Source organism: Rana temporaria, chromosome 3, assembly GCF_905171775.1.
Source record: "Rana temporaria chromosome 3, aRanTem1.1, whole genome shotgun sequence".
In the NCBI taxonomy this organism is placed as follows: Eukaryota; Metazoa; Chordata; class Amphibia; order Anura; family Ranidae; genus Rana; species Rana temporaria.
Genome location: NC_053491.1, coordinates 484,779,070 through 484,851,158, shown reverse-complemented (window position 1 = coordinate 484,851,158; position 72,089 = coordinate 484,779,070). Strand labels below are relative to the sequence as shown.

The 72,089-nt window shown below is 49.9% G+C and overlaps 1 protein-coding gene across 2 annotated transcripts; it reads right to left on the bottom strand.

Annotated features, from left to right (window-relative positions):
• Nucleotides 1-25,274: 25,274 nt before the first annotated feature.
• SENP3 (SUMO specific peptidase 3) lies at nt 25,275-61,605 on the bottom strand. Of its 2 annotated transcripts, none has more exons than XM_040347070.1 (11): nt 61,403-61,605; nt 56,905-57,325; nt 54,421-54,615; nt 45,865-45,976; nt 42,093-42,240; nt 41,965-42,012; nt 40,458-40,535; nt 36,447-36,584; nt 31,999-32,082; nt 31,842-31,892; nt 25,275-25,560 (listed from the first exon to the last, which is right to left on the bottom strand). In XM_040347070.1, exons 2-11 carry the CDS (start codon nt 57,314-57,316, stop codon nt 25,450-25,452), a joined length of 1,377 nt encoding a protein of 458 aa, XP_040203004.1. In that variant the 5' UTR covers nt 57,317-57,325; nt 61,403-61,605; the 3' UTR covers nt 25,275-25,449. The 2 variants fall into 2 exon arrangements, with proteins under 2 accessions (XP_040203004.1, XP_040203003.1); XM_040347069.1 differs by having other exon boundaries at nt 61,439-61,605.
• Between the last annotated feature and the right edge of the window lie 10,484 nt (nt 61,606-72,089).

Genomic DNA, 72,089 nt, shown 5'->3' with positions numbered 1-72,089 from the left:
ATAATTCACGTCATGAAAAACGGTCATGTGTACGCGACATGAGATCCATCACTATACGACCTGAAGTATGTGGACTCCTGACTCCTGACCATCAGATCTACCATTATTTGACCAAAACTATATAGACTCTTGAGCATCAGATCTACCACTGTATGACCCAAACTACACATACTACTGACCTTCAGTACTATTATGACCCAAACTATGTGGACTCCTATCATCAGCTCTACCATTGTATGACCAAAACTACACATACTACTGACCTTCAGTACTATTATGACCCAAACTATGTGGACTCCTACCATCAGATCTACCATTGTATGACCCAAACTACACATACTACTGACCTTCAGTACTATCATGACCCAAACTATGTGGACTCCTGACCATCAGATCTACCACTGTATAACCTAAACTATGTGAGCTTCTGCCCGTCAGATCTACGATTATATGACCCAAACTATGTGGACTCCTGCCCATCAGATCTGCCATTATATGACTCAAACTACTTGGACTTATGACCATCAGATCTACTCCTGTATGACCAAAGGTGTTTGAGCTCCTGACTCTCAGGCCCCGTACACACGACCGAGTTTCTCGGCAGAATTCAGCCAGAAACTCGATGGGAGCCGTATTCTGCCGAGGAAACCGGTCATGTGTACACTTTTGGCAGAGGAAACCGACGAGGATCTCGTTGGGCCAAATAGAGAACATGTTCTCTATTTCCTCGTTAGTCAATGGGGAAACTAGGCTCGCCGAGATCCTCGGCGGCTTCACAAGGAACTCAACGAGCAAAACGATGTGTTTTGCTCGTCGAGTTTCTCGGATGTGTGTACGGGGCCTCAGATCTATCATTATGTGACTCAAACTACGTAGACTCATGACCATCAGACACACTACTATATGACCAAAAGTGTGTTGACGTCTGACCATCAGGCCTACCATTATATGACCAAAAGTATGTGACCATCAGCAGGGCTTAAGTCCTGCGGGAACGGAGTTCCTGCACTTTATTCACAGCAGGAACTCCGTTCCCTTTGCAGGACTAGAGCAGCCGAGCCGCCCGAGCCAATCCTTCACTAAGCGGCGATGCCCAGCTCGAGTCACTGTCAGGGGCAGGCGAACCTTAGTAATCCTTTATGTTACTGGCCGCTTCCTGTATATGGATTCATCGGGTAGTGTGCGGGTATTCAGTCGCATTCTCGATGCCGCAATGTCTCCTGGGAGCTTTTGTCATTGTTCCCAGGAGACTGCGGAGGTCTGCCGCGAGTTATCGCGGGATTTAGAAAGAACTTGCGGTTTAGTAATTATGCATATCAGCAAGATCCACTCCCCCACTTTTGGTGGGGGAGTGGATCTTGGGTGGGAGTTCCCACACTTTTTTCCCCAGGACTGGACCCCTGATCCATCAGATCTATCACTATATGACCTCAAGTACGTGAACTGACAATCTGATCTACTACTGTATGGCCTCGTACACACGACCGAACATGTCCCCTGAAACTGGTCCGCGGACATGTCCGACCGTGTGTAGGGCCTAGCGGACATTTTTCCGGCCTAGCGGACAGGTTTCCAGCGGACAAAAGTTTCTTAAGGTGTGTGAACTCCTGACCATCAGATCTATAATTAAATGACCCAAACTACGTGGACTCATGGCCATCAGACCCACTACTATATGTACAAAAGAATGTCGACATCCAAACTTTATGGACTCCAGACCTGGATTTCCCTCTAAATGATTTAGTTCAGGGGTTTCCAGGGAAGGATACCGTGAATACACCATACAAAGACATTGTAGACAATAGTGCTCTTCCAACCTTGTGGTAACAATTTGGTGAAGACCCTTTTGTGTTCCAGCATGACTGCCCCTGTTTACAAAGCAAGCTTCATAAAGACGTGGTTTGACGTAGAGAAAGGCACGTGTTCATCAGACTTAATATGACCAAAAGCATAAAGACCTCCTCCAAATGATTGCGTTTAGGTGTGTCAAGTGAAGGGTACAATTGAGCTCTTTCGACTTTGTGGTAACAGTTTGTGGAAGTCCCCGTTTCAGCATGACTGTGCCCCTGTGCACAAAGCCAGCTCCATAAAGACATGGTTTGACCAGTTTGGTGTGGTTGAGCTTGGGGACCCCGTACAAAGCCCTCAAACCTTTGGGAACCAAAATGCCCACTAAGAGCCAGGTCTTCACTTAACCACTTCCATACCGGGGGGCACTTATACACCTTCCCGCCCAGACCAATTTTCAGCTTTCAGCGCTGTCGCACTTTGAATGACAATTGCGCGGTTGTGCTACACTGTACCCAAACTACATTTTTATAATTTTGTACCCACAAATAGAGCTTTCTTTTGGTGATATTTGATCACCTCTGGGATTTTTATTTTCTGCAAAAAAAATAAAAAAATTACCAAAAATTTAGAAAAAAAAAAAGTTTTTTTCTGGTTTCCGTTATAAAACATTGTAAATAAGTACGTTTTCTCCTTCACAGATGGTACTGCACTGATGGGCACTGATAAGGCGGCACCGATGAGGTGGCACTGATGTGGTGGCATTGATGGGCACTAATATGCGGCACTGATGGGCGGCACGGATGGGCACTGATAGGCGTCACGGATAGGTGGCATGGATGGGCACTGATAGGTGGCATGGATGGGCACTGATAGGCGGCATGGATGGACACTGATAGGTGGCACGGATGGGCATAGATTGGCACTGATAGGTGGCACTATCATATGTGTTGTACTAATGGATGACAATTAGTGCCAAACAATGCCTGCCAATCAGTGATGCCCATTGTGGGCACTAATTGGCATCCATTGCGGGCACTGATTGGCATCCATTATTTGTGTCATTGTCATCCCTGGTGGTCTAGGGTGGCATACCTGTGTTTTTTGTTTTGCATCCCTGGTCCAGTGTTCATCCCTGGTGGTCCAGTGGGCATCCTCGGGGGGGCTGTGCTGATAATCGATCAGCACAAACCCCCCCTGTCAGAGGAGCAGCCGATCGGCTCTCCTCTACTCGCGTCTGACAGATTACCGGCTTTTCCTGTTTACATCGTGATCAGCCGTGATTGGACACGGCTGATCATGTGGTAAAGAGTCTCCGTGAAAGACACTTTACCTAGATCGGTGTTGCGGGGGGGGGGCAGACTGACACCCTGCAACAACGATCGCCACGATGCACGCCTCAATATCCTGAGGACGTCATATGACGTCCACTTAGGATATTGAAACCACTTTGCCGACGTCAATCTGTCATTGGCGGGCGGCAAGTGGTTAAACAAAGCTTCTCTTTTGGCTAACTGAACACTTTTGACCAGTTTGGTGTGGAGGAACTCAAGTGGTCTACACACAACGCTCTGACCTCAACCCTACTAAAAAAAAAAAAAAAAAGAAGGAATCGGAACACTGATCGTGAGCTAGGCCTCATCAGTATCCGATGGGCACAAATTCCCACAAACACTCCAAAATCTTGTGGAAAGCCTCTTTAGAAGAGTGTGGTCTGTTGTAGCTGTAAAAGGGGTCCAGCTCCATATTAACGGCCATGGTATTGGAATGGGATGTCCAACAAGCACCAATAATAGGTTTGATAGTCAGGTGTCCACCAACGTTAAGCCATGTAGTGGATTTCGGTCTGGCAGGATCCTCCCCCCTGGATGGGAAACCCAGTTTTGGCCACATATACACATTTGAAGATGGCACAACACAGGTTTGGTACTGATGGGGCCTTAAGCAGTTACCTGGGTTGTACTGTTGGTTGTTCATGGTTACATATCCCAAAAGCCAATGCAGGCCAACAAACGTTTGGCCGTGTCATGTAGATCAGTGGTTGAAAAGTGAAAAAGGGAAGCACTCACATCGCCACATCCGTAAATTAGAGAGGAAACAAAGAAGGGTATTTAGAGAGTAACCATAGGCTGGACTTTAGAGGCATAGAAAGCAATGGAGAAGTAGAAAAAAATATAACAATATTTATTGAGAAAAGTACATAGTATAGTCAAAGTGTTTGAAAATTTGATAAAAATCATGTAAAATGATACCATTTGTACAGTGAGCGTCAACGCGTTTCACCGTTAGGCTTCTTCAGGACACGGTCAAGGTTCAAAGAGACAGCAAAAAGAGAGAGCGAGTCTCACTTTCTTATAGTGGACTGGACCTCATGTACAAATGTCCAATGGCCAACAGTATTCAATATATGCGATAATTCAAAAAGACAGCTAATTCTACTCGCATCAAAATTAGAGTGTTACTGAGCAGGGGCATATGAACGTCTCGTATGAATAGCATCAGACAGATGACCATAATAAGTAGGGGTGCAACGGATGAAAAAACTCATGCTTCGGATCGTTCCTCGGATCAGAGTCACAGATCGGATCATTTTTCGGATCACCACCATATATAGTCCCCACTGTAATGTCCACATCTCCCCCACTGTAATATCTACGTCATCTCCCCACTGTATTGTCCACATCTCCCCCACTGTAATATCCACGTCATCTCCCCCACTGTAATGTCCACGCAGGCCCGTTGCTACAGGACAGGCAAAGCAAACAATTGCTTGGGGCCCCAAGCTGGCCTGGGGCCCCCAACTTCCCCTTCCCAGGCTGTAGCGTGGCCGAGCTCCTCCTGTCAGTCCGGCCGAGTACCGCGCGGTACAGGAGATTCAGTGTCCTGTTACCGGCCGGACTGACAGGAAGTGCTCACTTCCTGTCACTCCGGTCGGGAACAGGACACTGAATCTCCTGTACCGCTCGTGACTGGCCGGCAGTGTCGTACTAAGGGGGGGCGGGCCACACACTGGGGGGTGTCAGGTCGGCGCCCCCCCCACCCTCCGTGACTGAAGCAGCTGCAGGGAGACTCGAGGCAGCTATTGTTGTGATACCGCTATACAAAGGAGGGGATGCGTAGTGACATCCCCTCCTCTCACGGCCGCCGGCTGTCTGAGCGTCCCGGCAGTTGATGTGAGTGTGACACAGTCACAGGCACATCCGAGTGAAGCCTCCTCCCCTCCTATCTGTTTATGTGTACAGAGGGGGGACCTTCTGTGCATGTGCCATGACCATGCTGATCTGCAGCATCTGAGCCTGAGGTACTGAATTGGGGAGGGGGGTCTCTGCACTGGGGGGGTCTCTGCACTGGGGGGGTGTCTCTGCACTGGGGGGGTTTGCACTGAAGGGGGTCTCTGCACTGGGGGGGTTTGCACTGAAGGGGGTCTTTGCACTGAGGGAGGGTCTCTGCACTGGGGGGGTTTGCACTGAGGGGGGTTAGCACTGAGGAGGGTCTCTGCACTGAGGGGGTTTGCACTGAAGGGGGTCTCTGCACTGAGGGGGTGTGAACTGAAGGGGGGTCTGCACTGAAAAGAGTCTGTGTAACATGCAGGGGGTCCAGAGCTATGGGGGGCTGTGTAATGTAAAGGAGTCCAGAGGTGCAGGGGGCTCTGTAATGTAAAGGGGTGCAGAGTGCTATTTAATGTAAAGGGGTGCAGAGGGCTGTGTAGTTTGGGTGCACCCGACTGTTGGTTTTCTGCTTACTGTGGTTCTGCGCTTTGCGTGGGGGGGGGCTCCATGTTCATTTTGCTTGGGGCCCCCTAATTCCTTCAAATGGCCCTGTGTCCACGTCTCCCCCACTGTAATATCCATGTCATCTCCCCCACTGTAATGTCCACAGACATCTCCCCCACTGTAATGTCCACAGACATCTCCCCCACTGTAATGTCCACGTCATCTAAAAAGGCCCCTGGGAGACAGCCTGTCACTGCTCAGGAACACTCTAATTTTGATGCAAGTAGAATTAGCTGCTTATCTTTTTGAATTATCCCATATATTGGATACTGTTGGCGAAAACTCTCCGGCCATTGGACATTTGTACATGAGGTCCAGTCAACTATAAGACAGTGAGACTCGCTCTCTCTCTCTCTTTGCTATCTCTTTGAACCTTGACCGTGTCCTGAAGAAGCCCAACGGTGAAATGCGTTGACGCACAAGGGCTCACTGTACAAATTGTATCATTTTACATTTACATTTTATGTACTTTTCTCAATAAATATTGGTATATTTTTTTTCTACTTCACCATTGTTTGTTAATGCCTCTAAAGTCCGGCCTATGGTTCCTCTATGAGTAGCCTTCTTTGTAGATCAGTGGTTCTCAACCTCAGTCCTCAAGTACCCCCCACCAGGCCATGTTTTAGGAATTTCTCTTAAATAAAATAGCTGTCCAAAATACCAAGCCATTGACTCTGATTTAAAGCACCCGTGCAAGATAAAGGAAAACCTGCAAACATGGCCTGTTGGGGGTACTCGAGGACAGAGGTTGAGAAGCACTGCTGTAGATGAACAGAAGACCAGTGTAGAAGGTGGGACGCCTGCCATAACTTTTTTTGGGGATCAGTGTAGATTTTTATTCCCCTCCGTGTCCCTTTAGGGGAGGGATCCCCTTTCCACTCACCAGGACAGATCTTTTACAACGTGAACATAGACCGTGAGCAAATACCTGAATCTATCCCTTAACAGCTCAGGCCAAATGTTCAACTTTAAAGCCGAACTTTGTATACTTTTGCAGTTATCCAGGGTGAGACTTTGCCCCTGTGCAGGAGACCGCTCACTGCTGCTCTCTCTCCTTGTGCAGGGTGACTGGTCTTGTCTCCGCCCCCTCCTGTAGTTTGCTGCAGGCAGCCTGTAGTGGGTGGAGCCTGCAGGGCCCTCCTACAGCTCTGCTGTCTCTCTTTGTGCAGGGTACTGGTCTTGTCTCCGCCCCCTCCTGTGGTTTTCTGCAGGCAGCCTGTAGTGGGTGGAGCCTGCTGGCCCCTCCTACAGCTTTGCTCTCTCTTTGTGCAGGGTGACTGTCTTGTCTCCGCCCCTTTCCTGTCATTTTCTGCAAGCAACCTCTAGTGCGTGGAGCCTGCTGGGCCCCTCCCACAGCTCTGCTGTCTCTCCTTGTGCAGGGTGACTGGTCTTGTCTCCGCCCCTGCTGAAGTTTTCTGCAGGCAGCCTGTAGTGGGTGGAGCCTGCTGGGCCGCTCCCACAGCTCTATTCTCTCTGCTTGTGCAGGAAGACTGGTCTTGTCCCCGCCCCCTCCTGTAGTTTTCTGCAGGCAGCCTTTAGTGGGTGGATCCTGCTGGGCCGCTCCCACAACTCTACACTCTCTGCTTGTGCAAGAAGACTGGTCTTGTCTCCGCCCCCTCCTGTATTCTGCAGGCAGCCTGTAGTGGGGGGAGACTGCTGGGCCGCTCCCACAGCTCTACTCTCTCTGCTTGTGCAGGAAGACTGGTCTTGTCCCCGCCCTCTCCTGTAGTTTTCTGTAGGCAGCCTTTAGTGGGTGGATCCTGCTGGGCCGCTCCCACAGCTCTACACTCTCTGCTTGTGCAGGAAGACTGGTCTTGTCCCCGCCCCCTCCTGTAGTTTTCTGCAGGCAGCCTTTAGTGGGTGGATCCTGCTGGGCCGCTCCCACAGCTCTACACTCTCTGCTTGTGCAGGAAGACTGGTCTTGTCCCCGCCCCCTCCTGTAGTTTTCTGCAGGCAGCCTTTAGTGGGTGGATCCTGCTGGGCCGCTCCCACAGCTCTACACTCTCTGCTTGTGCAGGAAGACTGGTCTTGTCCCCGCCCCCTCCTGTAGTTTTCTGCAGGCAGCCTTTAGTGGGTGGATCCTGCTGGGCCCCTCCCACAGCTCTACTCTCTCTGCTTGTGCAGGATGACTGGTCTCGTCTCTGCCACTCCTGTAGTTTTCTGCAGGCAGCCTGTAGTGGGTGGAGCCTGCTGGGCCCCTCCCACAAGACTGAGAAGTGATACAGGCCTCGTGATCTCGACCTATGAAATTCCTCGACCGGTGCGGCTACTTTACCGCGAACGCGGATGCAATTTTCGGGGTCCAGAAAAATGATAGACCCGAGCGGGTGGGCGGAGCGGCGATTTGTCTAAACTCATCATCGGCAGCAGCACCACGTCCAGCCCCACCCCCAGGCTGTTCTTTCTACTAACCCCCTACCTGAAGGAGAGTGGTGCTTGGAGAGGAGGGCGGGCCCCGTGCACTAGAATTTATTGCTCTCACTCTGACATTTGCGGCGATACCGCACGTGTGTGGTGCAAACGCCGTTTACATATGCGTGTGGCACCTACATATGCATTTGCATGCAAGCATGAGGGAGGGGCTTAGGGGAGCACATTCATTATTTTTTTTTATTACTCAATTTTTTTACACTGCAACTTAATTATTATTTTTTTTGGATCAACTTTATTGCTATTACAAGGAATGAACAACATCCCTTGCAATAGCATGGGAGAGATCTGGGGGTCTACTAGATCCCAGATATATATATATATATTTTTACCAAAAATATGTAGCAGAATACATATTGGCCTAAATTTATAAAGAATCTTTTTTTTTTTTTTTTTTTTACATTTTAATTGGTTGTGTTTTATAGCAGAAAGTAAATAAAATATTTTTTTTCCCCCCAAAATTTTCAGTCTTTGGTTATAGCGCAAATACCACCAAAAGAAAGCTCTATTTGGGGGGGTGCCAAATTGTATTTGTGTACAACGTCGCACGACCACACAATTGTCAGTTAACCACTTAAGCCCCGAACCATTTTGCAGCTAAATGCCCAGGCCAGGTTTTGCGATTCGGCACTGCGTTGCTTTAACAGACAATTGCGCGGTCGTGCGACGTGGCTCCCAAACAAAATTGGCGTCCTTTTTTCCCCACAAATAGAGCTTTCTTTTGGTGGTATTTGATCACCTCTGCGGTTTTTATTTTTTGCGCTATAAACAAAAATAGAGCGACAATTTTGAAAAAAAATGCAATATTTTTTACTTTTTGCAATAATAAATATCCCCCAAAAACATATATAACATTTTTTTTCCTCAGTTTAGGGCGATACGTATTCTTCTACCTATTTTTGGTAAAAATAATAGCAATAAGCGTTTATCGATTGGTTTGCGCAAAATTTATAGCGTTTACAAAATAAGGGATAGTTTTATTGCATTTTTATAATTTTTTTTTTTTTTACTACTATTGGCGGCGATCAGCGATTTTTTTTCGTGACTGCGACATTATGGAGGACACTTCGGACAATTTTGACACATTTTTGGGACCATTGTCATTTTCACAGCAAAAAATACATTTAAATTGCATTGTTTATTGTGAAAATGACAGTTGCAGTTTGGGAGTTAACCACAGGGGGTGCTGTAGGAGTTAGGGTTCACCTAGTGTGTGTTTACAACTGTAGGGGGTGTGGCTGTAGGTGTGACGTCATCGATCGAGTCTTCCCTATAAAGGGGATCTCTCGATCGATGACGCTGCCACAGTGAAGCACGGGGAAGCCGTGTTTACATACGGCTCTCCCCGTTCTTCAGCTCCGGGGAGCGATCGCGACGGCCGGTCCCGGATCGCTCCACGCGGGAATCCGTCCGCCGCATGTACCGGGGGGGGCCCCGATCGGACCCCCCACCCGCTAGAAGGCAGGGACGTATATATACGCCCTTCTGCCTGTCCGTGCCATTTTGCGGACGTATATAGTCATGCGGCGGGCATTAAGGGGTTAAAGTAACGTAGCGCCGTATCGCAAAAAAAAAAAAAATGGCCTGCTCATTAAAGTGGAACTTCAGTAATTTTTTTCTTCTGCTCTTGTTGTTGTTTTAACTTTGGATAGAAAACATTTTTTTTCTGCCAGTAAATACCTTATACAGCCCACTTTCTGTTTCTTGTCTGGTCATTAGCCTAGACTTATGACATCATGCACAGCTCTCTCACTCTCGTGAGAGTTTGCCAGGAAGGGAGGGGGGTGAGTCCTAAGAGGGCCAATGAGAGCTGCAGAGCTGGGAGGCGTGCCTCTGTGTAAATCCAGGAAATGAACAGGCAGCAGCTTCAGCTGCCCACAGTTAAAATGGTTGCAGCCAGACTCAGTTGGAGGGAAATTTCTGAAGCATATTTGGTAAGTAAAGAATCACAGTATATATAAAATAATATGCAAAGTGGTTGGAGGGAAGCTTCCGAATGGCAAAGATGTTTTTATTACAAATTATGTGAGCAGTTCCTCTTTAACGTGCTGCTATATATACCCTTTTACAGAGAGCTGATCGGCGCTCACGTGACCCGCCGGCTCTCTTCCCTCTCTCGGCCAGACATCTGCAGCGGACGGGGCCCAGGATCCCCCACTGATGACAGTCAGGAGGAGAGGAGAAGAGAGGCACCCCCCCCCCAGCCCGCTGCAGATGTCATGCGAGAGGAGCGAGCCGGCAGATCACGTGAGCGCCGATCTGTTAACAGATTTTATATATAGTAACCCCCCACTAGCGGCCAGTAAAGGGTTAATACCGACCGCAATGAGTTAACACTAGGCGGCAATCAAGGGGTAAAATGTGTTCCCTGGGTGTGTTCTAACTGTGGGGGGATGGGACTGGCTGGAGGAGGAGACCAATCGCTGTTCCTAATCTTTAGGAGCAGCAAATCTCTATCTCTCTCTCTTCCCCTGACAGAACGGAGATCTGTCTGTTTAAATTGAGAGATCTCCGTTCTGTCTGTGACCGGAGTGATCACGGGTGGCCAGCGGGCATTGCCACGCGCACGTGCCCCCCTACAGCTCTTTAAGCGGCCGACGAACCATGACGCCGATTCGCCCAGGGGAGCGAGTACAACTGCGGCGGCTGGTCCTCAAGTGGTTAAAAGAACAGGATCTTTATTTTTTTTAGGTTAACAAACACTTTAAGGGGGGGTAAATCTTCCGGGAGGTCAAGTGGTTAAAAGGACAACAATTTTTTTTATATATTGCGCTCACCTGTCCTTAACCTCTTGACGACCGAGGACGTCCTGGGCTTTGTCCTTTGATATCTGAATGACGGGGGCAGCTACAGGCATTATTCAGATATCACCGTCTTCAGCCAGCGATTCTGCGCACGATAAGAATGATCAAAGAGGCGGTTCCGTCACTAGATCGTTCTTAGAGGTAGCGGGAGGGGAAGCCCCCCCCCCTCCCGCCGCCATCCGGTGCTTCTCCGGGCTCTCCCGTGCCATCGGGGGCCCGGAGAACGAATCGGCCGGCGCTGCTGGAAAGCATAGACATGACTGGTGACCAGATGATCACCAGTCATCTCTATGACCGTCGGAGGCCCGGGCGCGACGGTATGACGTCACGCCCGGTACCCAGAAGTAAACAAAGCCGCAATCGCGGCTGTCGGCAAGAGATCGGTGATATTTTTGTTCACCGATCTCATGCTTGTAAGCCTGTAGGAGAGATGTGGGGTCTTATTGACCATCTCTCCATAAAGAGGACCTGTCACAGTGATTCCTATTACAAGGGATGTGTACATTCCTTGTAATAGGAATAAAAGTGATCAAAAATTTAAAAAAAGTGTAAAAATAAAAAAAATTAAGTAAAATAAATTTAAAAACATTTTCTTTTCAAAACGCCCCTGTCCCCGTTATCTCGCGCAAAGAAACGAACGCGCATGCAAGTCCCGCCCACATACGTAAACGCCGTTCAAACCCCACATGTGAGGTATCGTCGCGTGCGTTAGAGCGTGTGCAACCATTCTAGCACTAGATCTCCTCTGTAACTCGAAAATAGTAACCTGTAAAAAAAATGTTAAAGCGTCACCTATGGAGATTTTTAGGTACCGAAGTTTGGCGCCATTCCACGAGTGTACGCAATTTTAAAGCGTGACATGTTAGGTATCTATTTACTCGGCGTAACTTCATTTTTCACATTATACAAAAAAATTGGGCTAACCTTACGGTTTTGTTAATTTTTAATTCATGAAACCGTTTTTTTCCCCCCAAAAAAGGCGTTTGAAAAATGATTGCGCAAATACTGTGCGAGAAAAAAAAGTTGCAATGACTGCCATTTTATTCCCTAGGTTGTCTGCTAAAAAAAAATATATAGTGTTTGGGGGTTTTGATTTATTTTCTAGCAAAAAAATTGTGATTTTTACATGAAGGAGAGAAGTGCCAAAATAGGCCCGGTTGAAAAAGTGGAGTTCCACCCAAAAATGGAACTTCCGCTTTTCAGAATCCTCCCCCCTCCGGTGCTACATTTGGCACCTTCCAGGGGGAGGGGTCTTCCGGGCATAGATAGCCAAGCCACCCGCGGCGATCTACTCCACTTTTGGCGCCTCCTCCGTCCCCCCCTGCTGTCTTCTGGGAGACACACAGGTCCCAGAAGACAGCAGGGATCTGTGGAGTCGCGCATGCGCAGTAGTGAACCAGGAAGTGGCTTCACTTCCTGATTCCCTTACCGAAGATGGTGCCGCCTCCACCCGAGAGCCCAAAGAACAGATCGGGTTCGGGGTGCTGACATCGCGGGCCCCCCTGGACAGGTAAGTGTCCTTATTTATTAAGTCAGCAGGTGCAGTACTTGTAGCTGCTGACTTAATTAAAAAAAAAAAAAATTGGTGGAACTCCGCTTTAAATGTTGTGGCTGCATTTGTTTTCGTTTTTCAGGCTAAGCACTTCATTACTGGGCACTTAAACCCCCTTCGTGCTCAGACCAATTTTCAGCGCTGACGCATTTTGAATGACAATTGCGCGGTCATACAACACTGTACACAAAATATATTTTTATTATTTTTTTCCCCACAAATAGAGCTTTATTTTGGTGGTATTTGATCACCTCTGCGGTTTTTATTTTTTGCGCTATAAACAAAAAAACAGCGACATTTTTAAAAATACATATATTTTTTACTTGTTGCTATAATAAATATCCCAATTTCTTTTAAAAAAACAATTTTTTTTCTCAGTTAAGGCCGATACGTATTTTTCGACGTATTTTTGTTAAAAAAAAAAAAAAAAAAAAAAAAAAAATCGCAATAAGTGACTGGTTTGCGCAAAAGTTATAGTGCCTACAAAATGGGGAACAGAATTATGATTTTTTTTTTTTTACTAGTAATGGCGGTGATCTGCGATTTTTATTGGGACTGCGATATTGCGGCGGACGTATCGGACACTTTTGACACAAATTTGGGACCATTCACCTTTATACAGCGATCAGTGCTATAAAAATGCACTAATTACTGTATAAATTTGACTGGCAGGGAAGGGGTTAACACTAGGGGGTGAGGAAGGGGTTAAATGTATTCCCTGGGAGTGATTCTAACTGTGGGGGGAGGGGACTGACTGGGGGAGGTGACCGATGCTGTGTCGCTATGTACAAGGGACACAGCATTGGTCTCCTCTCTCCCTGACAGGACGCGGAGCTCTGTGTTTACACACAGAGCTCCACGTCCTGCTGTGTCACCGACGATCGCGGCCACTAGGCACGCGCATCGGCATCTCAGCGATGCGCCAGGCACAGGGTTTCACCACTGCGCGCCCCCGGGGATTGCACATAAAAGGACGTCCAGGGTCGTCCACCCGGCAGTTGAGAGCCGCGCTGTGGACGTCTTTCGTCTATAGCGCGGCTCTCAAGTGGTTAGAAAGTACGTTTTTTTTTTATAGACTACGAAGACGATCGACCTGCCATGTAATGGAGATGTAGAGGAACACGAGGAGCCTGTGTGACGACTATGGCTCCTTCCATGGAGTACAGTGAAAGCGTTGTCACCCATGAACGGGAAATGTATAATGATGTACAGATCAGCAGGGAAAGAAAAACAAACAAAAAAAAAAAGCCTGAAAAAAAAATGTAAATAAATAAAAAGCAGCCACCACTTTTAAGCTGCGCTATATTACATTTTAGGTGTGGATAGGATTCGAGGACTCTTCCAAAACGCCGGCCTCAGCCAACGCACAGAAGGTAAACATTTCAGGGCCGTAAAATGACGACCTCGTCTGAAAATAGGTAATGCTGAGACGGGATTGTTAGGGGAACACAATGCTATAGATTGCCATTCAGTTCTAGCACTGTCTATGGCAGCACTTCCCCCATACAACCCGTCTCATCACACCTGACCGGCAAACAAAAGATTTATTTTTGCTATTTTAACTGGCAACTGCGCAGTCACGCAACACTGTACGCAAAATCCATTATACAGTATATACTCGAGTATAGGCCGAGATTTTCAGCACATTTTTTGTTGTGCTGAAAATGCCCCCCTCGGCTTATACGCGAGTCACCTTTCTGCGCCTGAGCTCCGGGATTTTGGTGACCCGGTACTGGCCGACCGTAGTTCCCCTGGGCCCCAAACTTGGCACACATGTAGCCCCACTCTTCCTCTACAAGTGAGCAAAGATTGTTGTCCGGGGGACCTACGGCCGGGGAGCACCGATTTTTCAAAGTCGGACACCCCTTCCATAGACTCCCATGTTAAACGGTCATTTCTCCAGTAACTTCCATAGACTCCCATGTTAAACGTAAGTCTAGTCATGGACACAGTGAGCAGGGCCGCCATCAGGGGGGGTACAGGCAGTACACCTGCAAGGGGCCCGGAGGTCCCCAGGGGCCCAGATGGCAACCCCCTTAAAAAAAAAAAAAAAAGATTATATATATATATATATATATATATATAATCTTTTTTTTTTATTTAATTTTTTATTAAAGGGCCATTTTTTTTTTTTTAGAGGTCCGGAGGCCCCCAGATGGCAAACCCCCCCCCCTTTTTTTTTTATAAAGAAAAAAATATATTTTAATAAATTATTATTTTTTATTAAAAGGGCCAATTTTTTTTATTTTTAGGGGTCAGGAGATCCCCAGATGATAACAACCCCCCCCCCCAAAATTTTGAGCACCGGCCGCCACTGACTCTGACCACATATACACAACGAAGAGCAATCACCTTTGGGTGCTTGGGAGCCACAAGGAAAGAACAACTAGGTCTTTGTTGAGTTGGAACGCCAATACCACCCCTTAGGAAGAAAAAGGGGGGTGGATGTCCTGGATGCAAGACTACTTTAAAACAAAAAAAACGAGGAGCAACTCCGTAGACGAGAGAGAGCCACGTCTAACAGATGTGATAGCCACCAAGATGTCTACCTTTCAGGAGAGATCATCCAAGGAAAGTTCCCTGATAGGTACCAAAGGGTGCTTTCTGTAGGGCAGGGAGCACCAGATTGAGGTTGGAAAGGAAGCACAGGGTGCTGTAATGATGGCTTGATCCAGAAAACACCTTGAACCAAAAGGGTTTTGACAAGGCGAAACATGCCCTTTAACCACTTCCATACCAGGCACTTACGCACCTTCCTGCCCAAGCCAATTTTCAGCTTTCAGCACTGTCTCAATTTGAATGACAATTGCGCGGTCGTGCTACACTGTACCCAAACAATTTTTTTATAATTTTGTTCCAACAAATAGTGCTTTCTTTTGGTGGTATTTGATCACCTCTGCGGTTATTTTTTGCGCTATAAACAAAAATAGGGCGACAATTTTGAAGAAAAAAAAAAAAAAAAAAAAGCAATATTTTTTTCTTGTTGAGATAATATATATATATATAAAAAAAACATGTTTTGCACAGTTTAGGCCGATACGTATTCTACATATTTTTGGTAAGAAAAATAAATCGCAATGGTGGCAATCAGCAATTTTTATCGTGACTGCGACATCATGGCGGACACACTTGACACTATTTTGGGACCATTTTCATTTATACAGCGATCAGTGCTATAAAAATGCACTGCTTACTGTGTAAATGACACTGGCAGGGAAGGGGTTAACCGCTAGGGGGCAAGGAAGGGGTTAAAGGCAAACCTTTTTAAATAACAAACATGTCATACTTACCTCCACTGTGCGGCTCGTTTTGCACAGAGTGGCCCCGATCCACCTCTTCTGGGGTTCCTCGGCGGCTGTCTCGGCTCCTCCTCGCAAAAGCTTTCCACCTTCATGCGAGCTCGCATGGTGGAAAGCTTTTGCAAGCGCGCTCCCGTGATACAGCGGCGGGCATAGCCGCCGACTGTATCACTCGGCCCCACCCCCCGGCACGCCGCGTCATCCGCTGTGATTGACAGCAGCGCCAGCCGATGGCTGCGCTGCTATCAATCCGTCCAGCCAATCAACGGCCAGGCTGGGAACCGAAGAGGATCACGTGGACGTGCGGGGGACTTTCGAGGGGTGAGGTAAGTAAAACGGGGGTTCGGGGGGGTGGGGGGGGTGACGTAAATGTACAGGAGGCGGTCGGCAAGCGGTTAATAAGAAATAGAAATGTGTGATATGAAAACACTTCAGGCCAAGTTCTGATTGTAGGAAGGCAAGAGCAATCTCTGGGATAGAAGTGCCCGTGTTCAAAGGATTTCCGGGTACGGTGATAGATCTTTCTGGGAGTGGCTTTCATTGCTTTTAGCAACGTAGAAAAGGTCAGACTCCCGAGACATCTCTGTCCTTCAAAATCTGAGCTTCAAAAAGCCATGCCATTAACCACCTGACCCCCCCCCCCCCCCCCCGGGTCAAATTCTGACATTTCTCGAATATTGTAAAAACCTGATTTTTTTTTTTAATTATAGAAAATTACTTCGAACCCTCAAACATTTCATATGTTTTTTTTAAGCACAGGCCCTGGACAATAAAAAAGTGGATGTTTGCAATTTTTCGTCATTTACGTCAAACAATATTTGCGCAGAAGGTTAAACGCAAATTTTCATAAAAAAAAAAAATAAAAAAAAAAAGAATTTTAGTAAACACAATACCCACTTGTTTAACTTCAAAATATGTTATACGCCAAGTAAATAGATACCAAACACGTCAAGCTTCAAAATTGTGCACGCCCATGGAATGGTGACAAACTACAGTACACTACGCGTTTCACACTGCGGTCAGTGCTTAATCATGGCAGCACTGACCGCAGTGTGAAACACGTAGGCTGCCATCTCCACTGTTTTGCTGTACTTTGTAGTGCATTTGCCATTTTTTTTTTTTTTAATAAAGACAACCTAAGGGTTTTTTGGAAGTGCGGCTGTCCATTCCTCTAGCCCAGGGGTCTCCAAACTGAGGCCCGAGGGCCAGATGTGGCCCTTTGCTAGCTTTAATCCGGCCCTTGGGACAAAATTCCTTCCACTGATACGAGGCACTATTCCTACCACTGACACCAACAATGGGACACTATCTTCCATGGATACCAATGAAGGGATACCATTGCTCCTACTAATAGGTGGAATCCTCCTCCTCCTATTGACCACCAACCCTGAGGGCATATTTATTCTCACTGGTGCTGGGCCTGTGACATTTTCTGCCCCTGCTGGCCACAATCCGGCCCTCCTAAAGTCTGAAGGACAATAAAGTGGCCCTTTGTTTGAAGACCCCTGCTCTAGCCTTTACAATTTGCCTTGCCGGCACTCCGTGTCTCCTGAGAAGCTATTGATTGTCCAGCATACCCACCTGGAGCAGTAACTCCCTTTTCCAAAAATTATCAATAGGTGAGGCTTTAAAAGCTTTTTCAAGTTACCAGTTTAGGCCGCTTTCACACTACAACCGCCCGAGCGTTAGCGGTAAAGCACTGCTTGTTTTAGTAGCACTGTTATAGAGGCACTTTGGCGCAGTTATTTAGGCAGTAGCGGGGCGCTTTTAACCCCCAAAGAAGGGGTTAAAAGCACCCATGTTGCAGCACTTCCAAAGCGGTTTTCAGCCACTTCGAAAAAAGCACTGCCCATTCACTCTGAAGCAGTTTTCAACCACCCCAAAGATGCTGCTCGCAGGCCTTCCCCCCCCCCCCCCCAACATCCTGCAAGCGCGCCAACCCAGTGTGAAAGCTCTCAGGCTTTCACACTGGGGTGGGCAGAGGAGGCAGTTATCAGGCGCTTTTTCTAGCACTAGAAAGCCTGAAAACATCCCAAGTGTGAAAGGAGTCTTAGAGATAAACAGCAGCAATATCTCACATGTGGTATGATAGCCGTTATAGGTGTGTGGGACCGACGTGCGCGTACACATATGCACGGTGGGAACGAGGGTGCTTACATATTTTTTTTTACATTTTAGTTGAATTTTTATACTGTACCTTTTTTATTAAATCATGAACAACATCCCGTGTGATAGCACGGGCCATGAAACGTCCTCTTGATGGAGAGATCGGGAGTCTACGAGACCCCAAGTGGTCTCCAAAGTAGCTAAACAGATTGGCTGCTTTACAACCCGTAACGACTTACAAAAAACAAAACCAGACGTGAGGAAATCCTTGTTTCTGCTGTCAAAGAGGGGCAGAAAAACTAACTTCCTCCCACCGTCTTGTGCACCAGATGCAAAGGGAGTTGGCAATTGGATCACTTTCACATTGCGAGAATCACTGGCTGATCAGGATCATTGCTGTACCATGTGGATCGAAGTGCCAGCGGCCACATATGGATCAAAATTCGCCTGGTCCCCGCTGATTCAGCCGAAATTTCTATGCATATATAACCACCCTTAGAAGCAGGATGGAACAGTGGACCCCGAGACAACAGGTCTTATCTGTTGGGAAGAGGCTAGGGGTTATCTCCTAGAAGTCCGAGTATGTCCGTGTACCAGGTTCTTCTGGGCCAGTTTGGTGCAAAACAAATGGTTGGTTTCTCGCTCTATTTTGTGGAGTAGTCGAGGCAGAATGCACACTGGAGGGAAAGTACAGATTAGCCTGAGCAGCCAATGCTAGAGCAATTCTTGGTCCTGGCCACAAACAGGGGTAACTTCATGAACATGGAGGCCAGGATAACCACATATGGAGCCCGCCATCGCCAACATCAGATTGAAGATGTTTGGGTGAAGGGCCCACCCTGCTTGGTCCTGGCCACAAACAGGGGTAACTTCTTGAACATGGAGGCCAGGATAACAACATATGGAGCCCGCCATCATCAGATTGAAGATGTTTGGGTAAAGGGCCCACCCTGCTTGGTCCAGGTGTCGACGACTAAGGTAACCCGCTTTCCAATTGTCCACTCCCAGGATATGAACAGAGATTGCTGGACAGTATTTCTCTGTCCATGAAGTGATCGGGCACGCCTTCATTTAGACCACATGACCCCAGGCACTCTCCTGGTGGTTGATTTAGGCTACAGCCATTGCATTGTCTGAATGCACCCTGATCGGGTGTCCCCGATAAAGAGGGGTCGATTGGTGCAGAACCATGAGCTTCGTTGGTGGGGAGCTTGGCTTTGAGTGACCATGTTCCCTGAACTGTAAGAAATTGAGCATTCTTCCCCAACCTGAGAGGCCAGCATCTGTCATCACCCTCCATTGGTATGGTAGAAAACACCTTTTACATTTTCAAGGCTGGGTTGGAAATCTACCAGACTATAGAATTCCTTGCTTAGCTGGAAAGCAGTATTGAGAGGTCGAGAGAGGAAGCGTGTTTGTTCATGCCAACAAGATAGGTTAAAAGAGGCTTTAAACAGAATTGACAGCCTTGAAAGTGGCCATCATGAGGCCTAGAACTCTCATAGGGAATTCAACAGAGGAATGTCTTTTTGACCTTCAGCTTTGAGTGCGAGATCAGATGCCCAAGTATTCCAGGTGAAGGGAAGGTTAGAGAGTTGAATTGACTACCCAACTGAAAGGCTGAAGTATCTGAACATCGGTGGACATTAGTAGATAGAAGGGAGAAGAAGGCCATCTAAATACCGTGACCTGAATGCACGGTTCTCAAGAGAGCATGAAAGTGTGCAAATACCTTTGTGAATACTCTGGGAATAGATAAACCAAAAGGCAACGCGACAAAATGCAAGTGTTCGAAGAGCAGAAAGCGCTGATAAAGTGGGTAAACGGGAATATGCAGATAAGCATCATGGATGTCTACAGATGCCAGGTATTCCCTTTGTTTTAGAGAGGCGACAACAGACCTTTAAGATACCATAGGCAACTTTGGAACCTAAAAAAGGTACTTGTTTAGGGATTTTAGGTCAAGGATAGGATGATAAACCCCCCATTGGGTTTCGGCACTGTGAACAGATTTGAATATAATCCCTTGATCCTATCCTCCAGAGAGACCAGAACCACTGCTCCCTGGGACAGGTGGTGGTCCAGGACACACTGTATATCTGGTTTTCCTTAGGCAGATTTGGGTTGGTTTGAGAAAAGAAAATAAGTGGGCAGAGATTGAAATTATTTTGTACCCATTTAAATTCACAGGTCTGGGACATTGGTGACCCTGGAAAAGGCAAACTCTTATGATGAAGAGCGTTCCCATTCATTGGAAAGAGGCCTGTGGGGAGATTTGGTGTACTTTGTGTTCCAAGTCTTGTGCCAAAAGGAAAGCCTAAGTTTTTGCTTAGAAGTTGAAGCATGGGTAGTGTGAGATGAAGGGCTCTTTAATTTGGGGGAGGTAGAGGCCCACAATGAGGAAGATTTTGGAATCTTCTGCTGTATAAAAAGGACCTTCTTCTGCAAGATCTTTGGTGACATTGTTAAGTGCCTTGCCAAAAAGCTATCCTCCTTCAAAAGGGCATACTTGGGAGGCACATTATAAGCAAATACTAGTCAGGATACACATAAATGTAAAGCAAGTTACAGATCTTATGTCCCGTATGTGCTATGGGGTTACAAAAAACAGGGTGACGACCGTCTTACCCATGCACATCATTGGTCCCTATACTAAATCCAGGCTTTTCCAGTCATGGTAGGCATAACCCCTGAAGGGTTTTTCGGGGTCTGGGTTCCCTAGGGACAGACCACAGCCCTAGATCTGTAGAGCACCCGGCGGCTACTTACATGCTGCTCAAAAAGTGCTGAGGTTTACCCTATGGAGGATCCAGGAGCCCGAAGCAACGTCATCCCCCATGGAGTGGAGTCTGGGTATGGCTCCCAAATTTGAACTAATCCAGATGCACTGCTTCTACTGTTGTATTCGAAGAAGGGTTGAATAAAGAATTTGAAGTAAAAAAATAAACTAGTTTGGCCAAGAGTGATTTCTCCATAAGGGCGAAGAGACCCATCGACCTAGGACACTAGTAAAAAAAAAAAAAAAAAAAAAACAACCGAGGACTCATGGAGTGAGAAAGAATTATAGAGGGACCCTCAGGAGTATCCTCAAAAGCTTTGCCAGTATCCAATCACCTGAAGGTACCAGAGTATAACCCAGGGTCTATAAATATCAAGCCTGTGTCCTGTATTATACAATAAGATAGTAAAGATTTGTTATCTTGTAGGAAAAATCTAGAAGTATTAAATTTGCCTCTAAGGCACTGGTGTCTGACTCCTAGTCTACCCAGGTTTGGTGATGTAACTACTGTGCTGCTCGCTGCCCTTGCTAGAGAGGAGCTGCACCCAAGAGACTTCTAGGAATGGCAATTGTGCCTAATCACAATTCCTGTGCTTAGGCACTCTTGTTCTATAGCCTTACCAGCAGTGTCTAATCAGCTAGGGCCCTACCGTCTGGGCAGAAATGGTGATTTAACTATTCTGCTGCTCACAGTTCTCCTTGCTGGAGAGGAAACTGTACATGAGAGACTGAGGGAGATCTAGTGATGTTTATTATAATCAACTCCTGAGATGAGTCACTTTTGTTTTGTAGCCTCACTAGTAGTGTGAGGTCATCTAAGGCACTGCTGTCTGACCAGGTTTGGGGATGTTACTACTCTGCTGCCCACTGTTCTCCTTGCTGGAGAGGAAACTGTACTTCAGGGACTTTCAATGCAAGTCTTCCTGCTTCTGCGTCATCTATTTTGTGGATCTGTGCTTCCTTTGCTTCTCCTGGTGCTTTAACCAGTTAACAACCGCCCTATAGACGAAATACGTCTACAAGGCGGTTGCTTAACTCTGGGAGGACGTCCTCCCAGAATCGCGCTCCCGCGCGCCCTCTGGGGCGCGCACACGGGAATGTCCGTGATCGCTGGGTCCTCCAGACCCGGCGGATCACAGTAAATCGCCGCTGATAGCGGCGGTTTACCACGTGATCGCTCCGTCCAATGACGGGGCGATCACTAGTAAACAAACCGGCGTCATGTGATGACGCCGGTTCCTCCTTCCCCTCTCTGTACCGAATGGTACAGTGTGAGAGAGGAGAGGGGGGGGAGCGGAAGCAGCAGCAGCTGCTGTGGGCTGGATCTGTGACAAATGCAGTCACAGATCCAGCCATCCATCCCTCCCTGTGCAATACTCTGCCATACCCCACAATACTCTGCAATACCCCACAATACTCTGCAACGTCGCCTATAGGGATTTTTATGTAGCGAAGTTTGGCGCCATTCCACGAGCGTGTGCAATTTTGAAGGGTAACATGTTGGGTATCTATTTACTCGGCGTAACTTCATCTTTCACATTTATGCAAAAGAATGAAGAAAAAATACAAAATGTGCTAAATTTTATAACAGAAACAAAGAAAAATTAATTTTTTTTTTTTTTTACAGAATTTTCAGTCTTTTTTCTCTTATAGCGCAAAAAATTAAAAACCCAACGGTGATTAAATACCACCAAAAGAAAGCTCTATTTGTGTGAAAAAAAGGACAAAAATTTCATTTGGGTACAATGTTGTATGACTGAGTAATTGTCATTCAAATTGTGAGAACACCGAACGCTGAAAATTGGTCTGGTTATTAAGTGGGTTTACGTGCCCAGTGGTCAAGTGGTTAATATCCCAAATAGTCATCAGTTTACCAGTCATCAGGGGTGCAGGTATGATATGTAGAAGCAAAGCCTTGCTCATCATCTACCAAGATGGCCGCCACCACACAGTGCAGAACAAGGCATGGTAAGTCAGTGTGGAAATTAACTGCAGGGAGACCACAGGCAATACTGGCAACTACCCCTTTTGTGTGTGAATAAAGCTTTAGGCCTTTACTTTTAAATCGGACGCAAACATAATTAAAGGAAATATTTGTAATTATAAACCCCTCCCCAGAACAGACCCAAAGACTTCATTGAGCTCCGCCCCCTTCCTTTACAGATGGGCTAACAAAATATTTGTAACTTTAAGTCCCTTCCGAGAACAAACCCAAAGACTTACTTCATTGAGCTTCACCCCTTTCGACTAAACATAGGTTGGCTCACCAAATATTGGTAACTATAAGCCCCTCCCAAGAACATGTGCAAACAGACTTACTTCATTGAGCTCCGCCCCTCTTCTTTGACCAAACAGGTTGGCTAACCAAAGTTTTTATTAGAAGCCTCACCCCAGAGCAGATCCAAAGACTTACTTCATTGGGCTTCACCCTCTTTGACACGCAAAATATAGGTTGGCTGATCAAATATTTCTAACTATAAGCCCCTCCCCAAAACAGACCCAAACAAAGACTTACTTCAATGAGCTCCACCATCTTCTTCGACCAAATATAGGTTGGCTAACCAAATATTTCTAACTAGAACCCCCTCCCCAGAACCAACCCAAAGACTTAATTGAGCTCCGCCCCCTTCCTTTACCAAATACAGATTGGCTAACAAAATATTTGTAACTAAGTCCCTCCCCAGAACAGACCCAAACAATGACTTATTTCACTCAGCTCCACCCCTCTTTCAACCAAATATAGGCTGGCTAACTAAATATTTGTAACTATAAGGCCCTCCCCAAAACAGACCCAAACGACTTGAGTTCCACCCCCTTCTTTGACCAAATATAGGTTGGAAATCCAGATATTTGTAACTTTAAGCCCCTCCCAAGAACAGGTGCAAACAGACTTACTTCATTGAGCTACGCCCCCCCCCCTTCTTCGACCAAACAGGTTGGCCAACCAAATTTTTTTTTTTAACTATAAGCCCCACCCCAGAACAGACCCAAAGACTTACTTTATTGGGCTTCACTGTCTCTCACAGGCAAAATATAGGTTGGCAATTCAGTTATTTGCAACTATAAGCCCCTCCCCAGAACAGACCCAAAGACTTACTTCATTGAGCTTTACCCCCCTAATTCGACTAAACATAGGTTGGCTAACCAAATATTGGCAACTGTAAGCCTCTCCCCAGAACAGACCCAAACAATTACTTCATTGAGCTCCACCCCCTTCTTCGAACAAATATAGGTTGGCAATCCAAATATTTGTAACTATAAGCCCCTCCCAAGAACAGGTGCAAACAGACTTACTTCATTGAGCTCCACCCCTCTTCGACCAACCAGGTTGGCTAACCATTTTTTTCTTTTTTTATTTAATCATAATCCCCACCCCAGAACAGACCCAAAGACTTACCTCATTGAAAATCACCGTCTTTCACAAGAAAAATATAGGTTGGCTAACCAAATATTTGTAACTTTAAGACCCTCCCAAGAACAGACCCAAACAACGACTTCATTGAGCGCCACCCCCTTCTTCAACCAGATTGGCTAACCATTTTTTTAACGACAAGCCCCTTCTCAGAACAGACCCAAAGACTTACCGTATTTATCAGCGTATACCGCGCACTATTTTGCCCTGAAAATCAGGGCAAAATCGTGGGTGCGCGATATACGCCGATACCCGCTTTCCCGCCACGAGTTTGAATACTGCGCTGGCATATACCGAGCGCAGTACACTTGTGTATCTTCGGGCAGTCTCGGCGCCTCTCGCACTGACGTCCTGAGCGTACAGGACGTCAGCGCGACAGTTGCCAAGCCTGCCCGAAGATACACGAGTGTACTGCGCTCTGTATATGCCGGCGCAGTATTCAAACTCGTGGCGGGAAACAAGCAGGGAGGACGCCACAGAAGGACACCCGACCCGCCGAAGAGGACACCCGACCCGCCGAAGAGGACACCCGACCCGCCGAAGAGGACACCCGACCCGCCGAAGAGGACACCCGACCCGCCGAAGAGGACACCCGACCCGCCGAAGAGGACACCCGACCCGCCGAAGAGGACACCCGACCCGCCGAAGAGGACGCCCGACCCGCCGAAGAGGACGCCCGAAGCCGCAGAAGGACGCCAGACCCGACGAGGCCGCCGCGCAAGACACCAAAACTGTAAGTACAAAAAAACAAAAATAGGATTGGGGGCCACTTTAGGGTTGCGCGGTATACACGGGAGCGCGTTATACCACGATAAATACGGTACTTCATAGGGCTTCACCGTCTTTCACAAGCAAAACATAGGTTGGCTAACCAAATACTATAAGCCCCGCCCCAGAACAGAACCAAACAACGACTTACTTGAGCTCCGACCTTTTTCACGCTCAAAATATAGGTTTGCCAACGAGATGCGACCACAGCAGAGAACATTTTGAAAACTGCCACTTTACAGACAGGATTTTCTATAGAACATTTTATTTGTTGTTTTTAACTTTTTCTTCTTTTCTGCCAAAAAAAACAAAACAAAAAAAGACCTACAAATGTTTTTTTTTTTCTCTTTTCCCAGAAACCGTTTAAAAAAAAAAAAAAAAAAAAAATAAAAAAAAAAGAACAATAAAAAATAAAGAGACACATAAGATGAAGAAGGGGGCATAACATAGTCTGAGAAAAGTTTTTTCGGCAGGACACAGACACAATACTGTCTGCGGAGACGAGAAGGGAACCCTTCCCTTGGGAACGGGCATTTAGAAAAACCCCCCTCCCCCCGCGACTCCATAAAACAATGTACAAGTGGAGGCTGAAAAAGCCTTGGTGTACAGTGAGGGGGGTGTCCCCTCACAGTACGGGCACAGAGCGGGGCAGTGAGATCACGGAGAGCCCCTCTGTCATAATACCACGGGACTCTGGCTCAGTCCGGACGCTCGGGCCGGGTTACTGGTTACTTCTCTTCACGCGGTTAGCTTACAATGACACAGTTCCTTGTACATCTGGCGCCTCAGTTTAGGCATGTCTTGCTGGCCGAAGGAAAATGGCAGCTCCAGTGCCAGGAACTTGCAGTACTGCAAAGACAAAGACACACAGGACGTGAGAGCAGCCATCTTTTTTTTCTTTTCATTATTTATATTTCTGCTGTTCACAAAGTCAAGGTAACGGTGCGTAAGGGAGTTCCAAATGAGCATCAGCCTTTCTCAACAAAGTTTCCATGCAAGCCCAGGGTTCTTCCAGAGGTTTCTAGGGATTTCTTGAGCAATATCTGCCTCTCGGATTAGACACAACCACTGACACACATGATCTTTCTAGTTATCTGTGAGGTGGGACATTTTCCCCACTGACCACCACATTGTAAGGCCACTGTTCTCGGCTTACCACCTATTCAGAAAAACCCTTTGTAACTGACCATCTATACAAGAAGGCTCTTCTATACTGGCCACCTATTCACTTATACAAGGCCCTGCTCCTCTGACCACCTATATTAAGATGGACCTTCTCCACCAACCATCTACATGGGTCCTTTCGCCATTGACCACCTATATAAAAAGGCCCTTCTCCTCTGAGACCACCTATATGAGATCGACTTTCTCCACCGACCATCTACACAAGTCTTTTCTCCACTGACCACCTCTACTGCACCTATACAAGACAACCCTTTTCTGCTGTCTACCTACTGTATAGAAGATGGACCTTTACCACTGACTACCTATATAAAAAGGATGTTCTCCACTGACAACCTATACAAAAAGGACCTTCCCCACCAACCATCTCTAGACCTATACAAGAAGGCCCTCTGACCACTACTACACCTATATCAGAAAGCCCTACTCTGCTGACAACAGTATACACCTATATAAGAAAGACCTCCTCCATTGACCACACATAAGGACCTTCACCACTAATCACCTATATATCTACACAAGACAGTCCCTCTCTCCACCGACTATGTAGACAAGACGGTCCCTCTCTCCACCGACTACGTAGACAAGACGGTGCCTCTCTCCACCGACTACGTAGACAAGACGGTGCCTCTCTCCACCGACTACGTAGACAAGACGGTGCCTCTCTCCACTGACTACGTAGACAAGACGGTGCCTCTCTCCACTGACTACGTAGACAAGACGGTGCCTCTCTCCACTGACTACGTAGACAAGACGGTGCCTCTCTCCACTGACTACGTAGACAAGACGGTGCCTCTCTCCACTGACTACGTAGACAAGACGGTGCCTCTCTCCACTGACTACGTAGACAAGACGGTGCCTCTCTCCACTGACTATGTAGACAAGACGGTGCCTCTCTCCACTGACTATGTAGACAAGACGGTGCCTCTCTCCACTGACTACGTAGACAAGACGGTGCCTCTCTCCACTGACTACGTAGACAAGACGGTGCCTCTCTCCACTGACTACGTAGACAAGACGGTGCCTCTCTCCACCGACTACGTAGACAAGACGGTCCCTCTCTCCAAATTCCTAAATCCCGCTACAAATCGAAGGGAGAACGTAGATTTTCGGTCCAAGGACCACGGCTCTGGAATGCTCTACCCACTACCATACGCTTGGAGGAAAACCATCGGGCATTTAGGAAAAAACTAAAGACCCACCTCTTCTGAAAGACTGGTACGACGCTGGATTCCAAGCACCTTGAGGCGATTAAGTTCGCATTTGCTGCGCTATACAAGTTACTCACTCACCACCGACTACGTAGACAAGACGGTCCTTCTCCATTAACCATCTATAGAAAAAGGTCCTTCTCCGCCGACCACCTATACCAGACCGGGCCCTTCTCCGCCGACCACCTATACCAGACCGGGCCCTTCTCCGCCGACCACCTATACCAGACCGGGCCCTTCTCCGCCGACCACCTATACCAGACCGGGCCCTTCTCCGCCGACCACCTATACCAGACCGGGCCCTTCTCCGCCGACCACCTATACCAGAGCGGGCCCTTCTCCGCCGACCACCTATACCAGACCGGGCCCTTCTCCGCCGACCACCTATACCAGACCGGGCCCTTCTCCGCCGACCACCTATACCAGACCGGGCCCTTCTCCGCCGACCACCTATACCAGAGCGGGCCCTTCTCCGCCGACCACCTATACCAGACCGGGCCCTTCTCCGCCGACCACCTATACCAGACCGGGCCCTTCTCCGCCGACCACCTATACCAGACCGGGCCCTTCTCTACCCAACCACCTATACCAGAAGAACCTTCTCCATTGGCCACCTATACAAGAAGGCCCTTCTCCATTTACCATCTATACAAGAAAGCGTTTATTAAATAACCTAAACAAACATACAAGAACCTGCTGCACTGAACACCAATATAAGGGAGCATTTCATGAAGCACCCCCCCGAGAAGTCCCTCCTCTTCTGACCACCAGTGGAAGATGGCACGTCACTGAATACCAGTGTAACGGGGGCTATTTCACTGATCATTAAACAGGCATTTCTTTACAGACCGCCAAGTGAGGGAATACTACAACTTTCATCATCTGCTTTAATGGTTTGCCCATTATCATCGTTTCACTTCTTTATAGTTACTAAAAGAGGTGTTGTGGTTATCGAGCAGCCCTGGGTGTCAAATATGCCAAGTGCGTCACGTTACCTACTAAATAATTTCTTATGTCTACAACTTAGTGTTTATGCTAATGTACCATGAGATGTAGAAACCAGGGATCCCTGAGGCTTGACATTAACTTCAAGAGCTCCTCTGTGTAAATGATTGAGAAAAGCTGGTATATTTATGTGATGTTAGATCGTAAGCTCCAACGAGTAAGGCCATCCGATTCCTCATCTTGTAACAAATTGTATTGTAACTAAGGTCTTCCTTCATTTTGTAAATCTCTGCGCAAACTGTTAGCGCTATATAAATCCTGTATTATAATAAGAATGTTTTACAGAGGGGGGCAAAGACTAAGCAAGGAGAATTATAGCAAGTGAACCTTCTGGGAAATGTCAACGAGACATAGGAGAAAAGCTGTATGGTGGCCTCGGAGTAGGTAGGTAGGGAATGATATACAAGGGGGCAATAGGAGAGGGTCATAATGTGGTGTGCTAGTCTTGGGAAGTGAAGGGAATAGTATAAAGGCAAGGAATAGGAGGAGAGGGTCATAATGTGGTGTGCTAGTCTTGGGAAGTGAAGGGAATAGTATAAAGGCAAGGAATAGGAGGAGAGGGTCATAATGTGGTGTGCTAGTCTTGGGAAGTGAAGGGAATAGTATAAAGGCAAGGAATAGGAGGAGAGGGTCATAATGTGGTGTGCTAGTCTTGGGAAGTGAAGGGAATAGTATAAAGGCAAGAAATAGGAGGAGAGGGTCATAATGTGGTGTGCTAGTCTTGGGAAGTGAAGGGAATAGTATAAAGGCAAGGAATAGGAGGAGAGGGTCATAATGTGGTGTGCTAGTCTTGGGAAGTGAAGGGAATAGTATAAAGGCAAGGAATAGGAGGAGAGGGTCATAATGTGGTGTGCTAGTCTTGGGAAGTGAAGGGAATAGTATAAAGGCAAGGAATAGGACGAGAGGGTCATAATGTGGTGTGCTAGTCTTGGGAAGTGAAGTAATGTGGTGTCCTGGTTTTGGAAAGGGTAGGGAGAGGAAGGGTGTAAAAGGGAATAGGAAGAGGGGGGTTGTAACGTGATGCCCTGGTCTTGGAAAGGGTATAAAGGAAAGAATAGGAGGGGGTCGTAAATGTAGTGTGCTGGACTTGGAAAGGGAAGGGAATAGTATATAAAGGGGGGAAGGAGGGGAGGGTCGTAATGTGGTGTGCTTGTCTTGGAAAGGGTAGGGAAGGGAATGGAATAGTATAAGGGGGGAATAAAAGGGGAGAGTCGTAATGTGGTGTGTTGGTCTTGGAAAGGGAAGGGAATAGTGTAAAGGGGAGAAATAGGAGAAGGCCATAATGTGGCTTTCTGGCTTTGGAAAGGGAAGGGAATGGTATAAAAGGGAGGAAAGAGTAGGAGAGGGTCATAATGTGGTGTGATGATCTTGAAAAGGGAATGGTATAAAAGGGAGGTATAAGAGGAGAGGGTCGCAAATGTGTGATGGTCTTGGAAAGGGTAGGAAATGCTATGAAGAAGAGAATAGGAAGGAGAGGGTCGTAATGTGGTGTCTTGGAAATGGAATAGTATAAAAAGGGGGGGGGGTGTAAGAAGAGAGGATCGTAATGTGGTGTGTTGGTCTTGGAAAGGGTAGGGAAGGTAATGGAATAAATGGGGGGAATAGGAGGAGAGGGTCGTAATGTGGTGTCCTGGTCTTGGAAAGGGTAGGGAAGGGAATGGTATAAGGGGGGAATAAAAGGGGAGGGTTGTAATGTGTGCTGGTCTTGGGAAGGGAATGGTATAAAAAAAAAGGGAGGGAAGAGTAGGAGAGGGTCATAATGTGGTGTGCAGATCTTGAAAAGAGAATGGTGTAAAGGGAGGCATAAGAGGAGAGGGTCGCAATGTGTGGTGGTCTTGGAAAGGGTAGGAAATGCTATGAAGAGAATAGGAGGAGAGGATCGTAATGTGGTGTTCTGGTCTTGGAAAGGGAAGGGTATAAAAGGGATGAATAGGAGGAGAGGATCATAATGTGGTGTCCTGGTCTTGGAAAGGGAAGGGTATAAAGGAATGAATATGAGGAGAGGATCATAATGTGGTGTCCTGGTCTTGGAAAGGGAAGGGTATAAAGGGATGAATAGGAGGAGAGGATCGTAATGTGGTGTTCTGGTCTTAGAAAGGGAAGGGTATAAAGGGATGAATAGGAGGAGAGGATCGTAATGTGATGTCCTGGTCTTAGAAAGGGAAGGGTATAAAGGGATGAATAGGAGGAGAGGATCGTAATGTGATGTCCTGGTCTTGGAAAGGGAAGGGAATAAAGGGATGAATAGGAGGAGAGGATCGTAATGTGGTGTTCTGGTCTTGGAAAGGGAAGGGTATAAAGGGATGAATAGGAGGAGAGGATCATAATGTGGTGTTCTGGTCTTAGAAAGGGAAGGGTATAAAGGGATGAATAGGAGGAGAGGATCGTAATGTGGTGTTCTGGTCTTGGAAAGGGAAGGGTATAAAGGGATGAATAGGAGGAGAGGATCGTAATGTGGTGTCCTGGTCTTGGAAAGGGAAGGGTATAAAGGGATGAATAGGAGGAGAGGATCGTAATGTGGTGTCCTGGTCTTGGAAAGGGAAGGGAATAAAGGGATGAATAGGAGGAGAGGATCGTAATGTGGTGTTCTGGTCTTGGAAAGGGAAGGGTATAAAGGGATGAATAGGAGGAGAGGATCGTAATGTGGTGTTCTGGTCTTGGAAAGGGAAGGGTATAAAGGGATGAATAGGAGGAGAGGATCGTAATGTGGTGTTCTGGTCTTGGAAAGGGAAGGGTATAAAGGGATGAATAGGAGTAGAGGATCGTAATGTGGTGTCCTGGTCTTGGAAAGGGAAGGGAAGGGTATAAAAGGAATGAATAGGAGGAGAGGATCGTAATGTGATGTCCTGGTCTTAGAAAGGGAAGGGTATAAAGGGATGAATAGGAGGAGAGGATCGTAATGTGATGTCCTGGTCTTGGAAAGGGAAGGGAATAAAGGGATGAATAGGAGGAGAGGATCGTAATGTGGTGTCCTGGTCTTGGAAAGGGAAGGGAATAAAGGGATGAATAGGAGGAGAGGATCATAATGTGGTGTCCTGGTCTTGGAAAGGGAAGGGAATAAAGGGATGAATAGGAGGAGAGGATCGTAATGTGGTGTTCTGGTCTTGGAAAGGGAAGGGTATAAAGGGATGAATAGGAGGAGAGGATCGTAATGTGGTGTCCTGGTCTTGGAAAGGGAAGGGAATAAAGGGATGAATAGGAGGAGAGGATCGTAATGTGGTGTTCTGGTCTTGGAAAGGGAAGGGTATAAAGGGATGAATAGGAGGAGAGGATCGTAATGTGGTGTCCTGGTCTTGGAAAGGGAAGGAAATAAAGGAATGAATAGGAGGAGAGGATCATAATGTGGTGTCCTGGTCTTGGAAAGGGAATCGTATAGAAAGGGGGGGGGGGGGGGAATAGGAGGAGAGGATCGTAATGTGGTGTCCTGGTCTTGGAAAGGGAAGGGAATAAAGGGATGAATAGGAGGAGAGGATCATAATGTGGTGTCCTGGTCTTGGAAAGGGAAGGGTATAAAGGGATGAATAGGAGGAGAGGATCATAATGTGGCGGGGGGGTTGTAGAATGAAAGGAAGTGGAGATGAGAGTTAGGGTTTAGAAAAGAAGCAGAGGGAGGAATAGCAGGAAAGACGGAGGAGGGACCAAGAAGGTAAGAGACTTCTCCTCCAACCCTGGGGTGGGAAGCGATCATATTTTGTCTCGATCATTTACATCTTAGAGGTGGAGTGGCCTCACCTGCAAAACAAACGCTCCGCAGTCGCTGTCGTTATTCTGTCTTGCCACATTCTAAAAAAAAAAAAAAAGAAAAAAAAAAAAAAAATTATTATATCACTTATTGGGGATCATAAAAGAACGTTACAAAAACGGATGAAATGGACCGTTGTGCGCTCACCATCTTGAATAATCCATTCCAGCCTTCCACATATTCTGCACGCTCCTTCTTCACGGCTTCAGCCTGCAGATATTTGGCTATGTGCTGGGGAGGGGAGGGAAAGGGAAACTTGGTTATGGCCAGAAATTATTTTCATCTTCGGAAAAAAAGAGGACAGCGCTTTTTATCGAGCCGTGTATCGCAGCAGCGTTGCCACCATGTGGACAGAAATTTCAAGAGACCCTGTCACCAACTTAAAAAAAAAAAATATTGATTAAATTACTGAAAAAAACGTAAGCATTTTAAATGCTTGCAGTTGTTTTTATAAACTTTTTTTTTTTTTTTGACTTGCAATATGTATTTGAACTTACCAGAGATTGAACCCCTCCAAAGTGCTTATTCCCCAGCACAGCCCCTCTCACCTTGCCACCATCATAACCCTTCTCTTATTTTGGGAGTGTCCAATTACTGTCCATGCTGGACCAGCTCCTCCATTCAGCCCCTCCACATATCCTTTTATATAGCTGCTGGAGGAGGAGTGATGGGACATACTTTAGAGCAGGTTGCAAAAAAACTGCTACTTGAGTTCTCTGAGCATGGGCGTCCGCAGAACTTTTTTCAGCGCGGGGGGCATAATTTTAGGGTCACCCATCCTTAAAAAGCAGGTGGATACTTTAATGCTGTATGTCATCGGCACTCAGTCCCACAGTATTAACACCTCGTTGTTAGCTAAGAAACAGACATCTCCTGCTGCCTAGCATCCTCCGTTGCCAAGATAGACATCTCCTGCTGCCTAGCATACTATGTTGCCAAGAGACATCTCCTGCTGCCTAGAATCATCCGTTGCCAAGATACAGCCATCTCCTGCTGCCTAGAATCATCCGTTGCCAAGATACAGACATCTCCTGCTGCCTAGAATCATCCGTTGCCAAGATACAGCCATCTCCTGCTGCCTAGAATCATCCGTTGCCAAGATACAGACATCTCCTGCTGCCTAGAATCATCCGTTGCCAAGATACAGACATCTCCTGCTGCCTAGAATCATCCGTTGCCAAGAGACATCTCCTGCTGCCTAGAATCATCCGTTGCCAAGATACAGACATCTCCTGCTGCCTAGAATCATCCGTTGCCAAGATACAGACATCTCCTGCTGCCTAGCATCCTCCGTTGCCAAGACAGACATCTCCTGCTGCCTAGCATCCTCCGTTGCCAAGACAGACATCTCCTGCTGCCAAGATACAGACATCTCCTGCTGCCTAGCATCCTCCGTTGCCAGGACAGACATCTCCTGCTGCCTAGCATCCTCCGTTGCCAAGACAGACATCTCCTGCTGCCAAGATACAGACATCTCCTGCTGCCTAGCATCCTCCGTTGCCGAGACACAGACATCTCCTGCTGCCTAGCATCCTCCGTTGCCAAGACACAGACATCTCCTGCTGCCTAGCATCCTCCGTTGCCGAGACACAGACATCTCCTGCTGCCTAGCATCCTCCGTTGCCAAGACACAGACGACATCTCCTGCTGCCTAGCATCCTCTGTTGCCAAGATAGACATCTCCTGCTGCCAAGATACAGACATCTCCTGCTGCCTAGCATCCTCCGTTGCCAAGACACAGACGACATCTCCTGCTGCCTAGCATCCTCTGTTGCCAAGATACAGACATCTCCTGCTGCCAAGATACAGACATCTCCTGCTGCCTAGCATCCTCCGTTGCCAAGATACCGACATCTCCTGCCGCCTAGCATCCTCAGTTGCTAAGATAAAGACGACATCTACTGCCTTCAGTTGTTGGGATGTATACATCTCCTGCTGCCTAGTGTTCCTTGTTGCTAGGATGCAGGCATCTCCTTCTGCCAATCGCCCTCTGTTGCTAGGATCCAGTTATCTCCAGCTCCCCCGTGTCATCGGTTGCTACGATGCAGGCATCCCCTTCTGCCAATCGCCCTCTGTTGCTAGGATCCAGTTATCTCCAGCTCCCACGTGTCATCGGTTGCTAGGATGCAGGCGATTCCCACTGCCAAGTGTCTTCAGTTGTTAGGACGCAAGCATCTCCTGCCACCTAGCAACCTCACTTACTAAGCTGCCTAGCATCCTGGGTATTCAGGACCAAAAGCATACGTTTACATTAATAGCTGTACATCTACACCAATAGTTTTATGCATATAAACGTTTGCGCAAACATTTACACGTGTCCAGCATTAGACCACAGGTAGGACCGTGAACGCAGATATTAAAGATTTAGGCCCGGATTCACGTACGAGTTACGCCGGCGTATCTGAGTCCGAGCCATCGTATCTATGCGCCAGATTCTTAGAATCAGTTACGCATAGATTTGTATTAGATCCGACCGGCGCAAGTCTCTTACGCTGTTGTATCTTAACTGCATATTTACGCTGGCCGCTAGGGGCATGTACGCTGATTTACGCCTAGAAATATGTAAATCGGCTAGATACGCCAATTCACGAACGTACGCCCGGCCGACGCAGTACAGATACGCCTTTTACGTTAGGCTTTTCCCGGCGTAAAGTTACCCCTGCTATATGAGGCGTACATGCGGCGTACCAATGTTAAGTATGGACGTCGTTCCCGCGTAAAATTTTGAAAATTTTACGTCGTTTGCGTATAGGGCTGGGCGTCATTTACGTTCACGTCGAAAGCATTGGCTTCTTGCGGGTTAATTTGGAGCATGCGCACTGGGATACTTTCACGGACGGCACATGCGCCGTTCGTAAAAAGCGTCATTTACGTGGGGTTACATTAAATTTACATAGCACACGCCCACATCTACAACATTTGAATTAGGCGGGCTTACGCCGGCCTATTTACGCTACGCCGCCGCAACTTTGGTTTGAGAATACGGCACTTGCCTGTCAAAGTTGCGGAGGCGTAACGTAAATAGGATACGTTACGCCCGCACAAAGATACGCGCTTCTACGTGAATCCGGGCCTTATTGCCCCCACAGGTGAATGCAGCTTTAGGTTAGAGATCTCTGTGTATGGGCCCATAACATATAACTGGGGTCAGTCATAACAAAAAAAAAAAGAAAACAACTTATGGATCTTAACCACTTCCCGACCGCCGCATGTACATATACGTCGGCAGAATGGCACGTACAGGCACATTGGCGTACCTGTACGTCCCTGCCTAGACGTGGGTCCGATCGGGACCCCCCCCGCTACACGCGGCGGTCGGGTTCCCTCGGGGAGCGATCCGGGACGACGGCGCGGCTATTTGTTTATAGCCGCCCCCCCGCGATCGCTCCCCGGAGCTGAAGAACGGGGAGAGCCGTATGTAAACACGGCTTCCCCGTGCTTCACTGTGGCGGTGCATCGATCGAGTGATCCCCTTTATAGGGAGACTCGATCAATGACGTCAGACCTACAGCCACACCCCCCTACAGTTGTAAACACACACTAGGTGAACCCTAACTCCTACAGCGCCCCCTTGTGGTTAACTCCCAAACTGCAACTGTCATTTTCACAATAAACAATGCAATTTAAATGCATTTTTTGCTGTGAAAATGACAATTGTCCCAAAAATGTGTCAAAATTGTCCGAAGTGTCCGCCATAATGTCGCAGTCATGGAAAAAAAAAAAAAAAAAAAAAAAAAAAAAAAAAAATCGCTGATCGCCGCCATTAGTAGTAAAAAAAAAAAAAAAATTAATAAAAATGCAATAAAACTATCCCCTATTTTGTAAACGCTATAAATTTTGCGCAAACCAATCGATAAACACTTATTGCGATTTTTTTTTAGCAAAAAATAGGTAGAAGAATACGTATCGGCCTAAACTGAGGTAAAAAAAAAAATTTATATATGTTTTTGGGGGATATTTATTATAGCAAAAAGTAAAAAAGATTGCATTTTTTTCAAAATTGTCGCTCTATTTTTGTTTATAGTGCAAAAAATAAAAACAGCCGAGGTGATCAAATACCACCAAAAGAAAGCTCTATTTGTGGGGAAAAAAGGACGCCAATTTTGTTTGGGAGCCACGTCGCACAATTGTCTGTTAAAGCGACGCAGTGCCGAACTGTAAAAACACCTTGGGTCTTTAGGCAGCATATTGTTCGGTCCTTAAGTGGTTAATGCAGCATAATGTGCGTGATCCCTTAATGGTTTTTGCTGGAGTTTAGCTTTAAACATGTCTACCCGTCCCAAGACAGCGGTGTCCCATCCACTTCCTGTCACCATTACATGTGTATAATCATCTCTGAACATCGCCAATGTTTATGACATAATCTTTCATTTAAAAAGACCATTTCTGAGCCAGTGGAGCAGCTTTATTTCAATGGGCCGGCAATACAGCGAGCTTTCACTAGGAGGCGCCAAATATACAGTTCCGTAGTCTACAGATGAGAGCGATGAAAAAAATGAAAAGAAAAAAAAAAAAAAAAACACGGAGCGTTGTAGAGAGAGACGTGAAATACGTATACAGATAGGATGTACACAATGGGTCCCGGCAGAGCTCACCTTCGGGCAGCGCCTGTTCAGCGTACGCTGGGAATCAAAGTAAGTAATGGTCCGTTTAGAGACGTCCACGCAGACGAGAGACCAGTGCACCTCCAGGTGTATGGGGATCAACAAGAACTGCTTACTGAATATATCAACCTGGAGGAAGAGGAGATAGAGGATCACATAACACATAGTATAGACCTATTAGACACCTACAACCCCCCACTGGATGACACTCAGAACGAGGAGAAAATGTCCCTAACTGCTGTACGTTGCAATGCATCTCTAGCCTGAACTGTACAGCCCATTCATAAAATGCACGTCAGTGTGTAGAGCTCTGCTTAATGCATCAGAGACACACAAATGGGCCCCCCTCTTTACTGGCCTCAAAATCCTCCACACTCCTCTCCTGTACATAGTGCCCACCGTCATACCCCCACACTCCTCTCCTGTACATAGTGCCCACTGTCATACCCTCCACACTCCTCTCCTGTACCATACTGCTCACCGTCTTACCCTCCACACTCCTCTCCTGTACCATACTGCTCACCGTCTTACCCTCCACACTCCTCTCCTGTACATACTGCCCACTGTCTTACCCCCCACACTCCTCTCCATACTACTCCCATCATACCCTCCACACTCCTGTACATACTGCCCACTGTCATACCCCCCACACTCCTCTCCATACTGCTCTCATCATACTCTTCCACACTCCTCTCCTGTACATACTGCCCACTGTCATTCCCTCCACACTCCTCTCCTGTACATACTGCCCCCATCATACCCTCCACACTCCTCTCCTGTACATAGTGCCCACTGTCATACCCTCCACACTCGTCTCCTGTACATACTGCCCACTGTCTTACCCTCCACACTCCTCTCCTGTACATACTGCCCACTGTCATTCCCTCCACACTCCTCTCCTGTACATACTGCCCACTGTCATACCCCCCACACTCCTCTCCTGTACATACTGCCCACCGTCATACCCTCCACACTACTCTCCTGAACATATCACCCACTTTCATACCCTCCACACTGCTCTTCTGTACATACTGCCCACTTTCATAGCCTCCACACTCCTCTCCTGTACATACTGCCCCCATCATACCCTCCACACGTCTCCTGTACATACTGCCCACTGTCATAGCCTCCACACTCCTCTCCTGTACATACTGCCCACTGTCATAGCCTCCACACTCCTCTCCTGTACATACTGCTCACTGTCTTACCCTCCACACTCCTCTCCTGTACATACCGCCCACTGTCATACCCTCCACACTCCTCTCCTGTACATACTGCTCACTGTCTTACCCTCCACACTCCTCTCCATACTGCTCCCTTGGCAACCCTTCCATGTGATGAGCAAGCATGTCCTAGCTCTCCCATTTGTTATCAACATTTTCTGCCCTCCTCTTTCATTGCTATTATAACTTTATCCAACTATTTAGTAAACTTTTCTTCTTATATTACCAACATACTTATTTCCTAATAAACTAATTTTCATGTTTCACCGGCAGATGTGGGAGCCGGCAGCCGTGTATTCTCTGCGTAATGCTTCATCTGTGATTGTATGGTGGTGACACTACGCCGGCGGCAGAATGCCGGAAATTCAGCTTTTGTTATCCCCGGTGGAAGTCGCTCCGTCGGTGCCTGAAGCACTGCGGAAACTAAATCGCTAGCGAGGGAGCAGCAACAGAGCGACATATGGCTGCTTGTAGCAGCAGGGAAGCCACTCCAGAGCATTATGTAAGCTGAGCTTTAACAATCCCGGCTCCAAATTAAGTGATGAGATGGCAGAGTCACTTTTTTTAACTCTTAAAATGCACATTTTTTGTCCTGAAGATTAAAGCTGACCGTCCCCCCTTTTCTAATGTTCCCCTCTCCTAACCCCACATGAATCGTGCACGAGGTGAACTGCCTCCTGGGAATCCTACATCAAGGCATCCCAGGAGACAACTTGCAGGATCTGGAGCGTGCACAGAAACTGAGCGGGGTCTCTGCCAGGTTACTGGTAGGGAATGCAGCTTTTCTGCACGTGTAGGGGGGTCAGATGCCAGTGCAGGCACACCACGGTGTCTGCGCATGCACCAGATCAGAACTCTAGGTGGCAGCACAGAGCAGTATAGGTGAACTTTTCCTAAGCAAGACAACGTTGGACTCCATGGTGGAGTTTGTGACGTCTGATGACGCCTGCGCCACGTCTTGCTCTTGTGCTGTATGAGACCTGGCACATGTGGTTATATGTACGTTGCCACGGTCAGTGTCATTATGTGGGCAGACACTCGCATTTCTAAAGCCATGGCAATAAATAAATACAATTAATTCTATTCTCTGGTTTCATACACAAGATCTGCCCGGAAAGAGTTGGTGACCTAGCCTAGCCAGGGGGACACTTGGAAGGCCCTGGTGGACCTAGCCAGGGGAGACAGCCGGAAGGCGCTGGTGACCTAGCCTAACCAGGGGAGACAGCCGGAAGGCACTGGTGACCTAGCCTAACCAGGGGAGACAGCCGGAAGGCACTGGTGACCTAGCCTAACCAGGGGAGACAGCCGGAAGGCACTGGTGACCTAGCCTAACCAGGGGAGACAGCCGGAAGGCGCTGGTGACCTAGCCTAACCAGGGGAGACAGCCGGAAGGTACTGGTGACCTAGCCTAACCAGGGAAGACAGCCGGAAGGCACTGGTGACCTAGCCTAACCAGGGGAGACAGCCGGAAGGCACTGGTGACCTAGCCTAACCAGGGGAGACAGCCGGAAGGCACTGGTGACCTAGCCTAACCAGGGGAGACAGCCGGAAGGCACTGGTGACCTAGCCTAACCAGGGGAGACAGCCGGAAGGCACTGGTGACCTAGCCTAACCAGGGGAGACAGCCGGAAGGCACTGGTGACCTAGCCTAACCAGGGGAGACAGCCGGAAGGCACTGGTGACCTAGCCTAACCAGGGGAGACAGCCGGAAGGCGCTGGTGACCTAGCCTAACCAGGGGAGACAGCCGGAAGGCGCTGGTGACCTAGCCTAACCAGGGGAGACAGCCGGAAGGCGCTGGTGACCTAGCCTAACCAGGGGAGACAGCCGGAAGGCACTGGTGACCTAGCCTAACCAGGGGAGACAGCCGGAAGGCACTGGTGACCTAGCCTAACCAGGGGAGACAGCCGGAAGGCACTGGTGACCTAGCCTAACCAGGGGAGACAGCCGGAAGGCACTGGTGACCTAGCCTAACCAGGGGAGACAGCCGTAAGGTGCTAGTGACCTAGCCTAACCTGGGGAGACAGCCGTAAGGTGCTAGTGACCTAGCCTAACCAGGGGAGACAGCCGCAAGGCGCTGGTGACCTAGCCTAACCAGGGGAGACAGCTGGAAGGCGCTTTTGACCTAGCCAGGGGGGACAGCCGGAAGGCGCTGGTGGACCTAGCGGGAGACAGCCGGAAGGCGCTGGTGACCTAGCCTAACCAGGGGAGACAGCCGTAAGGTGCTAGTGACCTAGCCTAACCAGGGGAGACAGCCGTAAGGTGCTAGTGACCTAGCCTAACCAGGGGAGACAGCCGTAAGGTGCTAGTGACCTAGCCTAACCAGGGGAGACAGCCGGAAGGCGCTGGTGACCTAGCCTAACCAGGGGAGACAGCCGGAAAGGCGCTGGTGACCTAGCCTAACCAGGGGAGACAGCCGGAAAGGCGCTGGTGACCTAGCCTAACCAGGGGAGACAGCCGGAAGGCGCTGGTGACCTAGCCTAACCAGGGGAGACAGCCGGAAGGCGCTGGTGACCTAGCCTAACCAGGGGAGACAGCCGGAAGGTGCTGGTGACCTAGCCTAACCAGGGGAGACAGCCAGAAGGCGCTGGTGACCTAGCCTAGCCAGGGGAGACAGCCGGAAGGTGCTGGTGACCTAGGGCCTAAATATTTGAGACATTAAAGGTGTGCTAGAATCTAACCCTAACCAGAGAGCTCCCCTACTGTATGGTCACAGTCGGCAGCAGCAGGCTTGAGAAACTACAGGTTCCAGAAATCTTCCCTTCATCAGGACACACTTACGTTCTTTGTCCACCTCTTCACTCCGTCATATCCCTTGGTTCTCAATTTATCGTAGAAAAAACTGTTGAAAAAGTGAACCTAAAATGGGAAGATGATCAGGTCATTAGAAGGATATTCTGTCCACAAAAGAGAGATATTACCCACCTCATTACTGAAAATGTTATTTATTTATATATATTTATATATATTTATATATATATATATATATATATATATATATATATATATATATATATATATAAAAATGAACATACATAGGGTAAAAACGCGTCACCATTTTTTTTATAAATAGCTTTATGACATCACAGCACCCCGCCTCAGTACTTCTCTTAATAGCCACCAGCTCAGCCCTTTTGGTGCAAAGATAACCCACATTTTCAAAAACCTATAAAAGTTGGGGTTGTGTCGAATAGGAAGATACCGAACGAGCCAAAACTTAAAATTGCAATGACTTTGAAAACATGCCTGCACTACTTTAGTGAGCCTTTGATCCAGAGAGTAAAGTTGAATTAACCACTTCCCGACCGCCGCATGTATATGTACGTCCACAGAATGGCACGTACAGGCAAATGGGCGTACATGTACGTCCTTGCCTTTCAGCGGGTCGGGGGTCCGATCAGGACCCCCCCCCCCCCGCTACATGCAGCGGTCGGGTTCCCTCGGGGAGCGTTCCGGGACGACGGCGCGGCTATTCGTTTATAGCCGCTCCGTCGCGATCGCTCCCCGGAGCTGAAGAACGGGGAGAGCCGTATGTAAACACGGCTTCCCCGTGCTTCACTGTGACGGCTGCATCGATCGAGTGATCCCCTTTATAGGGAAGACTCGATCAATGACGTCAGACCTACAGCCACACCCCCCTACACTAGTAAACACACACTAGGTGTACACTAACTCCTACAGCGCCCCCTGTGGTTAACTCCCAAACTGCAACTGTAATTTTCACAATAAACAATGCATTTTAAATGCATTTTTTGCTGTGAAAATGACAATGGTCCCAAAAATGTGTCAAAATTGTGTCCGCCATAATGTCGCAGTGACGAAAAAAAAAGATCGCTGATCGCTGCCATTATTGCGATTTTTTTAACCAAAAATAGGTAGAAGAATACATATTGGCCTAAACTGAGGAAAAAAAAAAAAATTATATATGTTTTTGGGGGATATTTATTACAGCAAAAAGGAACAAATATTGCATCTTTTTCAAAATTGTCGCTCTATTTTTGTTTATAGCGCAAAAAATAAAAACCGCAGAGGTGATCAAATACCACCAAAAGAAAGCTCTATTTGTGGGGAAAAAAGGACGCCAATTTTGTTTGGGAGCCACGTCGCACGACCGCGCAATTGTCTGTTAAAGCGACGCAGTGCCGAATCGCAAAACCTGGTCTGGGCATTTAGCTGCCTAAAGGTCCGGGGCTTAAGTGGTTAAAAAAAAAAAAAAAACCATCGTCTTTCTCGGGAGCTGAACGTATCAAGTCAAACATGACAGAGAAAACATTCCAAGGAAACAAACCTTTTCTGGTACGGCATCCATGACTAAATCCCCATACATGTTCATCACCTGCAAAATACACATGTGTCATTATACACACATATCTCAGTCCTGTACACACTACACTGCTGATCACGTCGATCACTTACCTGGTCATTCAGCCAGTTCTGGCCATAAAGGGTGCTCAGGTCATCCATGGTTAATACGTGTCTTTTGTATGTGACACGGAAGCTGCGTAGAAGAGTGTTTCCTGGGAGTCTCTGATATGATTGGATGACGTGCTGGACCACCGTCCTCCTGCAGGGGAGATGATCTTGTTAGTCCTGAGGTGACAATTGATGGCGTATAATTCTTATAAATCTCAACCAGGATCAGTACAATCAGTTATCACTTTGTGTTATTGGGATCTTACGGACTTGTGCCACATAGGAAACCCAAATAATCTCTACCGCTATGGACACTGGGATCCTACCGCTATGGAGGGCATGCGCCGCTGGGATCCTACCGCTACGGAGGGCATGCAACGCTGGGATCCTACCGCTACGGAGGGCATGCAACGCTGGGATCCTACCGCTACGGAGGGCATGCAACGCTGGGATCCTACCGCTACGGAGGGCATGCAACGCTGGGATCCTACCGCTACGGAGGGCGCATGCGCCGCATGGATCCTACCGATATGCAGGGTACGCACCGCTGGGATCCTACCGCTAGGGAGGGCACGCACCGATGGGATCCTACCGCTACGGAGGGCACATGCGCCGCTTGGATCCTACCGATATGGAGGGCGCATGTGCCGCTGGGATCCTACCGCTACGGAGGGCGCACGCCGCTACGGAGGGCGCACGCCGCTACAGACGCTGGGATCCTACCGCTACGGTGGGCACGCGCCACTGGGATCCTACCACTACAGACCTCCTTCCCCGCATTCTGGGTGGTCGGCCGTGAGGTGGGGGGTCCGCCTGGGGGGCTCCGTCCTGTGACTGGGGGCGGTGTGGTTTTTTTTGTGCCGTGTGTGCGGTTTTTACTGGGTTTCTTTCACTGTGTTTTTAAACGTGCTCGGCCGCCATTTTGCCGGTGACGGCCGCCTTTATTGACGATTGGCGGCCATTTTTTTTGTAGACCGCATGCTGTGTTTTTTTTGCATGTCGGCTGCCATTTTCTTGTAGCCCGCATGCTGTTTTGCATGTCGGCGGCCATTTTGGAGGGTTTTTTTTGCCTCTAGTGACCGAAATAACAGCGCCAACGGCTCCAGCACACTTCCTGAAATAGTGCCAAAATAGTGTCAAAAGTGTCCGATGTGTCCGCCATAATGTCGCAGTCACGATAAAAAAATAAAAATAAATCGCTGCCATTACTAGAAAAAAAAAAATTAGATTCTAGCGGCGTAACATCATCTTTCACATAAAAAAATAAAAAAAAAATAGGGCCAGTCCATCACCTTTACCCTCAGCTTCTGTAGCAAGGCAGTGGTGGTCTTGGAGGTGTGTTTGGGGTCGTTATGTTGGAATACTACCCTGCGGCCGAGTCTCTGAAGGGAGGGGATCATGCTCTGCTTCAGTATGTCACAGTGCTTCAGTATATCCCTCCCCCCCCCCCCCCGCTCTGGTCCCTGTGCTTCTCTATCCCCCCCCTATGCTGCTCTGGTCCCCATGCTCCTCTATCCCCCCCCCCCCCGTTCTGGTCCCCGTGCTCCTCTATCCCTCCCCCCGTTCTGGTCCCCATGCTCCTCTATCCCTCCCCCCCCGCTCTGGTCCCCGTGCTCCTCTATCCCCCCCTGTTCTGGTCCCCGTGCTCCTCTATCCCTCCCCCCGTTCTGGTCCCCGTGCTCCTCTATCCCCCCCCTATGCTGCTCTGGTCCCCATGCTCCTCTATCCCCCCCCCCCGTTCTGGTCCCCGTGCTCCTCTACCCCCCCTCCCTCCATGCTGCTCTGGTCCCCCATGCTCTACCCCCCCTCCCTCCATGCTGCTATGGTCCCGAAGCACGGCTCGTTCCCAAGCCATTCGATGTGCTGCCCACCTCCTGTCACCTCTACAGCCAATAAAAACAAAAGCGGTTCTGGCTGTCCAATCTGGATGCAGATAACCCATAAATTCCCGCACAGCCGTCAGGAAATCACATGTGCGCATACACAGCGGCTAAAGCATCATTGGTTGCTAGGACATCGGTGGCCCTAGCAACTAATGACAGCAAGTGCAAAAGGAGATTATTGAGGAGAGTGCGGGCGTAGGGAAGAAGGGAGAGCGAGCGCGTGCACACAGTGCAACCACCAACGGGAATGGGCTGACAAAAGCCCAGGCGCCAGGATGCATTCTCTAGTTGCCATGGTGACCTGAAATTTGTTGAGCCCTTGCGATAATCCATCAGCAGAAAAGCCGGTATAGAACATTTCTTGATGGAACCATTTTAACCCCTTCCTTACCGGGCCACAGTAATATGCCGGCAGGAACCCTCCCTCCCTCTGGGTGGACGTCAATAGACGTCCTTTCCTCCCCGCCATCTAGGGGGCATGCGCGGAACCGCTCGTGACCCGGTGCGCGTGCCCACGATGTAAAACACACAGATCCACCTCCTGTCAGAGGCGAGGAGACCGATGTGTGTTCCCAGTACAGAGGAACACACATTGGTCTCCTCCCTATGCGTTTCCCCTCCCCCCTACATTTAGAATCACTCAATAGGGAACATATTAACCCCTTCAGGGCCCCCTAGTGTTAACCCCTTCCCCGCCAGTCACATTTACACAGTTAATCAGTACAGTTTTATAGCACTAATCGCCGTATAAATGTGAATGGTCCCAAAATTGTATCAGAAGTGTCCGCCGCAATGTCGCGGTCACAAAAATAAATAAATAAATAAATAAATAAATAAAATCGCAGTTTGCCACCATTACTACTAAAAAAAAAAATAAAAAAAAAAAAAAATGCCATAAAACTATCCCCTATTTTGTAGATGTTATAACTTGTGTGCAAACCAATCAATATGCGCTTATTGCGATTTTTTTTTACAAAAAATATGAAGAATACGCATTGGTCTAAACTGAGGAAAACTTTTTCTTTTTATTTTGACATTTATTAAATCAAAAAGTAAAAAATAGTGTTTTTTTCAAAATTGTCGCTCTTCTTTTGTTTATAGCGCAAAAAATAAAAAAACGCAGAGATGATCAAATACCAAAAGAAAGCTCTATTTGTGCGGGGAAAAAAAACAAAGATTTCATAAGGGTACAGTGTTGCATGACCGCGCAATTGTCATTCAAAGTGCAACACCGCTGTAAACTAAAAATTGGTTTGGGCGGGAAGGGGGTGAAAATGCCCTGTATGGAAAAGGTTAAGGCCCCTTTCACACCGTTGTACCGCAAATTTTGCGGCCTAGAAAGGGTTAAAACCGCCCACAATGCGCCTCTCCAGAGGCGCATTGCCGGCGGTATAGCCGTGGTGTGTCAATGCTTTCAATGAGCAGGCGCGGTGGAGGAGCAGTATACACACCGCTCCAAAGATGCGGCTAGCAGGACTTTTTTTTACTGTCCTGCTAGCGCACCGCTCCAGCGTGAAAGCCCTCTGGGCTTTCACACTGGAAAGACAGCAGCGGCTTTTTAGGGTCGGTTTTCCGAGCTCCATGTTTAGCGCAATAGCGCCTGCAAACTGCTCCAGTGTGAAAGGGGTCTTGGGGGTTTCCGATCAGTTTTACTTATTTATTTTTTTTATTGACATAACTTTCCATATCAAAACTTTTACAAATAGAAGAAAAAAAAAAAAAAAAACGTTTTTTTTAGCAGCAAGACCCAATACAGTGCAGTGATATAAACATTTTATAGAGTTGATCTTTATAAATAGGACACCTTTGTCAGTAGCGCAGTCATTACCATCGCTATTAAATTGTCGTTGTGGAAAGTTACCCCATCCCCCACAATCAGGCAGCGGTAATACCTTGTTGGTGTGTTAAATGGCTGTTGGAACACGTCTTCCAACTTCTCCAAGACTTCATCGGTCCCCAGCGGAATCAAACTGCCGTACGATTGGAGGAACTGGTCCAGAATACCTGCCGGAAAGAGCAGCAGCCGTCATTCAATGGGAAAACCACCATCTGTGGAATGTCGATTGAACACTTCCCACCCGGACCAACCCCCGACATTTCTCTCCTACATGGAAATATCTGTATGTTTCTTCTTTTTTTTTTTTTTTAGATCGAAAATAACTCAGAGCGCCCAAACACACACAAACTATAAAAATGTAGAATATATATATATATATATTATATACACATACATACATACACATACATACATACATACACATACATACACACACTTAACCACTTAAAGCGGGATTCCACCCACAATTTTTTTTTTAAAGTCAGCAGCTACTAACACTGTAGCTGCTGACTTTTAATAAGGACACTTACCTGTCCTTGTCGCCCGTTATGTCGGTCCCCTGACGGCGATCGCTCGGTCTTGGCGCCTCCATCCTTACTGAGGGAAACAGGCAGTGAAGCCTTATGGCGTCACTGCCCGTTTCCTACTACGCATGCGCGGCTCGTGTGTCGCTTTATGGATGGGCGGCTGCCTCCTGGGATACACACAGTTCCCAGAAGGCACCGCAACGGAGGACGAGGCAGAAGAGCCACCGCGGTGCAAGAGGAGGCAGAAGAGCCACCGCGGTGCAAGAGGAGGCAGAAGAGCCACCGCGGTGCAAGAGGAGGCAGAAGAGCCACCGCGGTGCAAGAGGAGGCAGAAGAGCCACCGCGGTGCAAGAGGAGGCAGAAGAGCCACCGCGGTGCAAGAGGAGGCAGAAGAGCCACTTCCACATAGCAGCCACCCTTTCAGGCGAGTATAAGAAAAACAAATAATAATAATTTTTAAGATTGTTGGGGAGGAAAAAAAAAAAAAAAACGGGTGGAACTCCACTTTGAACACTAAACCTTTTTCTAACAATTGTTGGTTTCAAAATATTTTCTTTTTACTAGAAAATTACTTAGAACCCCCAAACATTATATATAGAGCTGCACGATTCTGGCCAAAATGGGGAAAAAAAAAAAAAAAAAAAGCGGATTCTTTCAGTGTAAAATCTTTCACATTATACAAAAAAAATTGGGCTACCTTTAATGGTTAGTTGCAACAATTGCATTTGAAAGACCGCTGAGCAAATACAGTGCGACAAAATATTGCAACAACCACTATTTCACTCCCTAGGGTCCCTACTAAAATTGTATTTATATCTAATAGAGATTAAATATATATATATATATATATATATATATATATATATATATATATATATATATATATATATATATATATATATATATATACACACATATATACATATATACATATATATACACATATATATACATATACACACACACACATACATATACAATATCTCTATTAGCCACTCTACTGCCACTTTTTAGGACCGAGTACCGATACTTTTTTCATGTACTCGCCGATACTGATACTTTTTTTTTTTTATGTCATGTGACAGTTTTCAAATTTAAGAATGTCTCTTACATTGGTGGTCAGTAGGCACAGGGTATGGTGCACATCAGGGCACTGGGCACATCAGGGCACAAGGATGGAAGAACAATGTCCTCAATGTGAAAAGCCAAAACAACCTTTGGAAGGAAAAAGACGGCTGCGGCCGCAGCACCACCTTATCCCTGTGGATGACCAAGTAAGGAGCCTTGCAAGACAAGGCCGCTAATTCAGAAACCCGTCTGACCGAGGTAATTGCCACCAGAAAAACCACCTTCTGGGAAAGAGACAATAAAGGGATTTCCCTAATATCCTCAAAACGAATGGGAGTAGAAAAAAAGTTGTGGGGACAACTGCGCTAAGTTAAATGCTGAGGTTGGATTGATAAGCAGCAATTAAGGTGTATAAAAACAAAGAATGTGGAAAAGTAAGTAATTGCGCTAAACCAAAATGATTAATTCATATAAAGAACAACCGTGTGTGGGCATAGGCCCAAGTGGTGTATCATATGTGACCTTGATAACACTCCAAACAATATTTGACAAGTGTATTAATATCTCGGAGCAAAGGAGGCCAAAACCACCCAAAGCAATCTGGGTAGGTGTAGCATTAATAAGCCCAGAGTATTGCCAAATAGTAAAAATTTATAAAAAATACAGTGATTGCTCACAGCACCATGAAAAAAATTCATAAACAGTATAAATTGTGAACATAAGTAAAGGATGCAAATCTAAAGCAGTTCAGACATAAACGACTAAAGTCCATATGTTTGTCTGAATAAGTGCAAAAAGAGTCCGTGAAAGATTCAGATGAAGAAAACACCCGTGCACAATCCAAATAAATGGTCCCGATCACCATAAGTGAATCCACCACCGAATATGAATCTGCTTACCAGAAACAAAGGTCCTACCGGACCAAACTCAGCATATCGCTCCACAATGGGGGCTAGATATTGATGTAGCCACACCACAGGGACTGGAGATTGATGTGACCACGGCAAGATATGGGTTCACACAGGGCTCAATAGCAGGGTATATAAAAGAAAAGATGCTCCACATAGCATAAAACCAGAGACGATTTATTAAAAACTATATAAAGTAGGTAAAACACTCACATTTGAGCAGACATATAAATGCATTTCAGCCTGCAACGCCGGCCGGACGTTTCCAGGTAAGCCGCTCGTGTTGAGAGTTCAGCGATGAGGGGATGACGTCAGCACGTCGCTCGTTCCGCCCAAAACGAAGACTGTTGAAGCACCGAGAGGACTAAATTCAAGTCCCACGGAGGCAGAGGAGGACGCACAGGAGGGGCCCCTGCACAAACGTACGCACCAGAGAGTGCGCCGCCAAGGGTCGCTGAAAGAAAACAGCCAAGGCCGAAATCTGACCCTTAAATCGTACTTAAGGCAAGAGCCTGATCCACTCCACGCTGCAAGAACATCAAAATCCGGGACATCACGTATGTACGAGGGTGTCAATTCATCTCCTCACACAGAGATGCAAGCCTTCCACGTACGATGGTAAACCCTCCGTGAAGTAGACTTCCGCGCCCGCAGCATGGTAGAGATCACGAGTCCGACAGGCCTCGATCCTTCAGCACCTGGCTTTCAATAGCCACGCCGTTAAAGCCAACGACTGTAAAGCAGGGTGAAAGATAGGACCCTGCAACAGAAGATCTTCTCGCAGAGGCAGGCGCCAAGGAACGTCTGCCACCAGACGCACTAGATCTGCGTACCAGGGGCGGCGAGGCCAATCCAGAGTGATCAAGATCGTTGGTATCCCCTCGGCTTCCACTCTGCGTAGCAGATGAGGAAGAAGCTTCAGAGGAGGAAAGACGTAGATTAGGCGATAGTGACCCCACGGCGCCACCAACGCGTCTGACGCGTCCGCCCACGGGTCTCTTGACCTGGACACGAATTGTGGCACCTTTCCGATTGAGACGGGACGCCAGAAGATCCACGTCTGGAGTGCCCCATTTCAGACACAGACTCTGAAACACATCCGGGGTGTAGTGACTATTCTCCTTGGTCTAGCGTTTGGCGACTTAGGTAGTCGTCCTGCCAGCTCTTTTTCCCCCGGAATGTACACAGCCGAAAGAGCCGGAACGTTCTTTTCAGCCCACCAGAGGATGTGAGCGACTTACGCCGCTGCAGCCGAGCTCCATGTGCCCCCTTGATGATTGACATATGCCACAGCCGTGGCGTTGTCCGACTGAATCCTGGCCGGGCCACCCTGCAGTCTCAGAGACCACTTGGAGAGGCACAGCCTGATCGCCCGGAGTTCCAGGACATTGATTGGCAGGCAGGACTCCTCCCGAGTCCAGCGCCCCTGGGCTGACTGAAGACCCCAGACTCCCAACCCCCCCCCTCCCCCCAGCCGGAGAGACTGGCATCCGTCGTGACCACTGTCCAATGGGGCGGCAGAAACAATTTCCCGGCCCGAAGTACCGGAGATGTCAGCCACCACACTAGGGAGGACCTGACCAGGCGACTCACCCGGACTTGGTAATCCAGAGACGAAGGGAGCTGGTCCCAACGCGACAGAATTTCTCTCTGTAACACTCGAGTGTGGAATTGAGCATACGGAACCGCCTCGAAGGAGGCCACCATCAGACCCAGAACTCGCATGCAAAAGCGAGTCGCCAACCGCTGCACCACCGATTGCAGTGTCTGTAGTTTCTCCGTTGGAAAGAAAACTCTGGCCTCCGAGGAATCCAGGACCAACCCCAGGGATTCCAGACGCTGAGACGAGACCAACACTGACTTCTGGACATTTAGCAGCCAACCAAATTCCCGGAGGGTCTGGAACGCGATAGACACATCCACCTCTAATTCTGAGCTTGAAGAAGCTCTCAGGAGAAGGTCGACCAGGTCTCCTACAATATCGATCCCGCGCTGCCTCAGCAGGGCCAGAATCGGAGCGAGCACCTTGGTGAAAACCCTTGGCGCCAAAGCCAGGCCGAAAGGGAGGGCCACAGATTGAAAGTGGTCCTCCCCGACCGCAAAGCGCAGAAATCTCTGGTGATTTGCGCATATGGGGATATGCAGGTACACATCCTTGATATCCAAGGATGCCAGAAAATCCCTCTGATGGAGTGCCGCCACTACAGAGCGAACCGACTCCATCCTGAACTTTTGCTCTTTGACAAAACAGTTGAGTGCCTTGAGATCCAGGATTGGATGGACCCCTTCCTTCTTGGGGACTACAAACAGATTGGAGTAAAACCCTTGAAACCGTTCCAGTAAAGGAACCGCGTGATCACTCCCCTGACCAGCAGATCCTGAACAGCCCCAAACAGGGCCTCCCGACGACCCGGAGGAAGCTGGAGGTTGGAAAGAAAAAATCTGTTTGGCGGACAAGAGAGCAACTCTATCTTGTACACCGAGGAAACTACTTCGCAAACCCAGCGGTCGGAAAGAAGAGACGTCCGAGCCGCGAAGTCGGCCCCCCACCCGAGAGACGGGCGAAGGCAGACCTTCATGCGGAAGCAGGCTTATCCGCAGGCTTGTTGAGCTTGCGGAACCAGGGTCGCTTCTGCCCTTCAGCGGGCGCCTTAGCGCCCTGGAAACATTTACCTGCCGCACCGGGCAGACGAAAAAAACGCTTGGGGGCGGTAAAGGAGGGCCCCTGCTTACGGCGAGGCTCCTTACCTTTACCCAATTGTGGGAGCAGAGTGCCCTTACCTCCCGTGGCATATTTTATGATGTCATCCAGAGACGCCCCAAAAGCCGTTAACCCTTAAAGGGTAAGTCCACGAAGGCCTTTTTAGAAGACTGGTCCTTCAGCCACACAAGGCGGCGCAACACTACCGCGTAGGCCGAGGCCCTGGAGAGCAAGGAAAGCGTATCCAGGGCCGACTCACAGACAAATTTTAGGCCCTGCACCAACTGGTCGGCCAGCGCCACACAGTCCTCAGGGGCACCATGTGCCTCCAACTCCTGAAGCAACAACTTTGCCCATTCAGTAAGTGTCTGTGACACTAGAGCCCCGGGCCAAGACCGGTCTCACCGCCGACCCCACCACTGTGAACATGGAGTGGGCCACAGCCTCAGCTCTCCTATCTGCGGGGTCCTTAAAAGCAGGAGCCCCTTCCACAGGCAACAAGGTCGCCTTGTTCAGCCTGGACACAGGGGGGTCCACTGACGGAGGAGAGGTCCACTTTTTTAGGAAGTCCTCCTCAAAAGGATAACGGACCACAAAGCATTTCGGAACAGAAAAAACTTTTTGCGGCCGATCCCATTCCTTGTACAAATTTTTTTCCAGATAAGGAACACAAGGAAACACTTTTGCAGTGCGGGCCGGCTTGCGTTAGTAACCCAAAAGGGACCGACATCTCTGATGTCTCCGCCGAATCCTCAATTGTCTGAGTATCCCGCACCGCAGTGATAAGAGCTCCAACAAGCGCCCTATCATGCGCTGAGCCTGAAGCAGAGTCATCCTCACTGTCCGTGTGGACTAGGCGGGAAAGCAACGAACAGCACAGGGGGGGGGGAAGGCGGGAAAGCAACAAACAGCACGGGGGGGGGGGGGGGGGGGAGAGAAGCAACAAACAGCACCGGGGGGGGGGGAGGCGGGAAAGCAACGAACGGCACAGGGGGGGGGGAAAGGCGGGAAAGCAACGAACAGCACAGGGGGGGGGGGGAAAAGGCGGGAAAGCAACGAACAGCACAGGGGGGGGGGGGGGAAAGGCGGGAAAGCAACGAACAGCACAGGGGGGGGGGGGAAAGGCGGGAAAGCAACGAACAGCACAGGGGGGGAAAAGGCGGGAAAGCAACGAACAGCACAGGGGGGGAAAAGGCGGGAAAGCAACGAACAGCACAGGGGGGGGGGAGGCGGGAAAGCAACGAACAGCACAGGGGGGGGGGAGGCGGGAAAGCAACGAACAGCACAGGTGGGGAAAAAGGCGGGAAAGCAACGAACAGCACAGGGGGGGAAAAAGGCGGGAAAGCAACGAACAGCACAGGGGGGGAAAAAGGCGGGAAAGCAACGAACAGCACAGGGGGGGAAAAAGGCGGGAAAGCAACGAACAGCACAGGGGGGGAAAAAGGCGGGAAAGCAACGAACAGCACAGGGGGGGAAAAAGGCGGGAAAGCAACGAACAGCACAGGGGGGGAAAAAGGCGGGAAAGCAACGAACAGCACAGGGGGGGAAAAGGCGGGAAAGCAACGAACAGCACAGGGGGGGAAAAGGCGGGAAAGCAACGAACAGCACAGGTGGGGAAAAGGCGGGAAAGCAACGAACAGCACAGGTGGGGAAAAAGGCGGGAAAGCAACGAACAGCACAGGTGGGGAAAAAGGCGGGAAAGCAACGAACAGCACAGGGGGGGAAAAAGGCGGGAAAGCAACGAACAGCACAGGGGGGGAAAAAGGCGGGAAAGCAACGAACAGCACAGGGGGGGAAAAAGGCGGGAAAGCAACGAACAGCACAGGGGGGGAAAAAGGCGGGAAAGCAATGAACAGCACAGGGGGGGAAAAAGGCGGGAAAGCAATGAACAGCACAGGGGGGGGGGGAGGCGGGAAAGCAACGAACAGCACAGGGGGGGGGGGGGGAGGCGGGAAAGCAACGAACAGCACAGGGGGGGGGGGGGGGAGGCGGGAAAGCAACGAACAGCACAGGGGGGGGGGGAAAGGCGGGAAAGCAACGAACAGCACAAGGGGGGAAAAGGCGGGAAAGCAACGAACAGCACAATGGGGGGAAAAGGCGGGAAAGCAACGAACAGCACCAGGGGGGGAAAAAGGCGGGAAAGCAACGAACAGCACAGGGAGGGGGGGGGGGGAGGCGAGAAAGCAGCGAGCAGCACAGGGGGGAAAAGGGCGGGAAAGCAGCGAGCAGCACAGTGGGGAAAAGGGCGGGAAAGCAGCGAGCAGCACAGTGGGGAAAAGGGCGGGAAAGCAGCGAGCAGCACAGTGGGGAAAAGGGCGGGAAAGCAGCGAGCAGCACAGGGGAGAAAAAAAGGCGGGAAAGCAGCGAGCAGCACAGGGGGGAAAAGGGCGGGAAAGCAGCGAGCAGCACAGGGGGGAAAAGGGCGGGAAAGCAGCGAGCTGCACAGGGGGGGAAGAGGGCGGGAAAGCAGCGAGCAGCACAAAAAAAAGGGGAAAAGGGCGGGAAAGCAGCGAGCAGCACAAAAAAAAAGGGAAAAAAGCGGGAAAGCAGCGAGCTGCACAGGGGAAAAAGGGCGGGAAAGTAGCGAGCAGCACAAAAAGGGGAATAAGCGGGAAAGCAGCGAGCTGCACAGGGGAAAAAGGCGGGAAAACGGAGCAGCAAAAAAAGGGAAACGCGGAAAAACTGAGCAGGCACAAGGAAAAGGGCGGGAAAACTGCGAGCAGCACAGGGGAAAAGGCAGGAAAAAAGCGAGCACCTTTCTGGTGGTGATGTAATAAGAGGTAATCTGTGCTCCCACCCCCTTCCTGGTGATGTAATAAGGGGGCTCATGCTCCTTCCCAGCAGTGACGTAATGTCCGGTGGTCACAGCTCTACCCTCTTCCCACCGGTGAGGTAATGCAATGCGGTCTTGTGCTCACGCCAACAACTCTGCCCCTCCTAGGTGGTGATGTAATAAGGGGCGCTCCCACAAAAACACATGCCCCACTTGATTACTTCAAGTGATCATACATTTTTTTTTTTTCGTCTTCAAAAAAGGTAACATACAGGTCTATACTTATCTGCTCTGTGAAAATGCAATTGCACAGAGTGGCCTCAATCCTCCTCATTCTGGTGCCCCCTGCTGGTGCTCCTGGCTCCTCCCCTCTGTTGAGTGCCCCATAGAAAGTCGCATGCTATGGGGCACTCACCCAGGCTCTCTCCCGAACCTTGCCGCCTATTAACACAGACAGCGGGACTCAGCCCCACCCCGCATTACTGCCTTTGTTTGACAGCAGCAGAACCTAATGTCCTTTACCATAATCGAGCATGGCTCTGCAAATATTCTGCTGACTGCTCGAGCCCCCCCCACCCCAAGGGTACCCCAAAACGACCACACCTCTGCATTCAGCGGACAAGGGGTGTCTTACTTTGTACGCAGGCCACGTGCTCTTCAGTCAAGGCTGGGACCTCCTTCTCTAGAGGCGGAGTGAAGTCTTCTTGTTGGTGGGGCCCGTTTGGAGCCAGGCCGTCTTCATTGTTGATACTGTAGACATTGGTGATGAGGATGTTTTCGGGTTCTGCTGGTAGTGGAGAAAAGCCGTTGGGGATCCCATGATTAGGACCTGAGGAAGAAACAAATCCGAGGTGAGGGTCGGGGGGAGGAACTCTCAGAGGTGAGAGGGGGGGGAGAATTCTTCGAGGTGAGAAGGGGGAAGAGAATTCTTCGAGGTGAGAAGGGGGAAGAGAATTCTGCGAGGTGAGAAGGGGGAAGAGAATTCTGCGAGGTGAGAAGGGGGAAGAGAATTCTGCGAGGTGAGAAGGGGGGAAGAGAATTCTGCGAGGTGAGAAGGGGGGAAGAGAATTCTTCGAGGTGAGAAGGGGGGAAGAGAATTCTGCGAGGTGAGAAGGGGGGGGGGGGGGAGAGAATTCTGCGAGGTGAGAAGGGGGAAGAGAATTCTGCGAGGTGAGAAGGGGGAAGAGAATTCTGCGAGGTGAGAAGGGGGAAGAGAATTCTGCGAGGTGAGAAGGGGGGAGGGGGGGGGAGAGAATTCTGCGAGGTGAGAAGGGGGGAGGGGGGGAGAGAATTCTGCGAGGTGAGAAGGGGGGAGGGGGGAAGAGAATTCTGCGAGGTGAGAAGGGGGGAAGAGAATTCTGCGAGGTGAGAAGGGGGGAAGAGAATTCTGCGAGGTGAGAAGGGGGGAAGAGAATTCTGCGAGGTGAGAAGGGGGGAAGAGAATTCTGCGAGGTGAGAAGGGGGGAAGAGAATTCTGCGAGGTGAGAAGGGGGGGAAGAGAATTCTGCGAGGTGAGAAGGGGGGGAAGAGAATTCTGCGAGGTGAGAAGGGGGGGAAGAGAATTCTGCGAGGTGAGAAGGGGGGAAGAGAATTCTGCGAGGTGAGAAGGGGGGAAGAGAATTCTGCGAGGCGAGAAGGGGGGAAGAGAATTCTGCGAGGCGAGAAGGGGGGAGGAAGAATTCTGCGAGGTGAGAAGGGGGGAAGAGAATTCTGCGAGGCGAGAAGGGGGGAAAGAATTCTGCGAGGTGAGAAGGGGGGAAGAGAATTCTGCGAGGTGAGAAGGGGGGAAGAGAATTCTGCGAGGTGAGAAGGGGGGAAGAGAATTCTGCGAGGTGAGAAGGGGGGAAGAGAATTCTGCGAGGTGAGAAGGGGGGAAGAGAATTCTGCGAGGTGAGAAGGGGGGAAGAGAATTCTGCGAGGTGAGAAGGGGGGAAGAGAATTCTGCGAGGTGAGAAGGGGGGAAGAGAATTCTGCGAGGTGAGAAGGGGGGGGGAAGAGAATTCTGCGAGGTGAGAAGGGGGGGAAGAGAATTCTGCGAGGTGAGAAGGGGGGAAGAGAATTCTGCGAGGTGAGAAGGGGGGAAGAGAATTCTGCGAGGTGAGAAGGGGGGAAGAGAATTCTGCGAGGTGAGAAGGGGGGGAAGAGAATTCTGCGAGGTGAGAAGGGGGGAAGAGAATTCTGCGAGGTGAGAAGGGGGGAAGAGAATTCTGCGAGGTGAGAAGGGGGGAAGAGAATTCTGCGAGCTGAGAAGGGGGGAAGAGAATTCTGCGAGGTGAGAAGGGGGGGAAGAGAATTCTGCGAGGTGAGAAGGGGGGAAGAGAATTCTGCGAGGTGAGAAGGGGGGAAGAGAATTCTGCGAGGTGAGAAGGGGGGGAAGAGAATTCTGCGAGGTGAGAAGGGGGGAAGAGAATTCTGCGAGGTGAGAAGGGGGGAAGAGAATTCTGCGAGGTGAGAAGGGGGGAAGAGAATTCTGCGAGGTGAGAAGGGGGAAGAGAATTCTGCGAGGTGAGAAGGGGGGAAGAGAATTCTGCGAGGTGAGAAGGGGGGAAGAGAATTCTGCGAGGTGAGAAGGGGGAAGAGAATTCTTCGAGGTGAAGAGGGGGAGGAATGCTCTGAGGTGAAGAGGGGGAGGAATGCTCTGAGGTGAAGAGGGGGAGGAATGCTCTGAGGTGAAGAGGGGGAGAAATGCTCTGAGGTGAAGAGGGGGAGAAATGCTCTGAGGTGAAGAGGGGGAGAAATGCTCTGAGGTGAAGAGGGGGAGAAATGCTCTGAGGTGAAGAGGGGGAGAAATGCTCTGAGGTGAAGAGGGGGAGAAATGCTCTGAGGTGAAGAGGGGGAGAAATGCTCTGAGGTGAAGAGGGGGAGAAATGCTCTGAGGTGAAGAGGGGGAGAAATGCTCTGAGGTGAAGAGGGGGAGAAATGCTCTGAGGTGAAGAGGGGGAGAAATGCTCTGAGGTGAAGAAATGCTCTGAGGTGAAAGGGGGGGAGGGGAGAATGCTCTGAGGTGAAAAGGGGGGGGGAATGCTCCGAGGTGAAAAGGGGGGGGGAATGCTCCGAGGTGAAGGGGGGGGATTCTGGGAAGTGTGCACCAAAATATCAGGGCGATAACACCACTTACCTGTCTCCTCTGCCTCCGCTATATGATTGGCCAGCGACTCTTCCTCCCTTGCAAATCTGTGTTGTGCCTTCCCCAGTTCCACCCCCACATTCCCCCCTCCTCCTTCTCTTCTTCGGCTCCCTGCCCGCTTCCGTCTTCCCCCCACACCCCAAAGTTTCCAGGAGAAGGGCAGTGCAACTGTCCGGTTGTAGAGGCGGAGGTACAGGGAGCGTAAAACGCGCAGCCGCACCCTCCGCCCCCTCCGTTGTCTGGGCGGCTGCCGGCATGCTTTGCGGAACTGAGGCGGCTCCTCCTCTTCATCCTCCTCCCAGCCGTTGTTCTCCTTGAGCTGGAAGAGCTCGCTATGTTTGCCCGGGGGCACCAGGTGGCTAGAGAAGGGGGGCAGATGGCGCTGGACGGGGGTGTGCCTCATCGTGGCGATCTGTAAATGATACAAACAAGACATTATAATTACCGATACAAACATCCAACACACAACATATGAGGGGGGGGGGACAAATCTGAGCCTGGGGAAGCAATGGTGGCCGTATCTTGTGGTAAGAGACGACTTTCATTCACCAAAATTCCTGCACTAATAAAGAGATTATGACTTTGAAGTAAACAATGAAGATGATCATAAAGTTATATTAGACCCTCAGTGTCACATTCCCCCACGCACGCTGCTTGTAATGTTCATATGTCCCCACAGCACCAGTACACTGCTAGTAATGTTCATATGTCCCCACAGCACCAGTACACTGCTAGTAATGTTCATATGTCCCCACAGCACCAGTACACTGCTTGTAATGTTCCTCAACACAGCACCAGCATGTTGCCTATGAAGCGAATGCCGCAGGAAACCTAGCGGCGGGGGGGCCAGGGAAGGGGGAGTGGAGGGCCGGGGGAGTGGAGTGGAGGGCAAGGGGAGTGGAGTGGAGGGAAAGGGGGAGTGGAGTGGAGGGAAAGGGGGAGTGGAGTGGAGGGAAAGGGGGAGTGGAGTGGAGGGAAGGGGGAGTGGAGTGGAGGGAAGGGGGAGTGGAGGGAAGGGGGAGTGGAGGGAAGGGGGAGTGGAGTGGAGGGCCGGGGAAAGGGGGAGTGGAGTGGAGGGCCGGGGGAGTGGAGTGGAGGGCCGGGGAAAGGGGGAGTGGAGGGAAGGGGGAGTGGAGTGGAGGGAAAGGGGGAGTGGAGTGGAGGGAAGGGGGAGTGGAGTGGAGGGAAGGGGGAGTGGAGTGGAGGGAAGGGGGAGTGGAGTGGAGTGGAGGGCCGGGGAAGGGGGGAGTGGAGTGGAGGGCCGGGGAAAGGGGGAGTGGAGGGCTGGGGAAGGGAAGATTTCCCGACACCTTCCCGTCCCCACTGGGGGAAGATTTCCCGGCACCTTCCCGTCCCCACTGGGGGGAAGATTTCCCGGCACTTTCCCGTCCCCACTGGGGGGAAGATTTCCCGGCACTTTCCCGTCCCCACTGGGGGGAAGATTTCCCGGCACTTTCCCGTCCCCACTGGGGGGAAGATTTCCCGGCACTTTCCCGTCCCCACTGGGGGGAAGATTTCCCGGCACCTTCCCGTCCCCACTGGGGGGAAGATTTCCCGGCACCTTCCCGTCCCCACTGGGGGGAAGATTTCCCGGCACCTTCCCGTCCCCACTGGGGGGAAGATTTCCCGGCACCTTCCCGTCCCCACTGGGGGGAAGATTTCCCGGCACCTTCCCGTCTCCACTGGGGGGAGGATTTCCCGGCACCTTCCCGTCCCCACTGGGGGGAAGATTTCCCGGCACCTTCCCGTCCCCACTGGGGGGAAGATTTCCCGGCACCTTTCCGTCCCCACTGGGGGAAGATTTCCCGGCACCTTCCCGTCCCCACTGGGGGGAAGATTTCCCGGTACCTTCCCGTCCCCACTGGGGGGAAGATTTCCCGGCACCTTCCCGTCCCCACTAAGGGGAAGATTTCCCGGCACCTTCCCGTCCCCACTAAGGGGAAGATTTCCCGGCACCTTCCCGTCCCCACTAAGGGGAAGATTTCCCGGCACCTTCCCGTCCCCACTAAGGGGAAGATTTCCCGGCACCTTCCCGTCCCCACTGGGGGGAAGATTTCCTGGCACCTTCCTGTCCCCACTGGGGGGAAGATTTCCCGGCACCTTCCCGTCCCCACTGGGGGGAAGATTTCCCGGCACCTTCCCGTCCCCACTAAGGGGAAGATTTCCCGGCACCTTCCCGTCCCCACTAAGGGGAAGATTTCCCGGCACCTTCCCGTCCCCACTAAGGGGAAGATTTCCCGGCACCTTCCCGTCCCCACTAAGGGGAAGATTTCCCGGCACCTTCCCGTCCCCACTGGGGGGAAGATTTCCTGGCACCTTCCTGTCCCCACTGGGGGGAAGATTTCCCGGCACCTTCCTGTCCCCACTGGGGGGAAGATTTCCTGGCACTTTCCCGTCCCCACTGGGGGAAGATTTCCCGACACTTTCCCGTCCCCACTGGGGGGAAAGATTTCCCGACACTTTCCCGTCCCCACTGGGGGGAGGATTTCCCGACACTTTCCCGTCCCCACTGGGGGGAAGATTTCCTGGCACTTTCCCGTCCCCACTGGGGGGAAGATTTCCTGGCACTTTCCCGTCCCCACTGGGGGGAAGATTTCCTGGCACTTTCCCGTCCCCACTGGGGGGAAGATTTCCTGGCACTTTCCCGTCCCCACTGGGGGGAAGATTTCCTGGCACTTTCCCGTCCCCACTGGGGGGAAGATTTCCTGGCACTTTCCCGTCCCCACTAAGGGGAAGATTTCCTGGCACTTTCCCGTCCCCACTGGGGGGAAAGATTTCCCGACACTTTCCCGTCCCCACTGGGGGAAGTTTAGTATCGGGAGATATACACCCCCCCATCTACACTCCATACATCGGGATATACACCCCTCCCCCCCATCTACACTCCATACATTGGGATATACACTCCCCCCCCCATCTATACTCCATACATCGGGAGATATACACCCCTCCCCCCATTTCACCAATCTTTATGTGTCGGACCCAGAGGAACATCGGGGGAGTACAGACAGACACATGAATAATAATGGGGGGGGGGGGGGTTGTGTACAATCTGGGAGGGGGGGGGGTTATATGAACAGTATATTGGGTGCATGTATAGATGGATATTTTGGAGTGCGGGGGATGGTCAGGCATCCTATACTAGGGAGGTGCAGAGTACTGCAGGTAGTAATGCAGGGGAGCAGTATGAATATTGGGGGTGGAGGGGGAGCTCTATTTGTAGTGGGGTGGTGATGGGGAGTGTTGCACAGGATTTCACACGTGGGGGGGATAATACACATGTATATTGGGGTGCAGAGGATATCACATGGGGGGGAGGTGTATATTTGGGGGTACAGAGAATATATGGTGGAGTGCACACAGACATTGGGAATGGGGTACAGTATAGAGGGGTACACAGGATATCATATGGGGAGGGGTAGTACACATTTGTGCAGTGGGGGAGGAATAGGGGGGTGCATGGGATGTCACATGGGGGGTGTAATATACATGTATAGTGCATACACATGGGGGGAGGGGTGCACAGTATGTATGGAGGGGTGCTCAGTATGTGTATATATATATATATATATGTAGTGGGGGTGCACAGTATGTATGGAGGGGTGCTCAGTATGTGTATATATATATATATATGTAGTGGGGGTGCACAGTATGTATGGAGGGGTGCGCAGTATATATATGTAGTGGGGGTGCACACATGTGGGGGAAGGGTGCACTGTATATATGTAGTGGGGGGTGCACACATGTGGGGGAAGGGTGCACTGTATATATGTAGTGGGGGGTGCACACATGTGGGGGGGGGGGTGCACTATATATATGTAGGGGGGTGCACACATGGGGAGGGGTGCACAGTATATATATAATGGGGTGCACACATGGGGGAGAGGTGCTCAGTACATATATGTAGTGGGGGGTGCACAGCGTGTGTGTGTATATAATATATATATAGTGGGGGTGCACAATGTGTGTATATGTAGTGGGGGGGTGCACACATGTGGGGGGTGCTCATATATATATATAGTGGTGGTGCACACATGTGGGGGGTGCTCATATATATATAGTGGTGGTGCACACATGTGGGGGGGTGCCCTATATATATATAGTGGTGGTGCACACATGTGGGGGGGTGCCCTATATATATATAGTGGTGGTGCACACATGTGGGGGGGTGCTCTATATATATATAGTGGTGGTGCACACATGTGGGGGAGGGGTGCTCAGTACATATATGTAGTGGGGGGTGCACACATGTGGGGGGGTGCTCTATATATATATAGTGGTGGTGCACACATGTGGGGGGGTGCTCTATATATATATATATATATATATAGTGGTGGTGCACACATGTGGGTGAGGGGTGCTCAGTATGTAGTAGAGGGGTACACAATGGAGGAGGGGGTGCAGTACAGAGGGGGGTACACACACAGGGTGGGGGAGGGGTACACAGGATATATAGTAAGTGGGGGGGGGGGTAAGGCGGTGCACACACACGGTGGGGGAGGGGGTATCTCGGACTCTCCCGCACAGGCTCTCGGTACTGTCAGACCGGCGGCTCCTCCTCTCATCCCTCTCCCGTCTCTCCGGGTCTCGGCGCTCTCCTCTCTCTGGTGTCGTCGGTGGCGGGCGTCGCGGGGAAATGACGTCAGGGCTCTGACAGGCCGACGGAGCGGGTCACTATGGTAACGCCTCCTCCCGCGCCTCCGCTCAGCCGAGTCTTCAGGAAGCGCTCCTCCCCCGCCATCTTGGTACTCCGGAGGACGGCGGCCATCTTTGTACACCCGCCGACACCCTCCGCTCGGTTCGAGGCGGCCGAAAGCCAACATTTTCCGGTATTTGCGGTCCGCCATTGCGGGAGCGGACCCTTACCGCGATGTATGTTAGCTGCGCGAGGCGGGGGGGATGCTCCGGAGAGGGTCAGAGGCCTGTGTAGGTGAAGGCGCGGCCGCCATCTTGGTACACCCAGAAACCTGGCAGCACGTGCTCATTGTTCTCTGTCCTCCAGGTGCTCCACCTGAACCCGGCTCCATTCTCAACTGAACCCCCTTCACACGGCAGTGCTGTGCTCCAGGCTGAACCACAACCACCAAGTGCCCCCCATTTCCACCATTTATAACCTTTCCTCTCTCCCTCCCCGAGAGCGTCAGGCGCTAAATACAAACCAGTGCGCCAAGCAGGCCGCCATTTTCTTCTCACATACATGTCCTCCGGCGTTTATTACACAATAAAGCAATCACCTTCGCCACAATCCCTTACAAGGCTTACCATGGTAATCCCAGGAGTACAAAATGGCGCCCATGTTCTGTCACCATGGTAACCAGAGACACTGCGATATAATCCTGGACCTGTGACCTTTCGCTATTAGTAACATCGACCACAAATACAATTTTTATCCGCCACAGAATACAATAGTAGGCCGCTGTCGCCATGGTAACTGCAAAAACACAAAAAGGCATCCATGTTCTGTCACCATGGTAACCAGAGACACTGCGCTATAATCCTGGACCTGTGACCTTTCGCTATTAGTAACATCGACCACAAATGCCATTTTTATTCGCCACAGAATACAATAGTAGGCCGCTGTCGCCATGGTAACTGCAAAAACACAAAAAGGCGTCCATGTTCTGTCACCATGGTAACCGGAGACACTGGGATAAAATCCTGGCCTTGTGACCTTTCCCTATAAATAACGTTGACAACCATTCCCGTTTTTACCCGCCACAGAACACCATAAAAGGCCGCTGCCGCTACAGTAATTTCAAGAGTGAAAAATGGCGTCCATGTTCTGTTACCATGGTAACCATAGACACTGCAATATAATCCTGGCCCTGTGACCTTTCGCCATTAGTAACATCGACCACAAATACAATTTTTATCCGCCACAGAATACATTACTAGGCCGCTGTCGCCATGGTAATTCCAAAAACACAAAAAGGTGTCCATGTTCTGTCACCTTGGTAACCAGAGATAAAATCCTGGCCTTGTGACCTTTCCCTATTAATAACGCCGACAACCATTCACGTTTTTACCCGCCACAGAACACCATAAAAGGCCGCTGCCGCCACAGTAATTCCCAGAGTGCAAAATGACGTCCATGTTCTGTCTCCATGGTAACCAGAGACACTGTGATATAATCCTGGGCCTGTGACTTTTCGCTATTAGTAACATGGATGACAAGTCCAATTTTTATCCTCCACAAAATACCTTACTAGGCCGCTGTCGCCATGGTAATTCCAGGAGTACAAAATGGCACCCATGTTCTGTCACCATGGTAACCGGAGTCACTGGGATAAAATCCTGGCTTTTTGCTGTTTCCCTTTTAATAACGTCGACAACCATTCCCGTTTTTACCCGCCACAGAACACCTTACAAGGCCGATGTTGCCATGGTAATTCCAAAAACACAAAATGGTGTCCATGTTCTGTCACCGTAGTAACCAGAGACACTGCGATATAATCCTGGACCTTTTTTCGCTATTAGTAACATTGACAACATGATGAATTGGGGCCACATGGGTGACATGGGATGAATTGGGGCCACAGGGGTGTCATGGGATGAATTGGGGCCACAGGGGTGGCATGGGATGCATTGGGGCCACAGGGGGTGACAGGATGAATTGGAGTCATAGGGGTGACACAGGATCTATGGGAGTCACGGATGACACGCGATGTATGGGAGTCACAGGGGTGACAAAGGATGTATGGGAGTCATAGGGGTGACACAGGATCTATGGGGGTCACAGGGGTGACACAGGATCTATGGGAGTCACAGAGGTGACACAGGATCTATGGGAGTCACAGGGGTGACACGGGATGTATGGGAATCACAGGGGTGACACGCGATGTATGGGAGTCACAGGGTTGACAAAGGATGTGTGGGAGTCACAGGGGTGACACAGGATCTATGGGAATCTCAGGGGTAACACGGGATGGATGGGAGCCACAGGGGTGACAGAGGATGAATTGGGTTCAAAGAGGTAATGCAGGAAGAATTGGGGGGGACACGGATGAATGGAAGTCACAGGGGTGACACTGGATGTATGGGAGTCACAGGGGTGACACGGGATGTATGGGAGTCACAGGGGTGACACGGGATGTATGGGAGTCACAGGGGAGAGATGGGATGTATGAGAGTCAAAGGGGTGACATGGGATGGATGGGAGTCACAGGGGTGACACGGGATGTATGGGAGTCACAGGGGTGACACTGGATGTATGGGAGTCACAGGGGTGACACGGGATGTATGAGAGTCACAGTGGTGACACGGGATGTATGGGAGTCACAGGGGAGACACGCGATGTATGGGAGTCACAGGGGAGACACGGGATGTATGGGAGTCACAGGGGTGACACGGGATGTATGGGAGTCACAGGGGTGACACGGGATGTATGGGAGTCACAGGGGAGACACGGGATGTATGAGGGTTAAAGGGGTGACACGGGATGGATGGGAGTCACAGGGGTGATACAGGATGCAGAATGTGCATTTGAGTAATGGGTCACTGGAGGTACTCAAGTCATAGGGGACACTGGAGTCACTGGGGTCAGGCACAGGAGAACTGTTATCACAGGGGTCACCATAGTCACATGGATCACTGGAGGCACCGGGGTCAGGTACAGGAGCACTGAGGTCACTGGAAGCCCTGGGGACAGTCACAGGAGTTCTGGGGTCACTGTAGGCCCTGAGTTTCGGGTATAGGAGCTCTGAGGTCACAGGAGTCGATGGGGTCCCTGGAGTCACAGGGACACTAGAGGCACTGGGTCATTTGAGACCTGGGGTCCCTGGAGTCACGTGGTTACTGGAGTCACAGGGATCAGTGGATGCTCTGGTTTCAGGAGCTCTTGAGGCACTGTTTTCACTGGAGGCCCTGGGGTCAGTCACAGCAGCTTTGGGGCCACTGAAGGTGCTGTGGTCACTGGAGCCACTGGGTCATTGGGGGCCTGGAGTCACAGGGTCGCTAGAGGCCCTGGGTTCAGGTACAGGAGCTCTAGAGTCACTGGTGGCACTGTGGTGGACACAGGAGCTTGTGGGTCACTGAGGCACTGGAGTGGACACAGGAGCTCTGGGGTCACTGGAGACACTGGGGTCTGACGTAGGAACTCTTGGGTCACTGGATGCACTTTTGTCAATGCAATTGCTGGAAGCATAGGGGTCAGATGTAGATTTGGGGTAACTGGAGACACTGGGGTCTGACTTAAGAACTCTGGAGGCACTGTGTATATAAGATGATGTAATGTAATAGCCTTGGAGGGTCATAGGGGTGACATGGGATGAATTGGGGCCACAGGGGTGACATGGGATGAATTAAGGTCACAGGGGGTGACACAGGGGTCTGACGTTGGAACTCTGGGGTCACTGGAGACACATTTGTCAATGGGATCGTGGGAGACACTGGGGTTAGGCACTAAAGCTCTGGGGTCACCAGAAACACAGGAAATACCAGAGGCACTGGAGTCAGATGTAGGAGCTCTGGAAACACTGGGGTTTGACGTAGAAACTCTGAGAGCACTGGAGGCACTTGGGTCAGATGTAGGAGCTCTGAAGTCACTGGAAACACTGGGGTCTGACGTGGGAACTCTTCGGGCACTGGGGTCAGATGTAGGAGCTCTGGGGTCACTGGAGACACTGGGGTCTGACGTAAAAAATCTTGGGTTACTGGAGGCACTGGGGTCAGATGTAGAAGCTCTGAAGTCACTGGAAACACTGGGGTCAGATGTAGGAGCTCTGAAGTCACTGGAAACACTGGGGTCTGACGTCAAAACTCTGGGAGCACTGGAGGCACTGGGGTCAGATGTAGGAGCTCTGGGGTCACTGGAAACACTGGGGTCTGACGTAGAAACTCTGGGAGCACTGGAGGCACTTGGGTCAGATGTAGGAGCTCTGAAGTCACTGGAGACACTGGGGTCTGACGTAGGAACTCTTCGGTCACTGGAGGCACTGGGGTCAGATGTAGGCGCTCTGGAAACACTGGGATATGACGTAGAAACTATGGGAGCACTGGAGGCACTTGGGTCAGATGTAGGAGCTCTGGGGTCACTGGAGACACTGGGGTCTGACGTAGGAACTCTTCGGTCACTGGAGGCACTGGGGTCAGATGTAGGAGCTCTGAAGTCACTGGAAACACTGGGGTCTGACATAGAAACTCTGGGAGCTCTGGGGTCACTTGAGACACTGGCGTCTGACGTAGGAACTCTGGGGTCACTGAAGACACTTTTGTCAATGGGATCGTGGGAGACACTGGGGTCAGGCACGAAAGCTCTGGGGTCACCAGAGACACAGGAAAAACTGGAGGCTCTGGGGTCAGATGTAGGAGCTCTGGGGTCACTGGAAACACTGGGGTCTGACATGGGAACTCTTCGGTCACTGGAAGCACTGGGGTCAGATGTAGGAGCTCTGGAAATACTGGGGTCTGACGTAGAAACTATGGGAGCACTGGAGGCACTTGGGTCAGATGTAGGAGCTCTGAAGTCACTGGAAACACTGGGGTCTGACATGGGAACTCTTTGGTCACTGGAGGCACTGGGGTTAGATGTAGGAGCTATGAAGTCACTGGGAACACTGGGGTCTGACATAGAAACTCTGGGAGCTCTGGGGTCACTGGAGACAGTTTTGTCAATGGGATCGTGGGAGACACTGGGGTTAGGCACGAAAGTTCTGGGGTCACCAGAGACACAGGAAAAACTGGAGGCTCTGGGGTCAAATGTAGGAGCTCTGGGGTCACTGGAAACACTGGGGTCTGATGTAGGAGCTCTGGGGTCACTGGAGACACTGGGGTCTGACATAGAAACTCTTCGGTCACTGGAGGCACTGGGGTCAGATGTAGGAGCTCTGAAGTCACTGGAAACACTGGGGTCTGACGTCAAAACTCTGGGAGCAGTGGAGGCACTTGGGTCCGATGTAGGAGCTCTGGAGTTACTGGAAACATTGGGGTCTGACATGGGAACTCTTCGGTCACTGGAGGCACTGGGGTCAGATGTAGGAGCTCTGGGGTCTGACATGGGAACTCTTCGGTCACTGGAGGCACTGGGGTCAGATGTAGGAGCTCTGGGGTCTGACATGGGAACTCTTCGGTCACTGGAGGCACTGGGGTCAGATGTAGGAGCTCTGGGGTCTGACATGGGAACTCTTCGGTCACTGGAGGCACTGGGGTTAGATGTAGGAGCTATGAAGTCACTGGAAACACTGGGGTCTGACGTAGAAACTCTGGGAGCTCTGGGGTCACTGGAGACAGTTTTGTCAATGGGATCGTGGGAGACACTGGGGTTAGGCACGAAAGCTCTGGGGTCACCAGAGACACAGGAAAAACTGGAGGCTCTGGGGTCTGATGTCGGAGCTCTGGGGTCACTGGAGACACTGGGGTCTGACGTCGGAACTCTTCGGTCACTGGAGGCACTGGGGTCAGATGTAGGAGCTCTGAAGTCACTGGAAACACTGGGGTCTGACGTAGAAACTCTGGGAGCACTGGAGGCACTTGGGTCAGATGTAGGAGCTCTGGAGTTACTGGAAACATTGGGGTCTGACGTAGGAACTCTTCGGTCACTGGAGGCACTGGGGTCAGATGTAGGAGCTCTGGGGTCACTGGAGACACTGGTGTCTGACATAGGAGTTTTGGGGTCACTGGAGACACTTTTGTTAATGGGATCGTGGGAGACACTGGGGTTAGGCACGAAATCTCTGGGGTCACCAGAGACACAGGAAAAACTGGAGGCTCTGGGGTCAGATGTAGGAGCTCTGGGGTCACTGGAAACACTGGGGTCTGATGTAGGAGCTCAGGGTCACTGGAGACACTGGGATCTGATGTAGGAAAGCTCTGGGGTCACCAGGGACAAAGGAAATATTTATTTGGTCCCTACAAACGTTAACAATCTCCTTGAATGCCTGGTCTACAACCAACTACCTTCAAGTGACCACCTCATTAAAAATAACCTTCTCGATCCCCTTCAGTCTGGATTTCGCCCTCAACAATTCACAGAAACTGCTCTGCTAAAACTCACAAATGACTTACTAACAGCAAAAACCAATGGGCACTATTCTGTACTCCTACTTCTGGACCTTTCAGCTGCCTTTAATATGGTTGACCCCCTCCTCCTAAGATTATTTTTACTCCATTGGTCTCTGTGACTGTGCTCATCGCTCTTCCTACATATCCCACCTCAGGCCTCGTACACACTCGTCCGCCGGACCGTTTTCATCGGCTGGCTGTAGACACCATCAGACCAAATTCCGCGCGGACAGAATACGCGGTGACGACGCGGCGACGTGACGGCGACGTGCGCGAACCCGGAAGTTCAATGCTTCCACGCATGCATCGAATCACTTTGACGCGATGCGCGGGTTCTCGGGCCAGCTGACATGTCCGATGAGTCGTACTGACCATCGGACAGGCTTCCAGCGGACATGTTTCTTAGCATGCTAAGAAACATTTGTCCGCTGGAAACCTGTCCGGTCGGCCGGAAAATTGTCCGGTCGGCCCTACACACGACCGAACATGTCTGCTGAAACTGGTCCGACGGACCAGTTTCAGCGGACATGTTCGGTCGTGTGTACGAGGCCTCAGTGTCACTTACAATTTATACTTCCTCCTCTTCCTTTCTCTGTCGGGGTCTCCCAAGGTTCTGTTCTTGGACCTCTCCCATTCCATCTACATTTCCTCCCTGGGACAGCTGACAGCCTTCCATGGCTTTTAATATAATTTCTTAGCTGACAACACCCAAATCTACCTGTCCACCCCCTCAGCTCGCTCCATCAGTCTCCTCACGTATCCCTAATTTACTAACAGACATATCTGTCTGGTTATCCGACCACTTCCTTCAACTCAACTTATCCAAAACTCAGCTCATATTTCCACCCCAAGTGCCTCTTCCCCTGACTTTTCTGTCAAGATCAATGGTGCAACCATCATGCCAGGGTTCTAGGTGTTATCCTGGACTCTGAACTCTCCTTTCGGTCCCCCCCATCAAATCACTGCCCAAAACTTGCCACCTTAACCTCCGTAACATCTCCAAAATACGTCCCTTCCTAAACCAATGACACCACAAAGATTCCAATTCACTCCCTGGCTGTGGTGGTGCGTCTGCACTGCCACTGAAAACAATACATGTAGCCAGATTCACGTAGGTGGGCGCAACGTTAGGCAGGCGTAGCGTATCGCATATATGCTACGCCGCCGTAAGTCAGAGAGGCAAGTGCTGTATTCACAAAGCACTTGCCTCCTAAGTTATGGCGGCGTAGCGTAAATGGGCCGGCCTAAGCGCGCCTAATTCAAATGAGGATGAGGGGGGTGTGTGTTATGTAAATTACTCGTGACCCGACGTGATTGACGTTTTTTACGAACGGCGCATGCGCCGTCCGTGGACATATCCCAGTGTGCATTGCTCCAAAGTACGCCGCAAGGACATATTGGTTTCGACGTGAACGTAAATTACGTCCAGCCCCATTCACGGACGACTTACGCAAACGACGTACATTTTTCAAATTTCGACGCGGGACCGACGGCCATACTTAACATTGACTAGTCCAGCTATTTGTTCGACTAACTTTACGGCGGGAATCGCCTTACGTAAACGGCGTATCTTTACTGCGACGGGCAAGCGTACGTTCGTGAATCGGCGTATCTCACTGATTTACGCATTCTAGGCGTAAATCAGCGTTCACGCCCCTAGCGGCCGGCGGAACTAGACAGCTAAGATACGACGGCGCAGGCCGTCGTATCTTAGCTAGGTTTAAGTGTATCCCAGTTTGAGAATACACTTAAACTTAGGACGGCTTAGATTCAGAGTTACGACGGCGTATCTACTGATATGCCGGCGTTACTCTTTGTGAATCTGGCCAATAGATTCATGCATTGCATGAATCTATGTATTGTCGCCGGCGCCGCCCACTATTCAGATGGCTGGCCCCCTGGCGAGCGCCGGCCATCTGAATAACGGCAGCTGGTTGGCTGTGGAAGTGTCTGTCAGAGGGGGCTGTAATCGGCTTCTAAATAGTTAACATGGGGACGCACAGGGTGTGCATTTCCTGGTTAACACTGACACGCATCTCAGCCAATCAGGTTCACCGGATCTGGTTACCGGTAACCTGATTGGATGAAGCGACATTGAGGGCGGGACTACATCGAGGGATCATGGTGGAGGATGGCTGACCGAGAAAGGTAAGTGCCGGGCAGGGGGGGTCAATATGGCGGCATTTTAAGGAGCAATCTGGTGGCATTTAAGGGGCAAACTGGCGGCAATTGATGGGTACAGTGGCTACAATTGATGGCACAGTGGCTGTGTTTGGCATGGCACAGTGGCGACAATTGATGGGCACGGTGGCGACAATGGCATGGCACAGTGGCTGCATTTGGCATTGCACAGTGGCAACAATTGATGGCACAGTGGCTGCGTTTGGCATGGCACAGTGTCAACAATTGATGGGCACAGTGGCGACAATGGCATGGCACAGTGGCAACAATTGATGGGCACAGTGGTGAAAATTGATGGCACAGTGGCTGCATTTGATGGCATGGCACAGTGGCAACAATTGATGGGCACAGTGGCGACAATTGATGGGCACAGTGGCTGCGTTTGATGGCATGGCACAGTGGCGACAATTTCTTTGGCACAGTGGCTGTGTTTGATGGGCACAGTGGCTGCGTTTGATGGGCACAGTGGTGGCAATTCATGGGCACAGTGGCGGCAATTGATTGGTACAGTGAGGCTGCAATTAATGTTTTTTTTTTCCGTTTGTTTGTTTGTGCCCCCCCAAACATTTTGAGCACCAGCCACCACTGCTCCCTGGTTATCTCTCGCCTCGACTACTGCAAATCCCTCCTCATTGGCTGACCTTTATATGGGCTATCCTCCTTCAGTCCATCATGAATGCTGCTGCCAGACTCATCTACCTTACCAGCCGCTCAGCGTCTGCCACCCCTCTCTGCCAATCCCTCCATTGGCTGCCACTCACCCAACAATTAAAATTCAAAAGTCTAACAACAACTTACAAAGACCATCCACAACTCTGCCCCCATCTACATCACTAACCTAGTCTCAAAATACCAACCTAATCGTTCTCCTCGTTCCTCTCAAGAGCTCCCGCTCCCTAGCTCCCTCGTCACCTCCTACCATGCTCACCTCCAGGACTTCTCCCGAGCCTCTCCCATCCTTTGGAACTCCCTGCCCCAACCTGTCCGACTATCTCCAACTCTATCCACTTGTAGGCAATCCCTGAAAACTTTTTTCTCCAGAGAAGCCTATCTGGCCCCCACCTAACAACCGTACGTTGGAGGGAGAGTGTCACACATACAAGGTTTGCGAGCTAGAAAACCCTTTGCCTGGGTAATATGAGAGATTGTACCAGTGGCGGGTGGTGCTCAATTTTCTGGTGGGGGCAGCAAACAACAAGCCTGGCCCCCTTACACCCCCCCCATCACTCGCTCGATCACCCGCTTGCCCGTCCGCCATCCCCGCACTTACCCCATCAAGGTCGTAACTTCGGCAGCTTACCCCTGCATCTCCTCCTGAGCCCCGGCAGTTGCTTCTCCTCCCGGCCAATCGAGTCTTATGACTCCCAGCCAATTGGGTCTTAGGACTCTTGGCCAATCGGGTCTCAGCATCTCTCTTTCTCCCCCCTCTCTCCCTCCCTCTCACCTCTTTCTCTCTCTTCCCCCACTATCTCTCCCCCTCTCTTTTCCCATTTCTCTCTTCCTCCTCTCTCCCTCCTCAGCCTTTCTCTCTCTCCCCTATCACTCCCCTCATCTCCCTCTCTGTCCCCCTTCTCTCTTTCTCCTCCTCTCTATTTCTCCATCTTTCCCGCCTCTTACTCTCTCTCTCTCTCTCTCTCTCCCCCCTTCCTCCCTTTCTGCTCCTCCCCCCCATCTTTCTCTCTCTCCCCCTTTCTCTCTCTCCACCCCTTCTCCCTATCTTCCCTCCTTCTCTCTCTATCTCACCCCCTCACTCTCCCCCATCTCTCTCTCTCTCTCTGCCCCCTACTCTCTGTCTCACCCCTCTCTATCTCTCAATCTCTCCCACCTCTTTCTCGCTCTCTCCCCCTCTTTCTCCCGTCTCACTCTCCCTCCTCCTCTCTCCCATCTCTCTCTCCCTCCTCCCTCTCTCTTTCCCCTTTCTCTCTCTCTGCCCCCTCTCTCTCCTTTTCTCTCTCTCCCCCTCTTTCTCTCTCTCTCCCATCTCACTCTCCCATCTC

What these genes read in the sequence shown, in the direction of transcription:
- SENP3 (XM_040347070.1), bottom strand. Translation starts at nt 57,316, where the DNA reads ATGAGGCACACCCCCGTCCAGCGCCATCTGCCCCCCTTCTCTAGCCAC. An exon ending in GCACGTGGCCTGCGTACAAA is followed by an intron (nt 45,977 to 54,420) that starts GTAAGACACCCC and finishes TCTTTCCGGCAG; the next exon opens with GTATTCTGGACCAGTTCCTC. An exon ending in CCATTTAACACACCAACAAG is followed by an intron (nt 42,241 to 45,864) that starts GTATTACCGCTG and finishes TCTCCCCTGCAG; the next exon opens with GAGGACGGTGGTCCAGCACG.